General features: G+C 35.2%; 1 protein-coding gene and 4 long non-coding RNA genes across 5 annotated transcripts; 3 read left to right on the top strand and 2 right to left on the bottom strand.

The window, feature by feature from the left end:
* Positions 1 to 17,415: 17,415 nt before the first annotated feature.
* On the top strand, positions 17,416 to 40,031 carry LOC147481185 (uncharacterized). The gene is made up of 3 exons (XR_015204241.1): positions 17,416 to 17,903; positions 38,917 to 39,222; positions 39,852 to 40,031. It is a non-coding gene; the product is annotated as an uncharacterized LOC147481185 (long non-coding RNA).
* Positions 23,913 to 25,339, bottom strand: LOC147481189 (uncharacterized). Its single transcript, XR_015204243.1, has 3 exons — positions 25,241 to 25,339; positions 24,161 to 24,304; positions 23,913 to 23,961 (listed from the first exon to the last, which is right to left on the bottom strand). It is a non-coding gene; the product is annotated as an uncharacterized LOC147481189 (long non-coding RNA).
* LOC147481188 (uncharacterized) lies at positions 26,364 to 30,523 on the bottom strand. Its single transcript, XR_015204242.1, has 2 exons — positions 30,425 to 30,523; positions 26,364 to 29,416 (listed from the first exon to the last, which is right to left on the bottom strand). It is a non-coding gene; the product is annotated as an uncharacterized LOC147481188 (long non-coding RNA).
* On the top strand, positions 30,355 to 38,535 carry LOC147481186 (uncharacterized). The gene is made up of 2 exons (XR_015204244.1): positions 30,355 to 30,477; positions 38,271 to 38,535. It is a non-coding gene; the product is annotated as an uncharacterized LOC147481186 (long non-coding RNA).
* LOC147481187 (syntaxin-112-like) lies at positions 33,188 to 35,397 on the top strand. Its single transcript, XM_086576181.1, has 4 exons — positions 33,188 to 33,334; positions 33,775 to 34,001; positions 34,960 to 35,167; positions 35,203 to 35,397. Exons 1-4 carry the CDS (start codon positions 33,188 to 33,190, stop codon positions 35,395 to 35,397), a joined length of 777 nt encoding a protein of 258 aa, XP_086432307.1.
* Positions 40,032 to 72,089: the final 32,058 nt, after the last annotated feature.

The raw sequence follows: 72,089 nt of genomic DNA, 5'->3' as shown, positions 1-72,089 counted from the left end.
CTCGCTAACCCGAGGATTCCCAAGAGTCGTTTATTTTCTTTGGTTTAAAATGACTATGTCATTTTTTTCCCTAATGCATTGCATTTTTATTTTTTAGTGCTAAATTATTATATATCGGTTGATTTCTCATAATTTTGTATCTCCAGACGGTTTAAATGAGAAATTATTTATGTTATACGAATATAGTACTTTCAAAAATATGAGTTTGCTCCTTGATTCATTGGGCCTACTCTCACAAGCCCAACGGTCAGAACCCAACGGACTGATCCAAACGGTCACATGCCCAACGGTCAGAAACCAAGTTATAAATACAACTCTCCTTTCCTCTTTCACTCATTCCCTTCTCTCAATCTTAACAACTTCTTCTTCACAAATTTTCAATTTCTTGACAATAATGAATAAACTAGAGCGATGGGAAAAGGAGCAACGCGAATGGGCTATCACATTAATCGTGATAACAGTGTTTATCATTATTCTCTTGTCACTCATGCATAACTTGATCCAGAACATCTAGATCTATGTAACCCTCCCTTTTTCTGTTTTTCATTTTGTATATTAGTATGGTGTGTTAAATAATTCTCACACATTTGTACGGGTTACGTATTAAATGGAGAAGTTCCGTATTAATTAGTTGTGTATATTAGTTGTCTTTTCCTCTCTAATAAATATATATATATATATATATATATATATATATATATATATATATAACAAAAAAATAAAAAAAAAGTAAAAAAAGTAAAAAAAATATAATTAAAAAATATATATATAAATAAAAAATTAAAAAAAAATTAAAAAAATAATAATAAGGAAATAAATAAACAAACCATAACAAAGAAAGGCCATCCAGAACTCACCGAAATAATTAATGGATACACATAGTGTTCAGAGAAAATCGAGCATGCTACAAGGTACACATAACACTTGTCACACATGCAGCTCGATTATTCTATCCATATTCTATTACTGAGTTATGATCATCATTTCTGAAATTACGGGTAAGTCTAACTACCCTGTGAAACTTTCCTCCGTATTTTCTAAACATTAAACCATCTCATTAATTGTATTTGGATATCTGACATGACAAAGACTTACTGTGGATCCCCTATGATGCTGTTCATAATCACATGGGTCATTAAATACACTTGGACTCCAGATTGGTATAGCCTCATAGATTGCCTATAAATCTCTTCTTTTTAAGCCATTCTTATTCATACAATTTTCACTATCCTTCCTCAAAGAATGGCTCAACCAAGAAAAATAACGGCAGAAAAGACTACCTAAAAACTTTTAGAAGGCGGTTTTCTCCTTATTTTGACACTGAAATCATACGTCGAGGATGGACGCCTCTTCTATATCATTCAGCAGCTAGTTATTCCCGAGAATTGGTTTTGATGTTCTACCAATTTAGCGGTTATGAAGATGGAAAATTCTACTTCAATGCCTATGGACAACGATTGGAATTGAATAAGGAAATGATCTCCGACATACTTCAAATCCCAATAAAAACCCAGGAGTCCCTTGTTCAAGAGTCATCATTCGATTCCGCAAAAAAACTTTATCATGAGCTACCGATCTCATGGCGACGTCGAACATACACATCACATGGTTCTTCAACGCTTTTTTGAAACAGAATCAACGTGTTGTGCTCCACCGGTTGGGACATAATGTGGTAGGTACATCACACCAAACCCGAAGTCACAAAGCTTCAACTTCACCTACTTTGGATTTTGCAAACTCAAAGAGATGATTTTTGTCCGATCCAACACATCCGAACGTAATCACCAAGAAAACAAGAAGGTCGGCAGTTCTACCCACTTTGGTTACGCAGATTATGATCGTTGGGGTTATCCAATAATATCTCCGAGAGATACCCTTCAAAGAGCATATATAAAGGTACTTCAAACAAATTACTCCGTTGGTTTTGGACCCCCGATACTCGATATATGAGAGCGAGAACACCTCAAGCTCAAATTCGACAATTTATTTGATGAAAATGCCATGCTGAATATTATTAATCCCATGGAAGGCATTAAACTTCTTCATCGGGTTTGAGGGAACTACACGCCGTCGAATATCATCATCACAACTCTTCAGATTTCCAAGATCGTCCAAGCAACGCATGATGTTGAAACGGAAAGAGATCTTGGAAAATCATTCTCAATTCTTGCAAAATCATACTCTCCTAATGGAAAATCAAACTGTATTCTCTCCCAAGGGGACATTCAGGGATGCACTTTCGCAACAAATAGATGACCTAAAACAAATCTAGTGCAAAATATGCATCTCCTAGATCAATATCGAGAATCCATGATATTACTAAGTCAATAAGTATATAATCATATATGTTATTACGTTTTTCGTCGTACTATGTATTTTATCTTATCTTTTGTTTTATTTTGTATGAAATGCTTAGTAGGATTGTCATCATTTCACTGACTAATATAATTTTAACATGTGCTACAGAGGGTCTATTTTCTTACATACTCATTTTTCCATTCAGTTCCGATATCGTTACCCATTTCGTTACCCATTTCTTTACTTCATCCACCATGGCATCTTCATCATCCATGGTACCTCCCAAACTCATTCCTGAGCAATCCTTTCAATCTATGATGGATTCCAATGCCTATGGCCATCTCTTCCATGATTACATCACAAACATTGGGTGGTCTTCCCTAATTCTTCAACTTGACCAAACTTATTCTCCTAGTTTGGCTGCATACTTTTATGCTAATATGGATGACACACCAGCATTCAACCATGAGCATGGTTTCTACTTAGATGGATTCACAATCCGAGTTGGTGACACACCTCATATCTTTTCTGAACAACAACTTGCTCTAACTTTGGACCTTCCATATCACTTAACCTCCTTTGCATCTTGGCATTACATCTATCATAATTCTTACCGTTTTTTTTCGGCAAGCATTTCAAGGACTCTTATGGTGATGGTCTTGAGATCAAACGAGAAGGAGATGGCCATGTACCATGGCGCAACATCACCATTCCATTAGCAAGCATGACCATGAACATGGGGACTGCAATGTTATTTGTACTCCTGAACATTATGGGAGATTGGCATTTCTCTACTGCCAATGAGGGCTGCTTTTGCCATACCGATTCAAAGGCACTAGCTCGGGTCATGCTTTATTTAACATTTTAGGTTGTGTTGTCTCCAAACCAAACGAGCTCGCGACTTTTCGTGGATAAGTATATACTTTTACCACCACCGCTTGCGAATCATGAAGACACATTTCCCACGGTTGCGGCTACTTTTCATGATCAATCAAGGTGGATTCCATGTGCCCAGCAAACAGAATCATTCGCTCATTAAGGTTTCGTCAATGGAAGCGTCCCGCTCGATACCTGAGGCATGTTCGATGTTACCCAAAGGACGAAAAGATGAAGACCAATTTGAGGGAATCCGGAGACAAAGAATGGGCAGAAATTTGGCAGACTATTATCTATTGGCGTGATGCTAAGGAAATGCATTTCCTTAAAGAGGACGCTTTAACCTTCATCTCCCTTTGGATGGTAAACTTGAGTTTGCCATTGTACATATATCTAGCTAAACCTTTTGTTTGGTGTGCTATTGTTTTCATGTTTCAGATCTTTGTGGTTTATTATATCGGTGCTATGTTTAGTGTGCTATTGAACATTTTCTTGTTCTTTTCTGAATAATATATTATGATCTCCAACCTCTCTCGTTCCAAAGAATCTAGCCCTAATTTTGCTCACGGTTCTCGTGTACTTTCTCTCTTTAATTATTGATCCTTCGAGGACTAAGCATCATTCCGTTTGGGGGTGCTTTAAACCTATAGCAAAAATTAGGCATCTTGTAGCCTATATATAGTTTTTATTTCATATTAATAATTGTACTTAGTGACAAAGTCTTGTTTCCTTTTCAATGATGAAAATTGTCTAGAAATCTCACATTAGTATCCTAATTAGGATTTGTTTTAAGAAACTTTAGATAATAATGCGACGCAATAGTTTATACATCTTTTCATGAATATTCATGTATTGAGTATCATTGATTGTACATAGCATTAAGTTTCTGGAACCAACGGTTAGTTACTTAAACTATAAATCCTGTGAGAATCTAACCAAAAGCCTTGATATGAGTGATTTGTGTGTGATGACACAGAGGAGTAGTTTTTCCGATTAGAGGAAATTATGCATCTACTTACTTGATCACCACCAGAACCCTAGGCGAGAATTTAGGCCTTCTTTGGATCGACATAGCTAAAAATTCTTACATTACAAATATTACCGCTAGTCACTCTCCATCGAACCTTTCATCAAACCTTTCACTTTCACCACAAAAATTCCTTACCCATCTATTAAACCAAATAAAAGAACCTACCTAAGTGATGAGTATGAGAAATAGGATGAAATGTGGAAAGAATAAAGAGAAAGACTTGTCCCAAATATAAGTCAGTTACTTGCTTCAGAAAAGGAAAATAGAATCATGTTCTTAAGCCTTATAAAAAAAAAAAAAAAAAAAAAAAAATCCTTAGTATCCAGAGGCTTAAGAACAAGGTTGGAAAAACTCAGTTAGAAGAAGGAAAGGAAAAAAGGATTTCTCTAGTATAAATAGATGAAGACCCTATTCTCTCATACTCGTAAATTTTGATTATCAATTTCCATTTACTTGTACACTATCACCTAAGCCCCACAATACCTAATAAAGACCTCTAGCTCAATTAGGAGTAGGGTGGTGTGATAATAAGTAGTAGACGTGATTGATCGACATCGGCTCCTCTGACTGTCATTGAGATGTAAGGAAACGTGTGCCCACTGCACACTGGAGTTAACAAAACCTGAGTGGGAAAATTTTGAGTGAATATGTGTTTCAACACATACCCGTGAGAACCCATTTAGGTATGCTCTCCAAGGATCCGAAACAACCCCGCTAGTATATTTCAATGAAAAGTTCAATCGCATGAATAATCATATGTAGATGTTTTAATTATTGAATACATATTAACTTGAGTTTCAAAGAAATAAATCCTCGTTCCTGCTAAGGAGATGTATAGATATCCGAGATTAATTTAGGAGACAAGTTTACATCACCGAAGTCGTTGTAGTATAAATAAAGTTTGTGAGTATCTTTTTCGGAAAACTCTCACGAGGCTATAACTTCGTCCACTAGGTAATTCCTAGTGGTTTAAGGCCTTGTTGCATATGGTCAATGCAATCGCACTCTTGAAACGAGAATTAGTTTAGGACTACACATTTTTGGCCACTTATCTATTTTAGTGTCTCTTCTTTGCTTGAGGACAAGCAAAGTGCTTGTTTTGGGGGTAGTGTGATAAGCACCCAAAAGTGTATTATGAAATCCCATTGAGACATATAAATTTGGTTCATTATGTGTTTAATAATCATGAAATAAATATGTTTTCATACTTTTGCGGTATTTGCGATAAACATGGAAATATTGGTTAAACTGAAATAAAGCACGAGAACGCAGATATATGAATTCTCCCCAAATCCACGTAGAAGCATCAAACTTCCAAAGCTCCTACCTCTCGAACCAGGACTCGAATCGCGACAAGAGAGCTGCTTCGGACAATCGTTGATGAACTCTACGCGATAGGCGGAAGTTGTAAAACTGCCCAAAATACCGGATCGCCATTGGATCGCATGGGACCCACTATCTTGGGGGCCACAAGATTGGATGAGTCATCAATCATGGAGCATGTCAAGACAAAGATAACAAATTATTGGTGCAAAGTTGACACCTTGCATGTAATAAATTAGATTAGGTGTTAATAGTGAAAAAAGGCAAGGTGTCACTTTGTTTTAATGTGGTAGATAAAAATGAATCAATGTGGTTTGATAATTCACGTGGGAGGAAATGAGATTTCTCTCAAATGGAGAAGAAATTAGACAAATGTGGGGACACTCCAATTACTCCCTTGACTTATTTTCCTCACATGACATTATTTTAGTTCCTTAGTGAAAAGGAGAAGAAAGTTTTTATTTTTATTAAAAAAGCTTGTAATAGTTTTAATGGAGGAACACTTGTTCTTCTAAGAAATAATAGAAGTGAGTTTGGTTGTGGATTTTCTTCTTTCTCTTTCTCTTTTCTCTTTTATGTTTTCTTAGTTCATAAATCCTTGTCCCAAGGATCATGAGCTAACTTCCCTTTGGGGAGTTAGTCTAACTTCATGTGTGGTCAACCAATTGTTGGTTTGGTAGGTTTAGGAAGAACAACTAACTCTACATCCTACCCCAAAATGGTAGTTGGTGTAGAGTTTAGTTAGAAATCAAACAATGAGCTTAGAGATAAGTCATTGTTTGGTTTCACTTGCTAGCATGTATGAGCTCTTTTAGTGAGCCATGCATGCTAGGGATCAAATCTATTTTTCCGTTAGGGACTTGTCTATGAGTTTAGGAAGAATCAAAACCTATTTCAAATCAACACTAATGGTAGTTCACATGAGGAGGATTAACTCTCCAATTTCTCTTTCAAATTTCCATTTTAGGTATTAAGTGCATGTTTTCATTTTAATGTTTTTATTAATAGGAAGGAAAAAAATCTAGCATTAATAATTACTCCTTACTCTTTAGTTCCCTTATTGTAAATTCCAAATTGTAGTTGTTCTAAGCTTTAGTTTAGTTCGAATCTTTATTCCAACTCTACGAAACGAAGATCGTGAGTAAGGAACCTTGATTGCTTTTTCACCAATTTAGAGAGTTCAAAACTCTAAGTAGTGTTCTCCAAGCATATATCAGCTAGGTTTTTGGCTCCTTCCAAATTTAAGACTCTTTTAGCAGCCCCATTGGAATGATGTTTTTGTGGTTGGGGTGCTATATTTGCCTTTAGCAGCCCATATAGCCCCCCATTGGACTTGCTTAAGAGTTTTAAATTTTGAAGGAGCCAAAAACCCAGCCAAAGTTAAAACCTTCGCTAGCAGCTGCCATAATAAGTTCCAGGATACGGACGCCATAGTTTCTGTCGTCTGTTGGTTATTTATGTACGGACGGCAAATACTATACCGTCTGTCTCCCGTTTTAATTAAATGTCCCTGGCAGACCTGAGAAACCAAGAAATTTATTTTCCACTAAAATTTATGTACATATAACCATTAAGTTTTATCATTTTCTTGGTCACCATTAAGTTTCCTAGTTTCCTTGCTAATCACCATTAAATTTCCTCGTTTTCTTGGTAATCACCATTAAGTTTTATCATTTTCTTGCTAATCACCATTAAATTTCCTCGTTTTCTTGCTAATCATCATTACTCGTTTTCTTGCTAATCACCATTAAATTTCCTCATTTTCTTGCTAATCACAATTAAGTTTCATCGTTTGTACAACTTTTTTGCTTATATAAACCATCCTCAAGCTATATGAGATTAACTAAAAAAAACAATGTCTCCTCTCACATATTTCTTCCTTTCTTTAGTTGCTTTCACGGCTATCCCCGAATGGTCTCACTGGTCGGATTGCCCTACCAGTGAGTATTCAGACGAAGAAACAGACAAAGAAGGAGAAGAAGAAGACGAAGAAGAGAAGATGATGATGAATGGCTTCGAGACCCGTACTATTATGAAAAGGGTAATGATGAAGCAGATGAAGATGAAAATAATGATGAAGATGATGAGGCAGATGATGAGGATGAAGATTGATGCTCTGTTTTAATATTCTATTTTATTTTCCTAATGTTAATATTCTGTTTATCTTTAAAAAGTTTGAATAATAAAACAACTTCATCAAGTGAAGGATTGCCTAAATGTTCTTAATAATGTTCCTAATTATGTTCTCATTATATTCTTTTATTTTCCTAATGTTCCTAATTATTATGTTCGGATTGCCCTATTTAGTTTTTGTTTTTGGTTTTTGGGAGTGCTGGGAGAAGAAGAGTGAGGGATTGAGGAATTGAAGGAGTGAATTGAGAAGAGATTCGTACATTCAAGAAATGGGGCTCAGCCCCTTAGGTTGAATCCGGATTAGTGTAAACCCCTTCATATCGGCCCATACCACATAACCTCCTTATTTATCGGCTCATATCACAAAAACTCCCTGCTTTCCAATATCAGTGAAATTTCAATCTGATTTCTATTTCCTATTTTATTTTATTACCTTTTTTACCCTTCTTCCATATTCATCATAAGTTCTACCCAGAAGAACACTGATTCATCTGCTTGGACAACGATTTGACATCTTTTGTTTCTCAATTGAGAAAAACACCGATTCAATCTGCTTGACGAAAACACGATTCTCAATTGACGAAAGAAGGTTAGACGCTGAAAAGATTCACCTCTTTTCCATCTTCTTTGCGATGAATTTCTGAGTTAAATTGCTTGGATAACATGATTTGGCCATGAAAATTTAAAAGTTAAATTGCTGAACATACTGTTTCGGTGGTGATATTGACTATGTAAAAATGCATTTACATATGTTCATCAATTTGATTTTGTTGTTTTTTGCAAATGCAGACATGGATGGGACTGCTCTTTTTGCTATTATGTACGAGACGCAAATTATGAGTGTCCGTGTTGGGACTAACGGTATGATTTCTGATTTGAAGTGTATGATTTCTGAAAAGTGGCCAGACCTTACTCCATTGTCTATAGAACTGTCTTTTGTAAGGGATTCAAAGCGTATTGTGATAGATACTGACTCGGAGCTTCAATCCCTTGTTTACTTCAATTTGGTTAAAAGTCTTGATACATTTTTTATAACAACATCGTCAAGAGGATTTTTTGCTTTGTGTGACGCTGGTTCTAGTTCCAAAGTCTCTCTTCAGGCTTCTAGTTCTTTTACTTCTAGTTCTTCTATGTCTTCTGCTACATACGATGAAAAATATGTTAATGTCGCTTCTTTGCCTATTTTGGACCGGTGTGGGATGAAAATTTCTGGCGGTCTTTGCCAATTTTCGTGTTGAGCTTTTACGCCATTATCTTGTTAATAATTACAGAGTTCTTATTAAGAAGAATGATCCTTATAGAGTCACGGCTGAGTGTTATTTGAAGACTGAAACCGGATGTCTATGGAGAGTTCACGCATCCAAGAAGTATAAGATGCCGAAGTTCTTTGAAATAAAGACAATGGAAGCAAAGCACACATGTGGAGCTGGATTCACTGATGTTAACAATCCCCTAGTGAATAGTAAACTTGTAAAGAGTATTGTTTTAGATATGGTGAGAGACAAGCCTTTGATTAAGCCATGTGAAATCATTGACTATTTTCTAAGGGTATATGGTGTGAACTTGAATTATTACTTTGCGCATACCGGCATAGATCTTGCATTGAAGGAGATACATGGGGACTATGCTTTATCTTATCATCAGTTACATTGGTATGTTGGAAAGCTGAAAGAAACCAATCTAGGAAGTCATGTTGTTTTGGAAAAGGAATCAACAACAGGAAAGTTCAAGAGATTATTTGTTGCATTTAGTGCTTGTATTCACGGCTTTAACTTCGTAGATCCTATACTTTGTTTGGATGGAACTTTCGTGAAAACAAAATACAAGGGGGTGTGTCTTGTCAATCTTTGCCAAAAATGCAAATGGGGGTATGTCTTTTTGAGTTTGTGAATTTTTACATAGTAGTTCATAGTAGTTTGTAAAACTGAACAAGCATAAACTATAAAAATTTACGTTCACATCAGATGTTTAGCCTATGCATTTTAATATTTACATAATAATTTTGCATATGAAAATTTATTTTTATATATATGAGTTAAGTTTTCATAATTAGTATGGTATGCAAAACCAAATCAGTAATTGATGTTTATTTGTGTTCCAGGTATTTTTCCAGTAGCTATGGCGGTTGTACTTTCTGAAACTAATGATAATTGGGATTGGTTCTTGGAGCAACTTAGGTTGGTGGTCTCCAAAGATCATAGGCTAATTTTTATATTTGACAGAAACCATGGTCTACTCATGGGTGTCCCTCGCGTTTTTCTTGATTCTCATCATGGTTATTGTTTGTGGCACCTTAAAAATAATCTTAATTCAACTATGCCCAGCAACCATTGCTTCCGCTTGCATACCCTTGATCTTTTTTCAGACCTTGCCTATGCTGGGACACACCATGAGTTTGAGAAAGTGATGGCTGCTTTTCGAGATGTTTGCGGCAGTCAAGTGAAAACATTTTTGTCCACCATAGGTTATATGATTATTGGTGTAATGCTTATTTTCAAGGAAATAGATATGGCGATATGTGTTCCAATATTGCGGAAAGCTTCAACTCTTGGATCCTACTAGAACGACACTTGCCTATCACTGCAATGGTGGACAAGATCCGTGGAAAAATTATGAAAATGATGTCTGATCGGCGGGAGTTAGCTAGGAGCTGGACTACTATCTTATGTCCATCTATGGAAACTTTATTGGCTGAAAGGATTGAGGTGGGGAGAAGTTGGGTGGTTCTCAAGTCAAGGGAGGGTATTTTTGAGGTGCGTGCTACTCATACTCACTTGGTTGACTTGAATAGAAGTCACTGCTCTTGTAATTGGTGGAGAATCGAAGGATTCCCTTGCGCACACGCACTGCGCTCCATTTTGGCTGATGGATTGAATGTGTATACCTACTGTGATAAATTCTTCTATTCTCATACATTCCGTGATAGTTATTCAAGAGTTATAGTACCTGTGGAGAACAGTAAATTGCCTGCTAAAATACCAAGTGTGCCTGATTTACTACCTCCGGATCTGAAAAAGAAGATGGGGAGACCAGACAAGAAATGGAAACACAGCACGGGTGGTACAAGAGGTAGGAAGAAGAACAAGGGCCCTTGCTATGGCCATCGCAACCCAAGAGTGGGCTCCACTCCTACAACATGCTCTGTACCGGTTCAATGAATTTTTCATCTATTCTTTGATGTTGCTCGTATATGAAAAACAAGATGTCGATGAACTTGTTGGATTTTATAGTTTGATGTTGGATTTTATATGTTATGTTTTTTAGTTGGAGAATGAAAAGATAGTTTTACATAGTAACTTTTGGGGATGAAATTAACCTGACGACACTTAACAACTTTATGTAAATGTACTTTTACATAGTCATTATATATGTAAATATATATTTACATAATACATTTTGGGATTGAAAAGTTCCAGAGAGACCAAATACATGTAAATCTAGATTTACATAGTCATTATATATGTAAATCTATATTTACATAGACACTAAAGCTTTGCTTTGCAATTTAGTAGATGTTTGAGCTAGCTTTGCTATCCAATTTAGTAGATGTTTGAGATGAAATGGCGATCAGTTGGATTCATATATACTAAATCTGTCCACTCCAGGAGTTTAGTTTGTCGTCTTCCCAATTTGCACAACCTGTCACCTACAATCCAAAATCACCTAACCAAGAATTTATAGCAAGCATGGTTCCGAAACTTAATTTGTTTGTTGTTAATGCTTTGTGCGGTTTGCTAAATGCATAACCTACTTTCAGTTGCACATTAAAAAGATCAAGAAGCACATATTACATTTAAAAGAGCATAACGACCTAAAGAGTTGAAAAACATATTAAAAGCAATTGACAAGAAATATAAATGCATAAAGAACCACATTATATATAAACGCCTTGTCTGGGTTAGTTGCAGAATATGCGAAACAATACTAAACAACTCCAACACATTAACAAGAACATTACATCATAATCGAACACTCCCCGAAGTTAGAATGGTTCTAATGTTTTAACACAAATAAACACATCGTAATCAACTAGAAATACGGAAAATCAGTTCTTCATTTCTTGCATTCTTCTTTTTGGATCCCATTTTTCTTGTTGGCTTGATCACGATCTCATATGTCGTTAACCCTCAATTGTTTTTTGGCTTCTAGCGTTATATCTTGGATAGCTTTTCCACATATTATAGCCTTCACAAACAAAATGACGAAAGAAACCATAATTTGAACTGAAAATGCAAAAAAAGAAGTTTAAGATAATAGATAAGAGATTAAAAAGACATTTAAGTTTGGGAAGTTAAGTTCTTACGATTCTCCTTGTTGTGGGCATACTCCAACTGTGATATCTTTCATCAAATCCACATCCGACAACCTTAGCTCCCCGGCCTACATCTAATAGCTTCCACCACCCTCTCTTGCTGCATTAAATTGAACAAAAATTACCAAAACTATGTAAATATATATGCAAATCTATATTTACATAGTAACTCCACCTATGTAAACTTAAATTATCCATTGAACATTTGACGTAAAGCTAGACCAATATTTTCTCTCAAGCTTAGATTTTCTAAAATGAGTATCTACAAAAAGGTACGAAATATGCCGCACAAGTAAAGTGTCTTTTCCGACATTTTGTATTATTTCAATCTTATAGAAAAATTGACATTGTGATTTGTGAGGGTCGATTTCCCCTTGTCGTGTTAAATATGTAAACAACTCTGCTTCTTCCGTGCCCTCGGTGATTAGAGGCTCTTAAACTTGATCTTAATACTAGAAACTAGAAAGAGTCAACAACAACAACTTGCGGCATGCACCTAAGTCAAACATCATGCATGTATGCAGTGACTTTATATATGGAATGTACAGAGCACTCTGTCTGAAACAAACGAGACCAACACTATGTAAATATAGATTTACATAGTAACTTAAAATAAAATTTCACTTACCAACATTTCAGCATCTTCTAATGGAATGTATTTCTTCTTCTCGTAGTTCCTTGGCCTTAAAGAGTCATAGTGCATCCATTCCCAATTCAAAGTATCAACATGAAGCAAAGTCCAGTGATAACTATTTTTGAATTTTCTTAACTTGGGACTATTTATGATGAAAAATAGATGAGCGACCTTGTTGTCGAACTGTTTTAGGACATCTGTGACATAGACTTTCATGCCTTGTTTCTGGTTATCTCTTAAAGCCAACTACAACAAATAAGAACAACAACATCTTCATGCCTTGTATGCATATTCAGTTGAATTTACATATTCAACTTCAGTAATTAAATTACATGGAAGATGCTTACCCATGCAAATGATGAGAAATGGAGACACTTTGGTGGAGAAAATCTAATTAGCTTTTTCACTTCCTTAGAGAGTTGGAAGTGCACGTACCAATCAATGATCTACCATAAACAGTACGAAAAATTACTAAATTGCAAGTTTTTTCATTTCAAAAGATTTGAGTAATCAAAAGATTTACCTTGTCACTGATAAAAAAGTTCAACATCAGGTGGTTCACGTGTTCCCCCTGTATTTTCAAGTGCATTTGAATGTCCATCCACGCAATTGTACTGCAATATGCATACACGATCAAAACAATTTATGCAATTACATAGACGATAAGAAAAACTTACAAATATTTATGAAAAGTAAATTTTACTTCTGGTTTGCTTTTCTGAAAAAACTTTCCACCAACGGCAACTTCTTTTTATCAAGTAGACTCCACAGCTTAGTTGAATGTGGTTTTGACATAGGCTTTCCTACGCGCGGGGGTGGTGGAGTCTCGAAATCATCTGCATCAATCACTGGTTCATCATCCAATTCAGCAACTTTAGTATTCCTTTTTTGCTTCTTAAGATTTCCGAACTCATATATTGTTGATGTTTTCTTCATCCGCTCCCTTTCTTTCACTTTCTTAACCATCGAGTTAGGTTTTCCCTCACCTTTTTCCTCCCTCCTCATCTGACTTTGTCTCGCTGCTTTCCTCTTCTCCATCCAACTCGGATTCTTTCTTTTCAGCCAACTCAGCCAACTCTCCATATGTCTCTTTCTTAGACAACTCTTCCTTTTCACCAACTCTTTCTCGGACAACTCAGATTCTTCCTTTTCAGCCAACTCTCCACATGTCTCTTTCTCAGACAACTCTTCCTTTTCAGCCAACTCTTTCTCGGATAACTCGGACTCTCTTTTGCCCTCCTCTTTTTCGGATTCTTCCTTTTCATCCAAATCCACATCTCTGTTCTCTACCCCTTCAACCATATCTACATCTCTATGTTCGTGATTTTCAAACATATCTTCTAGACTCTCTTCACAAACTATTCTTGTCAGTCTACCAATTTCACCCCTTAAATCTTTACTAAGTTTCCTCAACTCTTCATTCTCCCTCTTCAACTCAGCATTTTCCCTCCTCAAGCTTTCAGCTTCACTTTGGTGGTGTTCAGGGTATAATGCCTCTTTCTCTTCCTCGGCCAGTTCTAATTTTACTTTGATGTTGCAATTAGGAACATTTTCTAGCTTGAAAGTTTTTGGTATGTACTTCATCCGCTAGTCGTTCCATCGACCACTTTGCAATCCGTGGGAAGCAAGTCTCGCGGACTGGCTCACAAAGTTTCACATGCTCACACAAAAAGTACTGCACATAACATGTGAATTTGTATTAGCAACATTTTCATATAATTCTTTTTCCAACATATGACATATGACATCTGCATTGGATATGTAAATTTCAATTTTCATATGTAAATTTCTATTTTCATATGTAAAATTGTAGTTTCATATATATAGTAATGTGGTCGGTCATCCCTAACTAACTCTCTAATTTGCCGACTAACATGAATTCTGGCAAAAATAATGTTATGCTAAAAGTAAAACTAGATCTCCACCAAAAACACTAATTGACTGATCAATGATAAGTTTATAATTGGCGTTGTACAAACTAGATTTTCAGGAATACAGACCCAGTTAGGTGACAAAATTTTTAGATTTCATCTACAAATTTGAATGACCAATCCAGAAAACATCCCTCTTAGTTTATATCAAAAATTACATAAACATGAAAACATGACTATGAAAACATCTTAGTTTAATTTCATCTAGATTTAGTTTATATCAAAGATTTGTCGTGTCAAAAAGATTGTCGACTAAGGAGCTTTTGCAAGCTAGATCCATTTCTCGCATTCGATGAAGGAGAGTTGAAGCATGTTCCTAAGACTGGAATACAAAGACCAATGCTCAATGATAATGCACTCAAAAGTCTGATTCATGCCATCATTGCAAGTTGATGTAACAGGGAGTACAGACATGAAAATTGCAGGAAAGATGAACCAAGAGGATGACACTATCTTTCTCAAAATACAAATTGCTGATAAAGATGGTATGCTACTCTCTAATTTCTTGTTCTTCATTTGTATTTGTAAGCACTTTTTCAATTGTTTGTGGAGAACATAGAAAATCGTAACAGGTTCCAAAGTCTATAAATATATATGTACGATATAGCTTCTAAGAGTGCACTGTGCTTACAGGCTCTGTCAGGAACATATATTTTCCATTTGACTATGAAAACATGACTATGCATATGTGAAAACAAAATTACATACGAAAACAGACATGTTATTATATTACCAACATATGACATATGACATCTGACACATGCATATGCAAATGCATATTCTCTTTTATCATGTGAGGTGACATATGCTATGAAAATATAACTACGCATATGTCAGAAAATAAACTAAACTTACCAAAAGCTGAATAATGCATCCTGAAATTTTGAACGGACTACTGCTATCCCACTTTTGAATTTTTTTCAATCAGTTCTGAGTGAACTGAGGCAGCCCATGACACACTCCATATAGCTTCCAAAGTCTCAACATGCTTTGGGAAGGACCAAGCTATTCCACTCGCACCACTACTTACAAATACTGTCATCACCAGAAAAATGACGAGTAGTCTCACCACATCTTCAATGTCCGTAGGGTCTGTTGAATCTATAATCTGGTTCAAGATTTCTTTTACAACCGTTGTTGTTATCTTGTTAACTCCAGAGAAACGTCTCAACAGGAATGGTGATCCAGAAATAGCTTCGTCTATTCTCGTTCCTGACTGGAAAACAACAACTTTCCCCATCACCGGAAGCCCAAAAGTTACAGCCACATTAGATGGACATAAAGACACAAACTTACTTCCTATCTTAAACTTTTGCCTCTCCTTGCACCAAGTCGCTAACAACTTTATAATGATGTGGCTTGGTTTCTCTAACATTCTACTATCGACCTTTCCATCGACAAAAACCATAAACAGATGACCAAAAGGAGTTTCTTTCATCTTGGTGATATGAATATCCCTAATTCTTCCCTTCAAATCTTGTACAAGCTTTAGCATTAGCAATCTTGAGAAGAACGAAATACCTTGTTAGAACCAGTAAATTTTACGTCCTGCTGCAATACAAATTTCGAATATGTAAATACAAATTTCGTATATGTAAATACAAATTCAAATATGTAAATACAAATTTCAAAAGATGACCAAATACAAATTTCAAATATGCAAATACAAATTCACTTGTGAAAATACGAATTCATACACACATATATATATATATATATATGAAAATGCATATTTATATCATAAATTAAGCATTTTCACCTTAGATTTTTACAAACAAAATTGAAAAAAAAAATGATTTTTACCTTCGATTTGGTCTTTTTTTTTTATTAGTAGTTGATTTCGATTTGGAAACTTTCGATTTTTTTGTTTTAGTGGGTGTTTCTCTCTTATTTTTTGGTTGTTTTTTCATTTTTGCAGGATAATTAGAGTTTACAGGAATAGAGAAAGCGCGAGAAGAAAGAGATAAGGTAAGTTTAAGATCTAGGGTTTTATGTGTGGGGGGTATTTTGGTCTATTTGGGTATTTTAAAAACATAGGGGGTTTTTATGGGTTAGTACGTAATGAGGGGGTTTTTATGCTGATCATGTATCAACCAGGGAGATTAAACCCCAAAATCGGTTCGTACATTATAGTGTATGGAGTGTCAGAGAGCGAGTTTATCTTTGCTGTTAATTTAACATCTGACCCCAAAATCTGTCTCTCCCAAAACTTAACAATTTCTTAAAAAAGTGTGATTGGAATGGTTTTTTTGTTTTGGGCTGCTAAATATGGTTGGGCCTGCTAAAAAGCATATGTGACACCTTTTAGCAGCTCTCCATGGCTCCATTGGACTTGCTCTTATATGAAAAATAGTTATTATGAAGAGAATCCATATCCTACCTATATTAATATCCGTTTCTCCCAAGATGTTCATAGTGAGCCACATCAGCAAAGTTTTTAAAATAGTCTCTATTTGAAAAATAATTACTTGCCTTCTTACCAAACTAACCCTGAATTTGGTCTGCTCTCTAATTTAATATAAATTAAAATTGTCCTTTCATGTGTTATGCTAAAACAAAAACAAAAACTACGATTATTTCATTATTTCAAATGTATGCATGGGATAAAAAAAAAACAAATTCTAAAAAAACAATGGATTAGTTAATTGATATGTATTAGTTATTGGATATGGATATGGATATGTATTAAATAGATATGGATATGGATTAGTTAATGGATCATGATATGTATTACATTGGATATGGATATTTAAACTTTCCGATTTAAAATATAGGCCTTCCGTTTAAGAATAATGTGGATTCGATTTACTTCTGTATTTTGTGGATTCCGAAATTTCAAAAAAAAAATCCGATTTTCCAAACGTTCCGAATTCGGATAAAAAAATTGGATCGGGATTTGGAATCCGAAAAAAACTGGAAAGCCCTTTATCCGATCCGATTATCCGAAGTCACCCTAATAAGCTATACGGTTTGTCTCCGTAGTGTGAAACCCAAATAAAAGGTGATTATGAGGAAGAAGGCTAAGAAAAGTTTGAAGAAAGAAAGAAAAGTTGGATGGGAGGACTTACCCGAAGACATCATGCTAATGATATTCAGTAAAGTGGAGCGCAAGTGTTTGTTTCAAACCACTTATTCTGTTTGTCGATCATGGCGATCAATGTCTAGTCTTAAGCTGTTTTGTAGACGGAAAGGTTGTCTCAGCTTAGCACGATTAAAAGATATAGGTAATGATGAAGGTTATCAGTTGATGAAATTGCTGAAGATGCTTATTGAAGGGTTGGATGACAAATTTGAACACATAACCCGTTTGGATTTCCCTGAACATCTCTATCTTTCAGACGATCATCTTTATTATGTTGCCCAAAGGTATCTTCGCTATCTCTACTCTTTTATTTCATTTTAAGAATACATATTTCTTTGCTTGTGTTAAATCTACAATTACACCAAAAAGGAACAATCTCAACACTCCACATCAGTAAAAACACACTTTATCTATTATAGCTGGGGGAACTTTGTGCAATTACATTTACATGGAAGTCATAAAAATTCCCAATACTTACTCTCAGTAAAACAATTTGCTAGATAGACTCAAACACAAGATCTATTATAACCAAAGCTTTCATACCAAATTAAACTTCCAACTACTTAATACATCAAGCTTCCAGAGGGTAGAAGTTTATGGATTTCAAAGCAAGGAGGCTATACTTGAACAAGCTGCTAAATGGTTTTCATGCAAGTTCATACTAAATCCGGATAGAAAGTCTCCAAGTATATTATAAGTTGGACATAAACTGATCAAAATTATTTTAATCCTCTTAATAAGGTTATCTATGATCAAAATTATATTACAAGTTGCACATAAACTGATAAATAGACATGACAATGTACTTTTACTGACCAAGTTAAAGTGCTAGGCAATTTGAGTCACCTTGGGGGACTAACGGGGAGATGAGGACACATGGAAAAATTAAAAGATTTGGCTAGAAACCTCCCATCCTTGCCTATTACCCAAAGGCAATCATTTCTATCGAGTCTCACTTAGCAACAACCGCCTCCACTTAGCAGAGGACGGACAAACCTACAATATCCTAACCAAAATTTTCATTTTTAACCACATGAATTTGCTAATAGGGCAACTTTTGAAAACTAATATGGCAGTCTTAAGAAGTCTTAGAAAAGTGGTCTCTCCTTCTACGCATTTATCCTCCCAAAATGACTCTAGTCCCCTCTCCTAGTCCATACCTGATCTCACTCTGAAACCCTGCTTGGAGACCCATAAGGTCCCAAACTTAGACCACTGTAGCAGCCTAGGTTGGTCTCGCAGAATCCAGATTTGACCACTTTTCTAGTTGCTTCCACAACATATCAAGCTCCTCCCTAAATCCCTTGAGCCACCCCATTAAGGCCAAGTTAAACTCTTGGATCTTCTGTAACCCAACCTCAGTCCCCCATTTCTCTTAGATAAACATACAATTGTCCTGTTAATTAAATGGTACCTAATGGTTCTGCTTGGTTCATCCCACAAAAGATTGCTAATGATCCTTTCAACCCTTTTGACCACTCTTTTATGCATATGGAAAAGAGACAAAACACACTGGAAAGCTAGATAAAGGACTCTTATTAAAAATCACTTTCGCCCTCTTGAAAGGTAACGACCTTGTCACCCTTCCAACTTCCAATGACAGGTCCTCACATAGCAGACCTATAAGGTGCACCAAGTGGAAACCCCAAATAACCCGAGGGTTAGGATCTGGCACTACACCCAATTGCTCCGGTCATCTTGTTAATATTGCTTGTGTCAACGACCTCATGTGCTTTTAACATTGGATGAAGGTGGTTGTAGAGGTTTAATTTTTCAACCGCCAACCGGTTGTAGAGGAGCTGGCGTTCATGATAATCTACCACTCACATATAACTGATGTGGACTTGACAGTTGTCACACCACTCAAACCCATTTTTGGTAGGAGCAAAATGAAATGACTCCCTATAAGCACTGATGTTTTTTACTTTGGCTCCACAAAGTGCGACACAAACCTCTGTGTACTCGACAAAAATGTCTTCAACATCTTTGATATGTAGAATTTAGTACTTAGGGCACCAACAGACCAGGTTTACTGAAGAATGTAATTTGAGTTCATTGATAAAAAAGAGAAAGAGAAAGAGCTGATGCAATGACTAGAACTGGAAGTGGCTGAAGACGGAGTTTTGTGGTGGTAGCTCTTCCGATGGTGTTGAGGTGAGTTTGACGGAGCGTGGAGGCAAAGGGGTGTTTCAGTGTTCCACTTCTCTAAAGGGAGCAAGATGGCTTGGCAGTTTCCTCTGTTAATGCTCTCTGGAATCACCAAACAAAGGAACTCCAGTTTCTTTTTGGGATGGTCACATATAAAAATGATTGGGTCAGTGTGTACTAACAGAAGGGGTGACTTCATAAACTTGTTGATGATTCCCAGAGTCAGGCAAGGTAGACTTAAAACCTTATGCTTTCCTGCCGGGGTAGATAGAGAGGGTTGGGCTGAAGTGGGAGCGACATTAACAAAGTTGTTGGAACCCACCAACCCGCACCAAAACACCAGACCACATATTGAAGGAAGGGTTTCAAACCCTCTTTTAGTCCAAACACAGAATGATCAAGCTGCAATGGAGGTTACTAGCGGCGCAAAGCAAACCTGGGAAACTGTACGACCTACCATAAGGATAAGATCTAACCAAATGGTGTTGAATGCCTCTTGGTGGTCCTCTACTGTGCTGTGTAAATCGTCAAGAGGCGTCCCTGACTGGAGATGGGTAGAACAGAATCTTATGGATGTGTGCAAACTGGCAAATTTTAAAACTGCGGAAGGGGGGAAGCAAACACTGAACAGGGAGCGGAGAGATTAGCTAAGATGCCACCACTGGAGTTCTAGGGTGGTGAAATTCAGTTTAGTAGATGGAACCTTGAGGTGGGATCAATCCCCAATGCTGTCTTGCTAGCAAAGGAGGCGAACATTAAATTCTTTGGAGTTCCCCTACACTTGAGAAATTGTGGAATAGCTGAATTATTGGCCAAGGAGTGCGGTCAGATGGTGAAAATAGACGAAGAATCTCTCAACTGGTGTAGCTCTTGTATAAGGGTGAAAGTTCAAGTGAAGGAATTTGGTAGTGACCCTCGCATTCTTAACGTGGAGGAGAGGGGGTACGTGTTTCCTATTTGGGTGGTGATTGAGCTCGATGGCAGTGAAGAAAGGCCATTTCCCAATGGGGAAGAAGAACTGTACGGAGAGGATGACCAGAATAGGATCGATGAGATGGCAGTTTCCAGGATTGAGGGCAGACAGGTGGACCAAAGAATACCTCTGTAGTCCCGATCGGGTCCAAGCCACCATGCGGTCTCACCTGCATGTTCTAGCAATCACGTGGATTCACCAGGCTCACAAGAGAGACGAGGGGGAATTTCCTTGAGTTCAAATTTTGAATTTGTTTGTGATGGGAATGTTATTCCCACACCATATAACGCAGATGGGACGCGTGACCATAGCTTCTAACAGATGTCGCTCATATGGTAGATGGATTGAGAGAAGTTTTAGAAAGTGGGAGTACTAGTTCGATTTTTGTGTTGGACATAGCACAAACTATCAATGATGGGCCAGAGGGATCAGGTACGAATGCGGTTGTGAGTGGCCAGGCCAATGGGGCTCGAAGAAGGGAGCATAATCCACCCAGCAGAGTAGTCAATAGATACGCTGAGTGGGAACCGTTTTCTTGGTCCAATGGGTTTTTGAGGTGGAAAGGTCATTGCAGGCCCAGCAAGAACAGAAAGAAGTCCAAGAAAGGGGTCAAAGGCCAAGTAGAGAGGTGTCGGACCCATGCCGACCAGTGGTGTTCGAAAATCAGATTTCTCAGCAACAGTTTAGCGAATTTTCTTTTGCTCCCCCACCAGCACACGAGGGAGTCACCACCTATACAGTCTCATCCTTCCACTCCAATGCTCGAAGTAGGAGAAACGTCCCAGCCGGTGCTTCGTCCATTTTCGGATCTAAGGAGAGAACAAGAAGATCAAAATCAGGTTGATGGGGTCAACACTTCACAGACTCGCTCAATGGATGTCGGAGTTTTGGCGGGAAGATTATATAATTGCAAGAATTTGGAAGATATCAATGACTGGATAAAGGTTATGGTTGTCCCTATAGCTAGAAATTTGGGTATTTCTTCTCGAACAGGAAGAATGGGGTTGGAAAAACTTTTCGGTGAGTTAGCGAAGGAAAATTTTATGGAACCGAACCAGTTGAGTGTGGAACCAAGTGTACGCAATGGGACGTTGATCATGTTGATTAAACTGATTTCTTGGAATGTAAGGGGTCTTGGTAATGATGAAACTTGTAATAATGTGCGGAGGGTTATGAACGAAAATAAACCTCAGAGCTCTCCTTGTCTGAGAAACAAAGTTGGGAATGGATTCAAATATAGTGCTCGGGGATCTGTGGAGACATCCGTGGAAGTATATTCACGTACCTGCTATTGGTTTATCAGGGGGTATTGTTATTGCTTGGGACTCAGATGTAATGGAAGTGTTGTAGTTCTCTACATGTGGATGAACTGCACGGGGCATATTCTCTTTATGTGGAATGTACTATGAAGTTGACTGGTTTTTCTTGGCTTTTGACAAGTGTGTACGGTCCTAATGACAACACTAACAGGTATCATTTCATGGAAGAACTCAAAGATGTAAGGGCATGGTCTCAATTGCCGTGGTGTTTGGGTGGGGACTTTAACCTTGTCCGTTTTAGTCATGAAAGGGTTGGAGGATGTAGAATCACAAGGCCTATGCAATTGTTCAATGATTTTGTTACAAGGAACTGCTTAATTGATTTTCCTTTGAATGGTGCACTTTACACATGGTCTGATAGAAGAGGTCTTAGTCGCATTGATCGTTTTCTTGCATCCATTGAATGAAATAATCAGTTTTCGAATGCAAAGGAGTTTGCACAACCCAAGTTTATTTCAAATCATAGGGTGATAGTTCTGGACAACTCTCACTCACAAAGAGGCCCTATTCCCTTCAAATTTGAGCTCATGTGGTTTGAAGACCCTACGTTGATTACTCTCATGGAGGAGTGGTCACTACACCAAAAGAGGCATTTACCAACAGTTATAACTGTTACTTATATTTTTACTAACGCTTATATTCGTTAGCTCTGGGGTGTTACAGTCACTTAAGCAAAAATTACTAACGGATATATCCGTTACTAAAATTAATTTTACTAACGAATATATCCGTTACTATAAATATTTGTAACAGATAAATGTCAATCAAATTGGTCGTTTATAATGGATATAAATGTGAGTAAAGTTTGGCGGGTTGTAGTCACTAACGGATGCATTTGTTACATTTCTAATAATTAGCGGGAAAAATGATTTGGTATGTCACGGATATATCCGTTACTAAATTGTAAACCTGGAAAAAAAAAATAATTTCTGGGATCAAATTGTTTCCACCCTGCACTTATAGTTCTAGCCCCGATCTGATTATTCCATCTTACATAATATATCACACTCCACAACAACAAAAAAGAATAACAAGAAAAACCAACCAATTAAACTTTATAGAAACAAATCCACCAATCCAAATCCCAATTTACATAGAAACAAAGCCTCCAATCCACCCAAATCCCAATTTACATAAACATAAAAACTAAAGCTAAAGAAGTTTTCCTACTTCCTTCCTTGATTCATTTCAACGACATATATAAACAAACATAAACGAGCAAAGTCACGTTTCATAATCTAGCCTTTCAACATTCCTCCATATTATCTTCAAGTAAAGAGAATGATTTGTTTAAGTAGGAAATGAAGCGAGAGCACATTTAAAAGGCTCCACAGTTGCAGCAAAACAACAACCTGCACAAAGGATAACTTTTGGCCTCAAAAAGCATTTAAGAGAGAAATCGAAAAAATGGCAACAAGCAACAACCTCTCAATAGGCAATACAATTTGGGTAAACGCCAAAGCAAAAAACTGTTTTAAGACCACTTACCTACCCTTGAGCAATCATTCTTGTAATAGTAAGAAAACTTCTGCATCATATCTAAAGCCTCGGCATATTGTCACCATTATACTCCAACTTAACCCATGAGTACTTGCATTGTAGTTTCTGAAAAAGAACCCAACACAAAACCAACCCCTAACAATCACAACACAACCAAAATACTAGTCCGTACAATATAATAGGCATATAGGTTCTAGTTGTATAGTTTCAATACATAATGGTATTCTTGCTAATCTCAAACATGTAGAAGGAGCTAGGTGAATAAATAGCAACAAAAGGAGGGATTAGTAATAAGATGACAGAGAGAGAATATAACAAATACCTTCCCTACTACGATTGCATGCTCTCTAGACGACATCACAAACATCACTTCACAGGAGGTAAAGGATTGCAACCCACACTCTGCATAGACCGGTCCAACAAAATCTTTAAATCCAGTAAAACTTCGGCCCTATCGGGTTTTTATGCTTGTAGTTCAAGGTGTATTTTGTGTGTGCCCATTCAAAAGAAACTCAGGTACAAATAAATACAGACCAATTTTTTAAGCCACTTTTAGCGGACATATCTATATCGAAGGTAAATGTGAAAGTCTGTGAAATACCTTGCTATATTAACCACATTCAAGAGAGGAAAGGAAGGATTATTTGACGGTGCAAATGTCAGTATGTCTGAACTAGAACTGGGTGAGAGCAACGGTTCAAGCCAATGGCGTCCTCATATCCTTGCAACATCAAGCGGAAGCCACCTAAGTACACAAATTTCATTAGTTATCGAGGAAAAGAAAAAGGGGATAGCCGTTATGAAAACGGCATACCTAAGCTCTTGGATGCATTTGCTAGTCACTTCGGTGAATATAAAAGAAATGACAGAGTTAACTAAATGTGAAGATGGTCCAAAGAAGCAAGAACAAGATACTATGTACAAGAAGTTGCATGCAACAGTATACAATATCTGCATAAGCTAAGAAAATATATTAAACAAACCCCCCCCAAGAGCAAGTTCAGTAGGGTATCGATTTCTAACTAACCCAAGAACTACACATTTGTCTTTTGCAAACCAAAACATATTTAAGGCTATCTGACCACTTAATTAAGAAACCTAAATACCCTTGAGTAATCATTCTGTAAGTGTAAGGAAATTTCTGTGTCATATCTAAAGCCTTGGCATATTGTCCCTATTGTACTCCAACCCATGAGTACTATCATTATATTAGCACCAAAGATTAATTCAATATTAAAATATCCAATTCAGCTCCAACAAGAGAATCCTTTTTCTACAACAAACTACCCACTTCCATTCAGGAACCCCATATTTAATATAACTAAGCTTGCAAATGATAAGATATTAAGTAGAGAACTTCCAAATACCTCTATCAAGTTTTAACTTCCAAAGAAGAAGGCATGTACAACCAATATAACTTGAGTGAAAATAAACAACCAACCTCACACTAGAATTCACGAGATCTCTAATTTCTAATTCGACTTACTAAGTAATTTACTTTGAAGGTGCATTAATACACTACGAGGGAAATCCACACTAGCTCCTTTGTGACTCACCACTTACTAAGAAACGAAACACTAAGATGCAAAAGAAAGATGGGCGCATTTAAATGCATAAGAAATACACATACACAAGGTTGACTCTACAATGACATTAAGCTATATGGAAACATATATGTTACCTTAATAGAATATGTGAGATATGAAACCTCCATTACTATGAGAAAGATGGCGAAATTATGTCTTGTGACCAATCTTGTCCATTTTCTTCGACCAAACTCTAGAGCAAAACGAAACATTCATGGAGTAAGGATTTCAAACACTAACAACTCCACACAATAACATGCAAATAAATCGAATCGAAAGCCAAGAATTAGTACATGCCTAAACTCAACACTAAGGCTCAACAAAGTGGAGGATAGTCGGTTAGTCACCCTTGAAGTCTAAAATTTACGCAAAACTAACACTGGACTCAAAAAGGGAAAGGGAAATAATTTAAGTCCGTGATTGTATCTTTACCATGGAGACGCGTCGGGGAATTCGAAAAAACATCGGTAATTTAATTAGTGTCTATATGGCAAGAAGTGATCCAATCTGGGAAGAAAAGAAAATGAAGCCATATATGATGGAGGTATATAGAGTAGGGCACCTTTGTTAGAGGCATAGAATAACAACAAAAGAGGGTTCTATTCACGGGAAGATAAAGACATCTTTCAATAAAAAAAAAGATAAAAATAGAACAAAATAACGGGACAAACTGTCATTCTAATAATTTTTTGAGGTTATTCATATTCCCAAATTCTATATATGTATGTCCGAAACTATGCTCAAACCAAGCCTCCGCATCATAAAATTTTACTCTTAATGCAATTTTAAAAAGGAATTGCCGATTAAAACATACTTTGAATACAATAATATACACCAATATATAGATCGCAAAAATTATCAACTCAGATATTACTCTTTGAAACAAGTGTTACTCTGCCTATGATCCGGTTGAGTTATCACCAATGTCACATCTAATCCCCATTTTTGCTACTAATCCAGGGCAATGAAGGACCATAACTTGCATCGAGGATTTCACAAAACCGATTTTCTTCTGAACCTTTGTTTTATGACACCTCACAAAAACCTTATTTGAGAGTTCCCAAATCTCTTGGGAAACTTTTGAGATGCAACTACCAAGTTAAAATTAGAAGAAATTGGATCATGAAGTTTCAAGACTATCAAGTGTACCATGTCAATATAGACATTATCTACTATGTCCTAACACCACCTAGTAACCTCCTTCAAACTTGGAGTCACTATATCAGCCATTGAGAGATGGCGAGAAGCTCCTCCTTGCAATACTGTGTCTACAATGTTAGATGTGGAGCCCTGCACAACCCGAAAATGCACAAAAATGCCACTCATGTAGTTAATTTCTTGAAACAACACCTCTAGTTGTATTAAATGGATGGGTAAAGCAGTGGATTAGCTCTTTGCAGTCATGTTGACCCATTGGAAAGTAGAAAATAAAGCCACTTAATTGTTTAATAAGGGGTATATTCATTAGGATATTCATGGTGCCTTAGAGTCTTAGGTGCATATATAACATATAAACTATCCAACATGGGGAAGACCAAACCAACACATGTTCAATTTATAGCCACAAAAGTATAAAATAAAATCAACCATCAAATGTTTATTAAGGGCGTATTCCTTGAGACTCTCATAACCTCGTAACATATAAACAGATTATCTTTGTCATGATTATAATGTTCTAATAATTCTCTTCACTGTTTTTATCTTTGTCATGATTATAATGTTCTAATAATTCTCTTCACTGTTTTTCCCTAACCGGAATATCACAAAAAAACCTCATTCATTTTGTTAAGGAAACAAAGTCATTAAAGTCTAATATACACATGATACATCAAAACAGCACAAAGAAGCTCTAACCCTAGCTGTTAAACCAATAAAGATTTAACTTTTTACGTCAAAGTTAGACTTAGCTGCAACAGGGAAACTATTGCAAAACCAGTAGACAAACACCCTTCAATAAGTAAACACTACAAATATGAGATAAAGGAAAAAGGAAAGGAATTTATAATTGAAAACACATGATAGTTTACTAAAAGTCTTCTCTCAATAATTTAAAAATCACTTGGAGAAAAATCACTCTTTAAAAAACCTTGGAACAAAAAATAAGAAATTAAACCACCGTATTACCAAATTTGAAGAACACGGATAGAAAAGAGAACGAGAGGGAGCTTACCTAATCTAACCAACGCAATTGGGAATAGCCTTTAAGAATGCTTCTCCATGCCTAACAAGATCGCCAACCTCCTCACTGAAATAGTTGCTCGATCGAGATCCAGATTCTAATTACAGCGAAATCCGAGATCGACGGATTTCCATTTCGGTCAATTGAGAGAGAGAGTTTACCGGGGAGCGATGAAATTCATTGTTCTAACTGTTAGCTAGGGTTTACAATGAGAGAGAGAATCAAAAGGGGGAGATGGGTGCCTACCCAAAAATTGCCCGCTTCTTTCTTTTCTTTCCTTTTCGCTATTTCTTTAATTGGTTTATTACTTTACTCACGGATACAAACGTTATACAATACCGCACTAACCGTGACCAAGTTAATCAAAATTATTAAAATTATTATTTGCGATATTTTCTAACGATTGTTTTATTTACTAACGGATATTTCCGTGATAAAGCTAGTAACATATATAACCGTTACTGATGTAAAATTAGCACTGTTAGAAAATGGTAGTTTTGGTGTAGTGTACTCAAGGAAACTTGAAACTAAACCTTGCAACCAAATTAAGTAATGGTAGCAATACCTTGCTAAGAATGGTAGCAATATCATAAAGCTGACTACTCACTTAAAGTTATCTTCCCATTATATTTGTAATCTCACCATACAAGATACATGCCCACCTTTAAACAACATGCTACATCTAAACTCTACTACAAAACCATGTTGTTAAGCACAAAAATTTCAAGAAAATGGTTAGAATGCTAAGAATTACACGCTAGTCCAACTAAAGGTGACAAAACATCGATGTAAAAAAAAAAAAAAAAAAAAAAAAAAAAAAAAAGATCCCTAATGGTTCTATCATGGACTTTACATTAGGTAAAGCTCACATTCTAATATCTATAAATTATGAAATACAGACACAATTGGTTATTAATATAGACAAACGAAAAAATGAAGGGAAGAAATTTACCTTAACAGAACATAAGATATAAATCTCTATGATTTGACAAAGATGGGCAGAAACTATTTTCTTGTCACTACTTTCTCAAATTTCTTCAAAACCTATCCAAAAGAGAGAACATTCAAACACGGTCAATGTAAAAATGCAACTAAGTCGAAACAAAATGGAACACATGAAACCAAAAACTAACAATATATAATAAGGCCAACGAGAAGTGTGGTAAGATCTGCTGGTAAAAGGAAAAGAGCAATATGTATTAGATATAAGTACTAAAAGCCTTTTATATAAAAGGACTAAACGTATCCAATTGCCCCTTCCCTATAATTTATCCTTAATTAATGAAAGGGGAACCAAGTGTCATATCAGTGACATCTGAAATTGGTAAAAGATGCTAACAAGACCTATTCTTGTGTCCAACTCTAACAACCAGTTGTTTAGATTCATCCAAAAGCTCACAAACATATAAGATAGTTGCTTTAGAAAATATTATTCATTATTTATTTAAGTTTACTCCACGGTGCCCTTCCCTATAATTTATCCTTAATTAATGAAAGAGGAACCAAGTGTCATATCAGTGACATCTGAAATTAGTAAAATATACTAACAATACCTATTCTTGTGTCCAAATCTAACAACCAGTTGTTGCCCCTATGTTTAGATTCATCCAGAAGCTCACAAACATATAAGATAGTTGCTTTAGAAAATATTATTCATTATTTATTTAAGTTTACTCCATGGTGAACTTAAATATAGCAAGCACGACACAAATGAAGGAATAAACAACATATATCCACAATGATAAACCTAAATATAACAGTAATAACTTAAGTCAAAACTAAGTTGCAAGAGAGGTAAACTTCGACTTAGGTCATTTCACTTGTTAAGGTTAGCCTTTTCAAATATATAAGTGAAGGAGAATGCTCAGTGACTAAGATTAAAGATCTCCACTTACTGTATATAAGATTTATCCATAGGTATCCCATCCCCTGGTAACATAAGTTTCCGAAGAAGTAAGAACTTTTCTTAATTTGCCAACCATATAAAAAAAAGGGCAACAACCCTAACAAATCCATATAGAAATAGACACACACCTGGCAACCGAGAACCCCAAAAAACTTGGATAGTCTTCTCATGATATTTTTACAATACCTGCAGGATCACAATGATTCTCTCACAATTGGTTCATAAATTGTGTATTTGAACAAAGACAACAATATATAAGAAACTGTAAAATGACTACAAACAATTAAATATACTTCTCCTTCAATCAGAAATCGGAAGACACCTTAACTAGCTAACTGAATTTTAATCTACCAATATAAATGTCCCCATCAGGCCATCACAACTAATTGGGTTTCCAATAAAACTACAAGAAAAACAAAATGAAGGAAAACTAGAATTGATACACAGGCACACAACGGTTTACTGACAATAGAAGCAACTCTTTAAATGCACTCTTAACCTCCACAATTTAACAAGTCGACAACGATTATCCCTAGAAGAATCAAATAAATAGTCCTCATTTATACTACAACCTCAATCAGTAAAACATGAAGAAACATTCTTTTAGAACACAATAACAACTCCTGTTGTAAACAACTCACTATTTCCTCCATTCATCTAAGGCACAAGGAAATTAAGGAGGGAAAAAAGTAGATGATAAATCTACAATGGGTGAAATTAAATTATCAATACAAAGCTATAACCAAAGTAATCTTGGTTAATCGAATGGCAACTCTGAGAGAAATAGCTAAAAGCGAAGCAACCCAAGTCAGTATCTCAGTTATCCCATGTACCCTTTCTTTAAATGGGTGACTACAAGAACCCATAATTAAAATCAGTATAAGTTCCCATGGAAAACACGGAGTAAGAACATACCTAGAAAGACAACTTTAGCCAATCGAGAAAGCAAAGCAAGGGCAGGAATTTTCCATCAACCATTATCTTTTAAATCACTAAATTCCAAGCATAAAATGCATATAGTTCCTTAAACCCGGAGTAAACAAACAGTACAAGCAAACATAAATTTTTCAAACACGATATCCTTTATTTACAATTTTGAATAGCTATAACCATAATGGACAAAGATACAAAAGGATGAAAGATACAAACAGAGACAGCTAGGTACTGAACGGTTAAACGACATGAACATTGTACCTTTGGAGGTTGCATCTCAAGGGATAAAGCACCACCACAATATTGCAGTACAGGTGAGTTACTAGAATTAATTCGCTCACTTTGCTTTGCGACTCTATGATCCATCCACACAATGATATTTCTCCGTGCATCACCACTCCAAGAAACTGTAACAGGAGAGCCATCAGCATCCACAGCGATTGCAACCAAACGAAGTTGAACAATTTGAAGTGAAAAGAAACCGTAGATATTACTTAAAAATAAATTTGTATTGAGTTGAGTTGAGAGAGAGAGAGAGAGAGAAAAGGAGCGAGAACGGTCGGGTTTACGGGTTTGTCTCCATCTTTTGAGTTCTCCCGAACCCTAACAGGCGTGAGAAGGAGAAAGAGAGCTACTGAACTTTTTTTTCTGGGGTCGATCGAATCGAAAAGTTTGAAACACGATATTCCATTATCTTTTATATTTCGATATTTCATTGTTAGTGTTAGTTACGGAAGTAATTGTCACTTAAGGCCCTAAACAATTGTTAGCAAATAATTTAAGTTTTTTGTCCGATATTTAGTAACAAATATAGTAATAGGTTACAGATACAACCGTTAGTAAGCTTGTAACAGAAATATCCGTTACTGTTGTAAAATTCTGGATGTTACAAAATGCCTGTTATGGTGTAGTGGGTGGCTGTCCTTTTCTTTTGAAGGCTCTCCAAGTTTTGTTTGGTGGTGCAAGATTAAAGAATTAAAGAACAAGTTGAAGGTGTGGAACAGGGATTGCTTTGGGAGAGTGGATCAACTTATAAAAAACAAATTGAAGGAAATAGATGAGCTGGATCATAAAGAGGAAGTATCATCTTTGTCATCAGATGATGAGGTTCATAGAGCGAACCTTAGATGTGAACTACAAGTATTGATGAGAAAGGAAGAGATTTCTTGGCGGCAAAAATCTCGAACGAAGTACTTTAAAGAGGGGGAAAATAACACAAGTTTCTTCCATAAAACCGCCAATGCAAGAAACAAGATCAACAAAGATCAATAGCTTAATGATCGACGGTGGCGAGGTCGGCGACAAAGATTGTATTAGAGAGCACGTGAGTCGAATACTATGTAGCTCTCTACCGAAGACCCATTAGTGAGACCCGACTTAGATGCATTGGAGTTTAATGTGTTATCGAGGAACAAACAAGGGGGGTTGGAAGCATAAATCATTGAAGAAGAAGTGTTGGAGTTATCTCGAACTAGGGGTGATAAAGCACACGGGCCCGATGGTTATGGTTTTCGGATGTGTGTTTTCAAGAAGTCTTGACATTTTCTCGAAAAGACTATCATGGCGGTGATTAAAGAATTTCGTGGATCATGCAACTTTGGATAGAAGAAATAACACAACTTTTATCACACTAATACCTAAGAAGGTGGGCACCCTTTCACTCCTGATTTCGGACCGATAAGCTTGGTGGGAGGTATCTATAAGGTAATTTCAAAGGTGCTTGCAACCGGTGCCGTGTGTTATCTTGACATCTATTATTTCAATGCAACAAATCACTTTCATAGGTGGTAGACAAATCTTGGATGGGCCACTGATTGCAAATGAATGCATTGACACTAGGCTGAAGAACAAAGAGAATGGCATCCTATGTAAGGTTGATATTTTGAAAGCCTACGATCATGTAAACTGGTCTTTTCTGGATTACTTAAAAAGATGGGGTTCGGCAAGAGATACCGGAATTGGATTCGTAGGTGCATTACTTCAACTTCTTTCTCTGCTCTAGTGGATGGCGCACCAACCGGATTTTTCAAAAATCAAAGGGGTTTGTGTAAGGTGACCCAATCTCGCCATTCTTGTTCAATATAGTAATAGAAGCTCTCACCAAGATGGTTACGAAAGCAATGGTTTTGGGCTACATAAAAGGGTTCAAACCAGCAGTTAATGGTCCAGAGATAGCAGTGCTTCAGTTTGCCGATGATACTTTGTTCTTGATTGAAGCTTGATTCGCTAGCTGCTTGTAGTCAAAGCTCTTCTTCTCATTTTTGAAGCAGTTTCTGGGCTGAAAACCAACATGTCAAAGACTTCGATATTCGAAGTGGGTAAGGTGGATAACATGAATTCGTTGGCACAAGTAATGGGCTGCTCTATTGGGATTTTACCCTGTCGATATTTGGGGCTACCACTAGGGGCTAATTACAAGAATAGGAGGGTGTAGGAACCAGTTATTGAGAATGTACAAAGACGTCTAGGAGGATGGCGTAGTAGAATGCTATCTAAAGGTGTAAGGCTGATCCTAACTAGTACTCAATTCCAAAAAGCGTGGCTGAAGTGATTGAGCGACGGATTTGGGATTTCATATAGGGCTCTATAGAAAATCACAGGAAATACCATCTTGTCCAATGGAAAAAGGTTTGTGCATCGAAGGAGGAAGGTGGTCTGGGGATCCGAAGTTTGGTAACAATGAATTAAGCTCTTAAAGGTCGTTGGTTATGGAGGTACTTAACAGAAGAGGGTTCCCTGTGGCGTGAAGTGATTATCGCGAAGTATGGATATGCTCAACATTGCTAGTGGCCTAATAGTGTAAACCAACCCTATGGATGTAGCCTGTGGAGAGGTATCTTTAGTGTCTTACCCACTTTCAAAAAAGGAATTCAGTTCAAAGTGGGTAGTGGTAACAAATGTCTCTTTTGGTTGAATAATTGGGTCGGTGATAAGTCCTTGGCTGAACTTTTTCCTCATATTTACCAAACATCTAATAACAAAAGGAGCTTGATCCATGAGCATGCACAATTTGTAAACACTGAAATGGCGTGGAACTTGTTTCTAAGGAACGGTAGCAACGATTGGGAGGTGCAGCAATATGCCGACTTGGCCATGCTTTTGGAAACGGTGGTGATAACTGACCAGGAAGATAGGTGTTTGTGGCGCTCAACGAAGGATGCTATCTTATTGGTAAGCACTTTCTATCTATGTATATATATAAAAGCTCGCGCACATTCTCTCTCCTCACCATATCGCTCTATTTTGCACCATGAACAATATGATTGGCTCATAAAAAATTGGATGGAATAATAATTAGTGACACCTCCTCAGATTTGTTTAAATCTCCCTAATCTATTCTTAATTTTTTATTGACTCCTCAAAGTAAAAAAAAAAAAAAAAACAAAAATAACAATTAAATAAACCTTATACATATTCTACCGAAAACCTATTACCGTACTCAACCTCTATGGTTTTTTTTCTTTCTATCCAGTTTAAAAGAAAACCTCAAATCTAAAATTTTATTTTTTGATTTCCCCCCAATCTAATTCAGTCTAAAGAATATGTAGTTTTTTTGTTTTTTTTTTTAGCATTCTATTCTATTGCAGCAACTAGTCTTGCGCTTTTGGTAGAACCTTACTCAATTCTTTGAAGAAGTCAGTGCTGTAAATACTGAGATGGAAGTGATTTCCACTCTACTTCTTGATCTTCAAGAATTAAACGAAGAGACGAAATCGACACACAGTGCCAAAGTCCTTCGAGGGTTAAAAGATCGAATGGATTCTAATATGGTTACTGTCCTTCGCAAGGGGAAGATCATTAAAGTAAGATTGGAATCTCTTGACCAGTCTAATGTAGTGTTGACCATGTCTTCTTCATGAGCTCTAATAACTCATCAATCTCATCAAGAACTAAAGTCTCATCTTTATGGGCGAAGACTGAGCATAGGAGAGACATACTGAGTTGATATTGAGGGAAAACCATCTACCCAATGACAGACGTCCCAAGTAGTTCCATTAGCGTTCTCCATGATAAAGATATGACGCAATTGCATAAAGTTCACATAGTTTCAGAGTTCTTTCCGGTATCAATGGACTTCATCTCACTTCCATAGTTAGCATATTCTACCTTTCGTTCATCTTTCATGTATCAACTGCCTCCTTTTCAAAAATTGTTGGGTTGACTTGAGGTCTCCATCCAAAGTGAGTCGGAAATGGTTCATTAAAAACTTTGAAGTATTGTTCTTTGAACCGCTATCGCCACAGAGATTTTACCGTGGCCAAAGTAACTCAATAGAAGGGTGAAGTTTTTTGCAAGTTTTTGCATTAGATAAATGAGGAAAGGGTTCAATGTATTCTAGGTTCAACTAGAGGAAGAAATAAATTAGCTGGCATTTTGGCCACTTTTGTGCGACTTCTTCTATTTTACTGAGCTTAATGATAGATGCGCTTATGGAGTTAAAAAAATCTCGCGTTCTCTTTCTCGCACTCTGTTTATTATTAAATGTGTGTTTTGCAGTCCCTAAACTGTTTTGTTAGAGTATATAAAGCATAAATCAGGGGGCAGTTCATTGTCAGAGAATGTTGCACTCATAAGATTTTGATAATATTCAACGCCAACATCCTAATCAAATTAATTAGACTTATTCCGAAGGTTTCAAATGGTGAATGAGCTCAAGTGGGCCGAGAGGATTATGGTCTCTGCTTTCCTTCCCATTTGTTGGATGTAAGACAGGAATATATAGGGGATTACTTGAGTAACAAATTCCAAACCAAGGCATAAACATTTTACAATGAAGAAACAAATTATTACTATAGTGAAGGTAGTCATGTTGATAGGACATGGATGTCGGCCACAAATGGTCTAAGAATTAAACTAAGAGACATGATGAATGATTTTCAGGCATTGAGAAACCGGATTGTTACAAAACATAAAGGTCTGAAGAGGAGGTATTATAATGCTACCGGTAAAGTAGCAACTGATGAAGAGATTGATAAGTTGGTATCTGTGAATGGACAAGTTAAGGTGTTTGGCCGGGTCATACTGCATTGGATTTAGAGAATTTGGAGAGGCAGGAAGCAATTAAGGAGATTCAAAGGAGTTTAACCGAAGTTACACAAGTTTTCCTTGATATGGCAAAGTCTTTGGTTGATGCACAAGGTGAACAAATGGATGACATTGAACTTAATGTAGCCAATGCTAGAGTGTACATCGCTGGTGGTACTAATAGGCTTATTTCTACGCTAATGCTATGAAGAAGAAAGGAGGGTATTTGGTGTAATTGGATTTGGGCTGTTGTGGCTATCCCGCTTTTGATATGCATTATTAAGATCAAGCTACTTGACCGACCGAGGAACCATTAACTCTGATCTATGTTAATTGGCGAGTGGCGTTTCGTTGATGGAGGCTTTAGTTTGCAGTCATTTGCTTTAGGCGAGATGGATGGGGGGCATAGCTTTATTGTTTTTATGTTTATGGACTTAGGTACAGTTCTAACAGAACCAGTTAACTGTTTCAATACTTAGAGATAGCCAAAATAGGCCTTCTTTTGATTTAATATGATTTATTGGGGTACAATACGAGTAGAATTTCCACAATTTTTGTTGATTTAAATATTTTGGGTTTCTGTTGTACTAAACTTTGCAGGGTTTAGTTATTATCTCTATGATATCTTTTCAATTCCCTGAATATTTCTCTGAAAAAAGTTTACGTAATCCAGGAATCTGTAGCGTAACAAAAATTAGGATATGGGCTGTGACTAATTTGGATTTATACCTATTGATCATGTGAAATGGGTTTATAGTTTTCATGTGAAATGGGTTTGACAATTTTGTAAATTCGAGATTGAATACTTTACAGTCATGATGATTGTTGAATAGGCACGTCTTAATCTGTTAGATGACACGTACAATGTGTTCAAATGATATTAGTAGTACCAACTATTTGGCTACTGCCTAAAGTTCGAGTATTTTGAGCTAAAAAACATTGTAGTTTTATAGCATTAATTATTTATATTTGGGTGTTTCATTGCATTATGAGTGGGTTTACACACACCAAGTATAGTAGCACTTATACAAGTATGTATTGGTAAGTATACATTATGCATTTTCACCCTTCAGCAACTAGCTCATGTTCAACATTATAGGTGCATCAGAATGCATTGGTAACTTTATTATAGTCATGGTAACTATAATAATGACCGATAAAATATTCCAAAATACCATTGACCAAACAAATCTCCAATTCCATTCCATCTTGCTCTAATGCCTCTGTAAAGTTTCTACATAATTATAGTACAAGTATGGGGAAACCTTCCCATAGGAATAATTGATTCGAATATTGAGCAATTGGACTTAATGTTTTGAGTTTCACAATTAGTAATGGGAAAAGGGATTCATGCTCCACTCTTCTTAATTTTTATGGTTCTCTGACTTTCTCAAGCTCTGCTTTACTCACTGTGGGCGAAAAGGTCTGCAGAACCTCGCCGGTTCATCTCTGCATCTATGGAAATTCAATTTAATAAAAAGTATGGCTCTCTATCTTCTTCTTAATAGCATCAGTCTGCATTAACTATTAATAATAAGTTCTTTATTCTGCATTAACTATTAATAATAAGTTCTTTATCTGTTCTAATTTAAATACTTTATTTTTTTTAATTATTATTTATCTTTTTTATTCTTTGTTTTCTCAGACTTTTCAGTGTTTTGATTCACTTTTATTCATTGTAGTAGCCAATTTAATTGCAATTAATATTTTTATGTATAAAGCCTCCTCCAAAAAGAGCACTTTTCCTCTTTAAGTCTAATAACAAGAAAGCTTTTGGAAACCCTATCGAAAGGAGGGGATCAATGCAATAATGAGTGCATATAATGCTTTTGTTTAGATTCCAACTGGAGGTGAAAAACCACTTACTACCAGGTAACACCAATGGTTTAGAACATATTTATAGAACTTTTACTCCGTAATATGGTTTGTCAGGGGTCAATGCAACAATGCAATATGGTATAATGTGCACATGTACTATTCTTTGTAATTATCCCATCAAGTGGGTGGTTGATTTCTCTAATTAGTGGTGTTGTTTCTGAAGGAGCTTTAGGTTCCTTTAATAACAATCGACTCTTTCTAAACTCTTATCCGATTCCTAGGATAAATAATTGCTATATACCTAAGTTACATTGACACAAATACGTGTCCAGATTCGACATGGATTTGAAGTGTCCGACACGGCAAAAATATAAAAAACCGAGGTATATTACATACAAAATGTGTAATGCGTGTGTTATGACATGGATTATTTGTGAAATATGGCGTATCCATGTAACATAGCTATATACATACCAGATATTCGCAAATATCATTGAAATAAACTAATTAAGTTATGCAGGACCTGACGTAGTTAAGGAACACATTTGGGGGTTAAACTAAACTCTTAATTGAAGCTTACTGATAAGCTAGATATGGTTTACTGACATTAACATGTTTTTTTATCAAAATGCTTATAGGATGTCACGTGGTACATCAGGTTTTGTGGAGAATTAACACATACATACATAGTAAAAGCTATCTTATATAGATGTTTCACTATAGCTAGCATCTTAGTTAAATGGCCATCCAAATATTGTTTGGTATATAGATGTTTCACTATAGCTAGCATCTTAGTTAAATGGCCATCAAAACATTGTTTGGTATATAGATGTTTCACTATATATAGCTAGCATCTCAATTAAATGGCCATCCAAACATTGTTTGGGTGAGGTACATAAAAATGGTTTTAGTATTCTTTCCTTATCTTTTTCTTTTTGGTTTAGGCCATATTCCGTATATTTACTTTTGACGGACTTCAAATATAAGTAATGAGAAGAGTTTCTGAATTCTTTGGGAAAATGGATCTTTGAACAATCTTGATTTAATAAAGTATAATACTATTCGTATCTAATGCCATTATGTTCTTTAAATTTTTTATATGAAGTAACTAATCGTGTTTTAATATCACTTGCATCATCACTGTTAACCCTCTTCTCAATGTCTTCATGGCTTGCCATGTCCGTTCTGGACCTATTGTGAATCAAATCATACCATTCACCGATTAAATTCTTTAGGTGATGCTGGAAGATTCAATTCATTTCAGGGGGAAACAATGAGAAGTGTGGAGCAAGGTTGCACATTGATTTTGAGAGCAATGAATTCAACAACCACAGCTGAAGAATGATATATAGGGTGGCCTTTAGATATTTCTTTTTATATTATATTGGCATTTAGTATGTTTGTTTTTTTTTATGAACTACAGTAATTACTATCACAATGCAGCTTATTGCACAAAACTACATACACCTTTCAGTTGAAGCATTGTAGTGCAACGTTCAACAAATGTTATTTTCGTTATGGCTTCATTCTTATGGATCTATAACTTTCCAACAGCTTATTTTTATACCAAAAATTTGGTTATCTACAAAGTTTAAACATAAAAGAAGAGTTGGTCTTTATATATACTTGAGGCCTTTTAGGCTTTCGGGAGAGGAATTTTTTTTAAGTAGGATATAGAAAATGTGAATTTCTTTAAATATTAATTTGCATGTCCATAGGTCAATGAGATTGGAGAACTATATGTCTTTGATACCAATTAAAGTTATTATGTATATAGCTTTTTCATATTTCTTTTTATGATTCCATGTGTATTCATTTTTGTAGATCTACTAATCGGAGGAAGTAAATTTTCCCTTTGTAGTTAATTGCTTATGTTTTAAGTAATCTGATATTAACTTTTCAATCTACAGTTGAACTTGAGATTTTTCGCTAAAGGACACTTTGTGCACAGTCAACATGTCAATAAATCACGAGGGAAATGTATTTTTTACCTACATAGGAGGAGGGTCAAAGAGATCAATATTGTACTAGGAACTCAAAGCAGTAGAGATGGGACTCGATATCTATGTGCAACCAAGCATCAATAAAGTCTTTGTCTGTTCAAACTCTCTTAGGAAAATTTAAATTCAATCTTAAAAGTTCAAGAGGTGAATATTTATTCATGGTTTGATTTTTTTGGCAAGCAACGCAACTAAATCTCAGCTATTCTTCATCGGGTATTCATGTTTTTCATGTCTCCTATAATGTTTGCCTTTCTTTTCCTTCTTTTTCATGATGGTTTTTTCTCCATGATTCTCAATCCATTACTTATAATGTTTTATATAAAAAATCAATGTTTATTGCTGTTTGTATGTGTAAAATGCATTCCTCGGCTTCTTTATATGTCATATATATATGTGTATATATTTATATATATATATATATATATATATATATATATATATATATATATATATATATATATATATATATATTTCAAATTACTACATTGTTACTGGCTTACTACAATATGTTACTTGAAATTTAATATATATGTAAATGGTTGGGCTGTCTTAGTCTTAGCGGAATGAGTGTATATGAATGTGCACATCAATCTTGATTCATGTAAAGGGTGGTAATAGATAAAGACCAATATATGGACGATGTTATATAACATGTCTATTCTTATATAGAACTTGATTTCTTAATGATAGTATATAGAGATCATCTACTCATCTTATAGATAGATATTTACATAAAAAGTCAAACTTAGAGTGTTGTTTTACTATTAAATTTTCACATTCATAACTTGATCGCTCCAGCTTTTGTATTTTGACACGTGTGACTTGGTGTTATGAATTTGTAGGTTTCATTGTATTGTTGTGGAGATGAAAAAATATTGCAAACTTTCATTTCTATTTGAAAGTGCAGTTCGTGGTTATGGTGGAGACAAACACTAAGGGGGCGTTTGGCAAAAAAGCTATAAAACTATAAAGGAGAAAACCATTACAATTGGAAACTCTATTTATGCGATAGAGAAGATCGGGGATTGATGAGTTGACGCCCGATTTGCTTTTGGTCATTGGATAGGCCTAAGATAGGGGGAACCAAAGTCTATCTAGAAAACAAGAGTTTTGAGTTTCTAAAACTTTACCCAACCTAATTTAAAGGGCAAATTCAACCTCATACTCTTCCATTCTCTTCGTTATTGGCCTGAAGTTTAAGCTTTTTTTTTCTGGCTTTGTGGCTTTCTATCCAAATGCCCCCTAAACACAACAATAAACTTGAGTGCATCATATCAAACATGGTGAGGGCATGTGAGACACAAATCATCGTGTTTTAATATTTTCTCAAGTTTGTTTGAAATCAACATGTGTTTGAGAACTAATGTAAATAATACCATTGTCGACGCACTTAAGTTGCAAAATCTTCAAGCAATCTTACTATCAGTTTGATTTTTTCCAACATGATATTTCTTCTTACATTTTTCTTTCACACATTCATTTCATTCTTTATTATGTTTATTTTAATTGTGAATATATATTGCAGTTTGATTATAAAAGGGATAAAAGAAATGCTAGCAAGTTTCATTGTATATAAGCGTGTGCATCAATGGCAACCAAATAGTTTGAAAGGAATATTGATACTACGCCACTTGAGAAGCATAGATTGATCATTGGAGTTGTTGTTAAGAAAGAGTGGTCGGGCATGATGTTCAAGGAAATTTAAAAAAATGAAGACTAAGCAATCTTAATCCCTGCTTGAATGGTTTGAAAGGAAGTGTTGGTCGATGAATCCTCTCTCTTTGAGTGAGAAAATCTCTTCGTTTTGATCAAAACTTGAATCATTAAAATATTTTGGAGTTAAAATTTTTGATACATAATAATTCAAAAAAATAAATTATAAAATATTTTAAAAAAAAATTATATGGATTGTTTCTTTTTATTCATCTCATTGACCATCGAACTCAAAATCTAATATGCTACTTTAGTATATAGATAGTAGATCACCTCCCTATATATTAAAGCAGTTGAGGTGGACAATTTCTTTCCTATGTGGCAATTTCCCAATACTTGGTTTTGTCACGTGGATCACTTAAATTTCAATTTGAGTGCAAGTGCAATTTTGAGACTGGAAGGCTATTGGTTGTTTCCTATTAAAAGTACAACTCTCTCATCTATTTCACTTCTTCTAAAACTTCTATAATCTCTACGTGCTAGTAATATAGTAGAATCAATTAGTAATATTTTTGTTTGTTGTATAGTAAAACGAACTCGAATATATTGAAGCACCACCAAGAAAGAGTTCGTATATGGAATTAGAGAAGAAGACTCCAATGGAAAAGTCTTGGACAGTGATTGCAAAAGAGGTTAGATCACCTGTTTATTCTATTTTCAATTTATAGGACAAAATTTAAGGTGTGTGATTTTGTTGTGGGGTTCCACATTGTTAAACAGGGTGTTTAGAGTGCTTCGAGATAGAAAGACTCTTCTCTACTATTAACCAGTACCACTATGATAAATGAAACAAAGGGAACTGTCATCACGCCTGACACATAAAGTACGTCATTTTGAACGACAAAAGTGGAGAAGATGAAATATATCTAATCAAATATTTGCCTAAGGGATTAAGAAGGGACATCAACGATATCTATGCTTGGATTTAATCAAGAAGGTGACACGAATTACTATGCTTTGATGTACTCAGTGTTTTCATTATAGAATTGTAGAGTATTGGTTTACTTCATAGTTATATGTAGGTTGAATCATTAATTATTTGTAATTTTAACTAATGTAATCATTATGATTATGTGTATTTTTCATCAACCCATGACCTTAAACTCTATCACGTGGGACACAACTAGCTAACAAGTTTTTTTTTTTTTTTTTTTTTAGTCTAGCTAGCAAGCTTATAATTATGGTAGTCATGATCTTTTGATGTCTAAAACAAGTAGTGTTTTATCACGTGTATGTCATTGAACCTTAAGGCATTGTGTTAACATCATGCTTAATTTGAATTGAATGATATGTTTTTTTCAGGAATTTCATAACTCTATTTATTGGGATTGAATTGGAATTGGATGAAAGAGAACCCCCCAAAAAAAACTTCATATGTACCTTTGTTTTGAAATGTGAGTGAGAGGTCTTTGGATAAGATGCTAACTTCTTTGGTGTGTATCATCAGTTAGTGCTCAAGGATCCAGTAGAACTATTTGGAATCTAGAACGGATGAGAATATGTCTTAGCAAGGAGTATAAGTTCAGACTTTTAGAGAGTTATCCAGGTTATAAAGAAGAAAGAACAACGCCCATGGAGTTGCTACAATCTAACATGGTACCACAACATATAAAACACAGTGGATTTATAGTTGCATTGGCTTTAGAGGTTGTAGCTAAAAGGAGAGTCGAATCTCCACCTACCTATTGAATCTCTACTCCCTAGAGCTTTCGATAGAGAAACGATACAATAATTCTAAGACATGCACAAAAATTTGAATCATTACAATATTCTATAGTTAAAACTTTTTGGTACATAATAATTCAAAAATTAAAATTTATAGTGTAATATTCCATGACTGCATAATATTAAAATTTGTAGTCTATTTATGTTGGGTCACTTCCTCTAATAGCCAATTACTCACAATGTGACTGAGTTCCTCTCCCCCTCCTAAATTAAAGAAGCACTATAATAATTAGAGAATAGAGAGTACCTGAAAAAGCTAACTGAGAAGACTTGGAGGAGTGTCTAAAGAGAACAAAATGGGAAAAAAATAGAAGTTACCTTTAAAAGCGACTAACTTCACTTCTTGCTTAAGTAAACTGAAATAGATACTCAAGATAAGTTAAAAATATGAATAATTGGCTACACCTGTAGAAATTAGAGAAATAAGTGGTGAAGTAGACTAATAAAGACATTATGTGTTAAATGGTGGAAAAGTAGACTTTGGACCTCAAGAATCCCAAACGGACCAGGCCTACCTAAACCCTAATAAACCTTATTTCTGGACAGTTGTTGGGGACCTTTTATTGCGCTAAAACGTGGGGGCACTTGGAGGTTGCCTAGATAGCCTGCCCTAGAGTTGCCCTGTCGAAACCGTAAAACGGTTTAGCTTTTAGTCCTAATTATAATAGCAAATTTTGTTGGTCTACAATTGTTTGTTTATTAAAATTGATGTTTGACTGAGTTGACTTAGCGTTGATTGCGAGTTGACCGTTTTCTAATTAACATCCATTTTTTTAGGACCAAACGAAAATATTGTGATTAACAGTAGGACTAAATATTAAAAACTGCAAGGATAAAATCAACACTTTTAAAATAAAATTATTTTTAAAAGCTATTGAATTTACTTCTTCGCTAAAGTCAACTGAAGATAGATGCTCAAAAGATAGGTTAACCCATTTGCTATCTTAAAAAAATCAGAGCGAGAATACACGTGTGGAAATTAGAGATGCAAGTGGTTAAAGTGACAAAGACGTGTTAGGTATACTAATGGGCTAAGAATTAAAAAACAAAAAATTAAAAGACACCACAAATTTTGGACTAATTAATTGCTTTAATTTCTTTATCGGGTTTTCTTTCCATATCTTTGTTTAATCGATTTTGATGCATAAGATCTACTAGCTACAAGTAAGATTTCAACAAAATTTTGTTTTGTGCTTAACTTTATTTGACGATATGAGTATTTTGAGGTTAAATACTAAAAAATAAGTATTCTAAGGTTGCTTCATTTTTGTAGGTTTTTAGAATAAAGGAAAAACAAACTTAGATTGAACCCTTAGATTAAAATCAATTGTGGCTTCTCATATATGAAAATCTTATTTTAATATGTCATTTACAAGTATAAGTGGATGCAAAAAAATATAATTAATTGTTTTCTTTAGTGGGTCTAAATGTTGCAGTAATTGGGGTTAGAAGCAACAAATGTTATAAGGAAATGCCAATGGAGCTCCTTCATGCCAGTTTTCTCCACACTGATGACCAACAACGCAAGTTTTTACCTTTTAATGGATTTTTCTTTCTTTATGTTTGTAGCTTTGTTTAATATCCATAGCAAATTATTGGCATTGAGAACTTTGATCAATTAACTTACTGTATAAGTTTCAATATAATTTGGAAGTTAGAATTTTTATACATAATAATCAAATGAAAAAAAAATTATATAAAAATGGTCCCCATTCGTTGAACGGGTCCAAAAATCTAGTGGTACACTAACTGCTGAAGGTAGAGACCAAGAATACCAACCCCCCTCTTTTCCCACTAAGTTGGTGTGGCGGGTTCCCATATCTTTGAAGGCGAAAATTTTCTTTTGGGAGGCCGTTTTGAGTTGCATTCTCACTGCTAATATACTTAGACATAGGGGAACTATGGTGTCTCCAATATGTACAATGTGTGACACTTTTGATGAGGATATTGGTCATCTTTTCCTACACTGCTCTTTTGCTTTAGTGGTGTGGGCAAAGTTGACACAACCAAGGGCAATAGCTTTTCCACTTCTTGCTCAAGTTGAGTCGTTATAAGATTTTCTATCACTATGGCCTAGGAAAAGATACGGATGCTTTGGGGACAAGATATGTCGTATTTTACCGTATGCTACTATTTGGGTGTTGTGGAAAACAAGGAACAATCATATATTCAGGGGTAAAGTGTTAGCAGTTCGGAGTACTGTGCTAGAGGTTGAAGGGCTACTGTGGCATTGGATGTCCACTAATATCAAAGAAAGAATTATAGATTCAAAGACCTTGTTTTAGACTAGTCACATGTCTTAATAGGAAAGTGATGCCGGGGTCTTTGGAGGGTAGTTAGTTTGTTCTGTTTTATTTTTTGTAAACAACTGAGGTCCTCCTTCACTGTTTTACGTTTTTGTTTTCTTTTGTATCTTTTGTACTATGCACAACCCTCTTAATAAAGATCACTTGTCAAAAAAAAAAAAAAAAAAAAAAAATGCATGGTTTGTATTTAGTTATACTTTGGTTCATGGACCAGGCCCTTGGAACAACACATTAGTGGAGTCTTTGTGAGTTTATCAGTGGGTAGCATACATAGTGGCACTGTGCTCTAATTTTGGTTTCTGTTTATTCATTGTTTTGACTCAATTGCTTTATGTATATTACAGGTTACCAAAGCTCCAGTGTCTCCATCTACCTTGCACCAACGATCTGATCACAACGGAAGGATTTTCAAGGGCAATCCAGTGTTGGAGGGAGATGAGACAATTGTCTATATGTCCTAGGAATTTCATCCAAACTATTCGAGAGATTGCTATAAGCAAGAATCTGGAATTTCTGCGGATACACTCAACGGAGATGACATTGGATGCGAAAAAGAGTAAGGCTTTTGTACTAGATGAGGAAACCTCATTAGAAATAATCAATAATCTCCCCAAATTAAAGATTTTATACCTCAGTGGTTGTGTTGTCTACAAGTCTGGTTTAGAAAATATCATGCAGAAATGCACGTGTCTTGAGTCAATGGCCGTTGTGGATTGTGAACATGCTATGAGTCTTAAATATCCGTCAGGTGAAAAGGCTTGGTACTGCCTAAGAAAGCATACTACAAACAACGACGTTATTGAATGGTCCACAACTCTTTCTTACCAGCTTGATGGTAAGTACCTGATGTCATCCATCCTCTACCACTTGTGGTGATGCGGAGGCAGATACATACACTGGAGCGGTTAGATTTAAATTACCGTTCTGTACCATGAACTTTCACCTTTTTATCACTTTAGGCCATGAACTGTTTTTTTCAAATGATTTAAGCCATGAACTTTATTAAAAGTTTCACTTTGGACCAAAGGTATAGTTCGGTTAAAGGATATGCCTATGCGTACAAATGGATGCCTGTGTACTAACAGAAGTTGATGTGGTGCCTATCCGATTAGCCACATAGGCACATTGTGTAACAGAATGGTAACAGTGGCTTTCAATAAAGTTCGTGGCCTAAATCATTCAAAAAAAAATTCATTGCCTAAAGATAAAAAGGTGAAAGTTCATGGGTACAGAACGGCAATTTTTTTGGAGGGGTTAATTAGATAGCAAGTGCAATACCAGCATATGCAGGCAACAAGCATTCAACATGGTCAATTGCAGGTTGCTTGTTATTCTATCGAAGGGAGAATATCTGTTTAACATGTATTATACCTGGCTCTTTTATTTATTTTTCTTTTTGACATTTATATTATTTGAAACAATTTTGATAAATTTAAAATAACTAAACAAGTAATCATCTATACATTTTTGAATGACATTATTAAATATGGCTTTTATTTCGCAATGCGTGATATTAATTTATGGCCAATTCCTTACTGTATGTTCTCAGCTATTATCACTAGCGAGTCAGTTTGAGCGCTGTTTATCAACAAATCCGCCCTTTTCTTATATATAATTCATACTGCCATTTTTTCTTTTACAATACTTATGTGTATAAGAAAACACTGGTGGTCAATGCATGTATGAGAAATTGAGAACTGCTTATGGTGTTTGAGCGCACTGATTTCTCTTCCTTCCTGCCCACTCCTGATGAGGAGATTCCATTTATTGAGATTTTTGGATGACATCGAGGATACCCAGGACTGCGTAGGTGAGTGCTGCATCTGAATCAGTTGGCTCCTCCTCATGCTGTTCCATCCCAACTTTAGTGGAATGTGCTTGGACGTCCTGGTTGTTAAGACTTTTGTGTTAGCTTGGTGCTTTTAGTATACCTTTCTAGGAGTTTACTTTTCTACTTATCAGTTTAAGTTATAGTTTGTTTTAATATGATGGATGTAGTTTGGATTTATCCATATCTTACTTAGTTTGCTTCTTTTTTTTTATGTAACATTTTATCTAAGATATGGATTTATCTGAAACTCTGGATCTGTGTTTCTGTTCTTGTTGATTGTGTTGATTGGTGATTGGAGGCATTCATTAGGGATTTATCTGAAACTCTGGATATGTGTTTCTGTTCATGTTGATTGTGTTGATTGGTGATTGGAGGCATTCATTAGGGACCATGTCATCTTGTTCTATATTGATTTTGCACAGCAGTAACACGACATGGTGGTAATTTAAAAAATCTTTAATAATAAAATTTATTATTATTTTATTTTATTTTTATCAGCAAGCAGGGTTCTGGGACTCTTTCCCTATAGAATCCTCATACTCAATCTTTTTCACATCCGCAAATGAACTGGATAGGTTATAGGTATTACTTCAATAATCTACTATCACCTCTATATTAAAACAGAGTGCATCAGGACTCTGTCTTTTTTAGGTGGCATTCTACCAAAATAGAGATCACGCACGTGGATATAGTTCTCCCACGTTGATCCAAGTTTCATAACCCAAAAAGAAAAAAGAACTACGTACCAAAAATTCACCAAAAACAAAAGCCCACGACCCCCTCGCTTGAAAAACCCACAATTCATCTTCTCTTCATCACTTTCTTTGGATCAAAAGGATTTTGTCGTACTATCTGATCGAAAAGAAGAGATTTCGACTTAAAAGTTAGATTTGTTTTATTAACTTTAGGCTGCTAATTTTCTTCTTGCATTGTATTAATTATTGAGATTAAGGTTTTTTTTTTGTGAAAAATCTAATCTATTGATACAGGACTCCCATCGCTCACCAGCATCTAAGTATGTTTATTTACTCAGTTGATCATGATACTACCCGAGTTTTGTTTATTGCCCCCCCTTTTCCTATGCATTCTTCCATGCTCATTTGCGTGCACTTTGTGTTCTTTACTTCTTTGTGTTGAACGACAGACACTTAAATAATTGGATTTCATGTATTCCTTTTCCTTTCCAAGGGAATTGAACAATACATTATTAATGTGCTGCAAGATTGCTAAGGTAAATTTTAATCTTGCACTATTAGATTCTTACAGTGATACTTGATGAGCACCATTCAAATTTATACAAATCTTTTTCTACGCAAATTTCTTAAGTTCAGGAAATAGCAAATTTTTTTTTTTGTTTTTCTTCCATAAAAACTGAAATTTGACATCTGTCTCAAATTCACTTTTACAATTTTGACCTCTTTTATTAGTCCCAAATCCCAACTAAAGAAGCCAACTACCAACAAAAAAAAACTTAACTACCAAAGAGTAGTGAGTTAATCAAAATAACTAAAATTCATCCGAAATCTACAAAATTTCAATTAAAAATAAGATGAATTTCTGGAGAGACCAAAACAATGTGGAAAACATCAGCTTCAAAAACGGAAAAAATATATGTTGATTACAACTAATTTCAATACAGCTTTAACAATTTAAAATGCATCTCTGATAATTTTGAATAGCATGTTTAAGCTTTGTTTGATGTAATTCAAATTGTGAAATTGTGAAAGGACAAATGGTTTTTTTTATAAGACAATTGTATTATTTGATTGCAGTACATCTTGGAGCAATACACACGCACCCTTGCCTGATGAGTAGCCTCGATTGACACACACACCTACAGCCTGCGCACATTAGATTTTCGTATTATTTATTTGTGAAAAAAATTGGCAGTTACAAATGAAAAGGTAAAAAGGAGAAATAAGAAGTTTTAAAAATAGTTAATACACCCAAAAAATAACGTGTTGCTAAAATTGGAGTAGAATCAAAAAATAATATTGGTCTTTCTCTAGACAAAAAACACACTAAAGAAAGTGTCTATAGCCCAATTTCTAGATATTTATACTGACCATACAAATTTTGATAGTATAACTATATACTTATGTGTAGTTTCACTTATTTTGATCCAACTGAAGGCATAAAAGGTGCGGTGCTAATTTAGGAGTGATGCAATTATTAGTCCTTAGATGTATCTATATCTAATATCACCTCTCTATATATTAAAGCAGAGTACACCTTATGTGGATAGTCTCTATCCTAGGTGGCACTCTCTGAAGAGAGAGTGAAGCCACGTGGATGATGGTTCTTTCATGGAAAAAAAAACAACTCAATTAGGTTCATGTCTTCAGTTTCCTAATTCAACTCAAACACTTAATAAGTCTCAAAAAAAAAACAAAAAAAAAAAAAAAAAAAACTCAATTACGTTCCTGCCTTAAGTTTCCTAATTCAACTCAAACACTTAATAAATCACCAAAAAAAAACTCATACACTTAAATAGCACTAGCAAATCAGCCCGCCGTTGGCTGGGCTTGCTACCCATTTCTTGTTAAATTAGTAATTGGTGGTAATAAATAGTACACCATCATTAACGATAAGTGCACCTAGTCTTCTTCATTACTAGTACATAGTATTGCTTCTTGGACATGGTATATTGATATTGCTTCATTGCTTGCCTTCAAATTCTTTAGAGTTGTCATGACCAGTACATCCTTGGTCGGGTCAATTTTTCTTTCGGTTGTTAAAAAAAACCCATGAGCTCATGTTGGCTCATGGGGAAATAATCCTGTTGTTATGCCTTATGGTAGGCACCATGCATGTAGTGTGCCTGCTAAAAATTCAATAGCACTAAATGCTACATAACATAACATTGTAAATTGGAAGCAATTGCTACAAGGGGAAAAAAAAATGAAAGTATAAATTAAAATTAGTCTTTAAGGGATTTTTTTAGGACTTATTATAGAGCCAACGGAATTTTAGGTGAAGCAATATCCAATCAAAATATGCTGCTCCCATAACATTACAAAGTTTTGATAAATTTTAACATTTGTTTATAACTTTGGTGTGTAATTTATACTATGACATATCAATATTTAACTCCTTAACACTTAACCTTTCAACATTCAAGATATAAGATAGGCACACCTGAGTAATCAATACACTTTTCATGGACGTCTACTTGACTTTATCATCTCAACATTTAACTCCTTAAAGCCAACACTTAGCCTTTCAACATTCAAGATAAGCACAGCTGAGCGATCAATACACTTTTCATGGACTTCTACTTGACTTTATCATCTTCAAACCAATGAACCTCAACTTTGTGAATAAAAAGCTCGGTTCAAAAAGAATGTATTAATGCTTCTCAGCTTAGTGAACTTGACGTGTAATTGTGGTTAAATGTAGATGTAGTTTTGGATTGGAATCTGCAAAAAAATCCATACTATATTATGGTTCAAATCAGTGAGAGATAATCTAAGGAAAATCTAATAAGAAAATCCACTTCAGATGCTTATGAAGGAAGATGAAACCCCATCCAAATTAGTTGTAAAACCCCCTAAAGACCATCTCATATGAGACTAATTCAGAAAGTACTAAATATAGTAATCAACTATAAAGAATAATGGTCAGGCCTGTTAATTTAAGACATGTTAATTTGACTTGTGATATTTAATTTGGTTCTCAAAAGCTCCAAAGAAAACAATATATTTCATTGTATGATAACAATATTAAAAGAAGGAACATGCACCATGTAATAACCGATCATCCCATAAGGTGAGATCTATACTCCTGAAATTTAAATACGACTATTGAATGTCTTAAACAATGAAAATGATTTTTTTATCATATCAAAGAGCATATTTATCCACAAAAGATAAAGGAACACACGTACCAAGTATTAATTGGATATATTTCATAGAACAAAGATCCTAATAAATGCAAAAAGGAAAAGAACATACTGAGAGGAATATAAGTTCTGTACTTCAGTGTATTCTGAAAGAACATACTGAGACTTGCATCACCATTGTCAGTATCTATTTTGAACTTATGCTTGTTCTTTTCCCCAGTGCATTGCCATAATGCCATATATGGACCATTGCAAATCTTATCTGCCGGGATTAGATGCTGTGTAATCTGTTTTCAGGTGTATGAATCACAAAACCTTCACTATACTCTAATTGTAGTGGCCTTTTTGGTCTTGCCCTACATTAATAAAATTTACTTATCCAAAAAAAAAAAAAAATCGCAAAATCCCACCCCACAGAAATATGGAGGAAATAATTGCAGAGCTTATACCTCTCGTTCTTTCTAGACCCACTCATTTTACAAAGTTTAGCAGGGCTTCTATGCTAGAGGTTCCCCGACCATTTTTAATTTTACCTAGCCACTGCTTTAATGATACTTGCAAGTTTGATCAGGGTAACAGTGATAAGAGGCAGAGTCCCTCATCCCTCGTCCCTGTGATTGTGCAATTTACATTTAACTATAGGCGAGGGATAACTCGAAAACGATTTAGCCTTCCATCATCATGACTCTCACACAACCATCTCCTCCAATCTCTCCGTGGCTCATCCACCACCTCCACTACGTTCTTCTGTAAGGCGGGACCAGGAGCAGAAAGAGAATTTGTACAATGCTGCCTCCAAACTTGCTCTGTGTTAGAAACCCAAGCTACAAAAATGACCTCAACAACGTACAACCTAGGCTATCCTCATCAACACTTATTGCCACGTTGGGCAAGTGGACCATGCCCTCGAAGTGTTCTAACATACCCTAAAAATTGACTGCGCTAAACTTATGTCTCCACTCTTTGAATACAAATCAATCAAAGGGTTACATACTATTGGATCAGTTTCAAAACCATAATGCATAATCTTAGCGTGAATTTGATCAACATAGTGGAAACTCAAATTCTCACACCACTACATGCCCTAAGAACAGTAGCAAAAGTAGCATTGTTAAGACTTGAGACATATACCACATTCTGCTAAAACCCTCGAAAATAAACACAACCCCCGACGATACAATTTCTTTGCTAGAAACACATAAAAGGATAAAATAAGCAAACCAACCTTAACTTGCTTCAAGTACTCCTTGTGGTGGCCAAATATCGTACATACCGATATTCTCCATTATTTCATTAATTTCTAATACAATATCGGCATGAGGGCCGATATATTCATGATAAATTTTAGGTACAAATGAAAGAGACAAGGAGGGACACATGTCAAAAAACTATTGGATGGACATATGTGGAGCAAGTATAAAAGGAGTGAAGACAAAAGAGAGAGGGACCAGATTCATTTCTCCCACTTTATTTTTTCTATTTCTCACATGTAAACAGAGAGAAAAGAGTGAATAGTGTAAACACCATTAATGAATAAGAAAGAGCTTTGTTAATTTTATCTTTCTCTTCTTGAATCTTACACTCCTCTTGCTTCCTCATTTCCTTGACTCTCACCTCCTAGACGATTTAAACAAAATTAAATAGATCAAGACAGTAATATAGAGGATAACCTTTTCGTTTTACATTTTTTTTTTTTTTTTTGGGGACGGGTTGAAACATCACCTGAAGCTGATGGACCCTCTGTGGCAAACTACAAACTTCATTAGACCGCTCTTTTCTAAGCATTCACAAGCTCTTTTTCATGTTTCAACAAATCGAGATACCTATAAACGGAATCAATGTAGTGAGAATTAACTGTAGAAAGTGTATAGAAGGTTCTTCAAAAGTAGTTTATAGCCACAAGGCAAATCAGGCGCATGTGCTACATCTAAGTACATTGATAAATAATCTACAGTGTTCCCCTTTGGATAAATCAACACTCACCCATCAAAAACACAAAATTGTCAGAGACTAAAAAGAGATGATTATATCAAATAGCTCTAGTAACCTCCATAGTTAACTTTCTTGAAAGCTCTTCAGCAACATGTAATGAATCAGAACCCTCACGGACTTTTCTTTGGTAGTCAATGACCAGCTGTGAGAACTCTACATTCCTAGCAAGAACGCCATTTGTTTCATCCCTCTGCAATAGTATGAGACAAACAAACTAATGCCGATCAATATTCCCAGCTCCGCGCTTTCCAAAACACAGATGCTTTGGCTTGAGATTACGAATGACCCTATCCCTGCTATGGAGAGTTCCAAAAAGAATCAAGACATTTTTTTTCCCTGATTTGGAGATTTGAGAGAGTTTGGGTGTTTGACGACAACTTGGGTTTCTTTTTTGGGTTGTTAATTACTTCCTTACCCCCAGCATACAATTCAAATGAGGCGTATTTTTTGTTTTTTTTTCTCACCACATTTGAAAAGACTTAATAGATTTATATAAATTACAAAATAGACTAATTTTAGGGGTATTTTTCGTAAGAAGAAAAATAAATATTCTGAAAATATGGGTTTTTTTAAAATTATTGACGTGGCTCCCTGTGAGCATCTTGGAAGAATGGATATTAATGCAGGTAGGATGTACTTAATGAGAGAGATCATAATTAGATTTTCTTCCCAACTCATTGTTGGGTTCAGTAGCCAGCCAGCCACGGTAGTTCTCTAGAATCCACTATTTATGGATGATGATATGAACTGCCTAAACAAGAATTCTTGAACGGCGAATAGCCGAAGCATATTAATCACTACATCAAAAAAATTCCATTAATAAAACACGTAAATCTATTGGAAAATAAAAAATAAGCATGTTCGATGAAATGGTAGTCATTATCTGCTCCGCTATTATAAAGACAACTACCAATATTAGCGTGACTGGACAAGCTATACACTAATACACACGGTACATGGTATCAAAGAAGTTACCGAAAAAAATATGATGCATGTTTGATCAAATTAAGGAATTTTTTTACCACCGTGTTGTGCTCTTTGTCATCTACAAAGTGAAGTTGCGACAGATGAACTTAGGAGAAAAACTCGATGATAATCGAACTTTAGCAAGTTATAACATCAAAGGGGGGTCAGTAATTTACGGTGGTCTTTCGTACGCTTGGGGGATACGTTAGCAAGTTATAACATTGAAGGGGGGATACTTTGTCTTGATCAAGCGAAGCTCAAAGATGATATGAATTTGAACTAACTTGCTCTGTGCAACAAATTAAGGTTTGCTAGAACTTTTTAATATGATCAACATATAGGAAATTATTAATGAAGTTCACAGGCCAGAAATTCCAAACAGTTTGAGAACTTTGACAATATATATAGTTAGAATTGCTTGAGGTATTTTGAGGAGTAGATTAAAATCTCTATAGTTTGATTTCCTTAGGTATATGTTTTTTAAGCATTTATTGTCTCTTCTTTGCATGACTCCCAAGTATATAAAGTGATGCAAGAAAGAACAATAATTCTCATATACATACACTTTGATTCTTAGTTTAATGCATCTACTTTTCTCTTTGTATAGATAATAAATCATTGTTATGTCAAGTGAATTGTTGTGATTAACACATACTTTATTAAAGTTTATTTTGGGGTTTGATTTTGCACTTATGTTTTGCTTGGCTGCTGTCTGATGGAGATGACTAAATCTCATGGGAAGTATACAATGCTTTCCAGGAAATATAGGACCGGCCTGATCGATTAAGGGAACTTCTATGGGCACCTGCAACTGATCTATGAGCACTGCAACTTCTTTGTAGAAGTATAAAATCGCTAGAAACCAATCACACTACTATTGTTACACGTTGTTGAATCAATTGAAACTCAACATGAATGTACCAGGGAATTATGAATGGTAGGGTTTTCGGTGTGTGATGCTTAGTTGTTATTTTCAGGTCCTCATAGGGTTGGGCAAGAAGAAAATGCTAGTGGCACTCTCAGAGTTAGTATGCAGGAGTACTTTGTAAGTTGGAAACTTATGCTGGTTTTATTACCATGACATCAACTCTGTTATCTATTAAATAAATTATACTCCAATGGGAGGTTTCCCCCCACTATGGAGTGGTGGTCAAAGCTAATTACCTTATGATAAAGGGTTGTTGTGTGGGACGGAAGAAGCATGTCGTTACTCTGAGACAGTCACTATTGAAGCAAACCTCAAGACTGGCCTTGGAGGAAATGAAGCTCAAACTCATAGACATGCACTTACTCAATGGGAGGTTATACCCAACTATGGAGTGGTCAAAGCTAATTACCTTATCATAAAGGGTTGTTGTGTGTGACCGAATAAGCATGTTGTTACTCTGAGACAATCACTGTTGAAGTAGACATCAAGACTGGCCTTGGAGGAAATCAAGCTCAAACTCATAGACACACACTTACTAAAGTTTGGCCATGGTAGAAGTCCAAATTCTATGGCCAAATCAAGGCTTAGAAATTGCAAATCAAATGTTAACTGCCGTTCCGTTTAGTTCTAGCAACTATTGTGTTTAGTTTGTTTTCTGTTCTATACTTGGGCTTTGATCTTCAGTGACCTTATTTAGTTTTGGGCTTTGATCACAATGTGACTTATGAGTAGTTGTATCCATAATACATACTATTGAAAAGTTACATGCTCTAACTCTAATTTCTAGAGGACTGAAATTGAGAGATATCTAAACAATTGGACTTCTTTGAATTCCTTTAAAGTCCCTTCATAATACCTAAGAAATGGAATTGAATATTGGTTTTGGTACATAGCCATTTATATACTGGAAAATGTAAGTCATCAAAGTTTTTATGAGGATGAATGGATGTGAGAAAACATTCTTCTTAAACTTTTAGTTTGCAAAATAATGTAGAGCTACCTTAATTATCACTCCATTGTGCGTATATCTATTGTGTTTGATAACAGGAATAAGTCAATGACATACATAGGCAACAATAGATCTGAAACAAAACAATAGATGAAGAGGCAATCAATTTATGAATGGTAATTTGATGTTGTTAGCCGGCCTGTTATCATGGTGTTTCACGGCTGTCCTCTGTCAAAAACCAGATAAAGGTTTCCTTATTAGTGGTGGAAAGTTAGTATTAGATAATCACGAGCCTGACTCTTGAAGGAATAAATGTTATATCATTATCATGATTCTATTTTCAATTTAGTTCTTAATGGCACATGTTGAATGGGTTGTGCATCCTACTGAACTTCTTGCACTGGTAGAAACAGAGAAACTCCCATCAAGTAAAACACTGTAAGAGCCCCGGCCATATGGCCGGGTCGAAAACCTTGTATATACTAAAGTAGAGACCTCTAAAAAAGATTTTTCTCTCTCCTAGGTGGCACTCTAATATAAGAGATAACCCTTTCTAATAACCTACAATGCCATGTGGAATCTTTTGTTAGAGAGTTTGAGTGTATTTTCACTTTCTTTATATTTTACCAAATAAAAAAATTTGATAAAAAATAGGTGAAAATAGGTGATTTGTGGAAGTTAGTTTCCTATTACGAATCAAACATTTTTAGTGTCTATTATAAAGCATCGTCTTATTTGGAAGTTGGCTGCTAGATCTAAAGATTTGCTAAAATTTGATGAAATCAGGTCGTCCCTTTTTACTTTTGCCAAGTACTTAATAGAAAAGAGTACTTAACAACTCATTTTACTATTTGTATGCTTCTTCAAATCTTCAATATGATTTTCCTAATTACAATTTTTCAAATCTGCCGCTAAACTTACAATTTTCCTTTATTAGTAAAAAAAGTTAGAAAAAGAGAGAAGAAAATAAACAAAGAGTCCATCATTCCGGCCAGTGTTTCACTCTACTGTGTTTATGAATTTTATGTTTTTTAATTTGATTGCAAAACCTCATCAATAATATTCAAACTTCTTTGACGAAATTGATAGTCTTTGGTAGATTGCTAACTCAACATGTTGAAAGAAACACATGTAAGCTCTTTGACATCCATGAACTTAAGGAGTCGGAGCATGTACCACTCAAGAGCATTTCCCTTTGTAGCGGCAATTTTATTTCCGTTAAATACTGTTGAAAGAGTTGCTGAACAAACAAACAATTCTAGAAAGTATTCTATCTATGTTTTGTACAAATAATTTTTTATTTGTCTATTTCCTTATTTCTATTGCCATATATTTGTCACTTTTTAGTATATATTTTTGTTTAAATATAAAGGGGAGCTAGAAGAAGAGAAACAAAGAGTCCCTCATTCCGGGCAATGTTTCACTTATGTTCTTTGATTGCAAAACCTCATCAATAATATTCAGACTTCTTTAACAAAATTGATCGTCTTTGGTGGATTGCTAACTCAACATGTTGAAAGAAACACATCTATGGACTTAAGGAGTCGGAGCATTATCACTCAAGATCGTTTCCCTTTGTGGTGGCAAAAATTTTATTTTCGTTTAATACCGTTATGGGAGTTAATGAACAAACAAACAATCAATCTTAGAAAGTGTTCTATCTATGTCATGTACAAATAATATTTTATTTGTCTATTTCCCTACTTTATTAATGCATATTGATAAGACATGAATGCTCAATCAATGATGATGCGCAACCAGACACCTCACACTTTTGTAGTGAATGCTCTATTCTTCACCATATTTTATTCAAGTCATATTCAATTGCTTTAATTAAATTAGTATAAATTAAATTTATATATTTAGTTTTATAGTATAAATTCACATCCATAAATATTGCTCTCACTATTGTTTCCTTGTGTTTGATTAGTTGAATTCGTTTAAGTCTAAAGAGTTAAAAGTGGAACGATTCCGTACTCTATATATATATTGCATTAATATATATGTGAGAGTAGAAAATAAATAATTGATAACATAAGAATAAGTTAGAGAAACCTTCTAGTTGTGTTTTTACGGTTTATCAAATGGCGCCGCTGCCATCTTAAACTTTTTCAATACAAGAATGCAATTGCTTGAATCTGAGGGGCAATCCCCCATTCTCTACCCACCCACCCTTTTAATTTGTTATTCTTATTTCTCAATTTTTCATTACTGTTTAAATTTGATATTTACTGTTTTAAACTAAGAGCTACCGCCTCCCTTTTTGCCTTTCACACAGGCCCGCGTGCCCCCGAGACTCAAAGAATCACAAGTGAAGAATACTGCGGTAAAGGTATTTTCAAATTTCCAAAAAATCTAAATATTTTCAAGAATAATATTTAAGTTATTGATGTACTGTAATTGTTTCAGATTTTTCCTAGTTGTTTTACCTAGTGAACTAATACCATCTTTACAGTGCTGTATTTCAGCTTTCACACCATAAGTTTCTGGAAAAACAGACGAGTAGGGTTACTTAAGCAGTTCCAAAACATTTAAGATTTTTACAGAAGTATCTATCATAATTCAGGAGTTTGCAGTAAAAATTTGAAGAGGTTTTGATTTGTTTTGACCACCTAACTAGTGGATTGTTTTCAGTGTGTTTCTGCATTTTACAACACTTAATTTCTGGAACAACAACCTATAAGAAGAGTTTCTAGAATTATAATTGCTTTAAACATTTTATAGGAACACACATTTTCTGTCAGGAGTCTCCAGTAAAATTTTGGCAATTTTTGGCTTTGTTTTGATTAGTTAACCATTCGGTTGTTTGCATTTGTCCGAAAACTGTTTCACAAACTTTGTAGGGCAGTAGAAGGACTTTCATAACTCCGATTGTTCTAAAATTTTACAAACTACTTATTGGACGTCTTAACAAACTACTAAAAAAAATTCAAATTTTTTGGAGAGCCCACGTGCCCTGACCTTTTGTAACCTAAGTTTGCGTTTTTCTTCAGTTTTCTTTTACAGCACGCACACACCCTAGTTACCTTATATTTGAGCATGCCCGCACCCTCTGAAGTAAGCCCGATTTATAGGTTAGTTACAGGTCATATTTTAGTTCGAAATATTTGTTGGTTCGGTGTTCCACGCTTCTGCAGGACACTGAGATTCATATTGAAGACGTTATTCATAAGTGTAGCAAGGAGGCATTCAGGTTCTCCTTCTTTCACTCCTCGTTTCTTCTGTCAAAGGATTCTATTTTTAGTAATAATCAGGCTAATTTTTGCATCCTCATTAGGAATTGCCTATTAGACTTAAAACTTACATGATATTAAGATCTGGTACATATAAACCTGCCATATTAGTTTCTCGTAGACGCAGAAATAATCGCCTATCTAGAAATTTATAGTTAGTATTTTTGTATATTAACTAACATAGAATATATCTTTAAAACCAATATGGCTTATCAATATGTAGACCAACAATCATGTGGTTATTATGCAAACCCTTCACCATGTTCATGTTGTGGTAGTCCTTACCATTGGGCTTCTCATTGCCCATCATATCAAGAGTTTAAGCCTAATATAGGAAGCAGTTATAATTATGAGCCTCAATTTTCAAATTTCCATAGTAAAGCATATAATCAAGAGTTTTCTAGTTATCCAAACTATTCATGGAGTTCCACCAATAACAATCAACCAGCCATTCAGCCTCAACCTAACCCAACACAGTACGAGATCAACCAGATTCACTCAAACGCCATATACCAAGAGCGCATCATAATACTTCAGAACCTAGAATGGACAAGATTGATGCTAACCTCACCTACGCTAGACCCTTCCACCATGCCAGAAATCACCCACCCATATCGTTCGCCACCCTTTCCAGACCAAATTTCCCAACAAATGATTGACTCAGAACAAACATTTAGGGAACAAATAGCCAACAATGAAAAAACGTTTAGAGAACAAAATGCTAAAACCCAAACTATGCTTCAGGATCTAGCCCAAATGATTTCTGTGATCCCCTCACCTAACATAGAACTTTCAATCTTGCCAGAGATCGACAGACAAGTAGAACAACCTATTCCCATAACTAAACCATTCGACCTAGTTAAGACCTACCCTGAATTTTATGAAACATTACCTTCCCATGACCCTCCCATTAACTATTATATTAACTCCACACACTACCTGGATGAGGAAATTTTTGAAGACGACTCTGTAGGACTTGTTTCGGATGACCATGATGTCATTGAGAAAACTTATATTGTTTAGAGGACGAGAGTGAGGAAATAGAAATCAACAATTATAATCTAAGGCATGAAAGATGTAATGTGCAGGAATTAAAGAAGTAACTTCTTTATCGCAATGTGAATCTCAATTTAGTTTGCAGTTGAGGAAATAATAATGGAAGAAATAGATTAATTTCTTAAAGATAAAGCCACGAACCACAACTTTATGGATTCAGCTAAGCTAGATGAAGAATTCTATGATTTCTTAAGAGCGTGTGAGGATCCACCAATTGATGAACCACCAACCGACAACCATCCACCTGAGTTACCACCTCCTAAAATCTAACCATCTACCACAACTAAGCCATCCATTTACCCACCATTTCAGAAGAACCACGAATTTACACTTGAGCTAATTGCCTCAGAGACCCTCTATAATTTTTTCAACCCTCATGGTGAAGAGTTTTTCCTAGCACACAATCCCATGAGTACACCATTCATGTAGTTGAGAGCCAAGCTTTGACCGAGTGTAGTGAGAAACCTAGTTTGTCTTATTTTTCCTCATCTGAGCTTCATGAAAGACATCAGGATCCATACTTCATTCTTTTCTCACCTAAAGTATCATTAATTCATTTTTTGGGTCATTCTAACTCTTTAAAACAGTTACAACATGATGGTTTGCATATGTTATTTGATGGGTTGCATAAGTTTTCATCCATTCTTATACATGATTGCTTCCAATTATACAACTTCATTCTGTTTGGGGGTGCATTTAGTATCATGCTTTTATGGCTAGACCCCCAACTCTTTCGACTATTAGTTTATAGTTGACCACGCATCATCCATTTTGTGCCACCCCAGTTTCTTGCTTGTTTGGGGGTGTGAACAGTCTAGGGGAATCTGACTTAAAATGACCCCCTCCCCCCCAGGGGAATATTACTTTAAAATACCCATATAATTTTTTGTAAAATACCACATTAATGGAGTATAGGCCACAAAAATTTTCAAACTTAAAAAGAGTTTTCAAATTTTTTTTGGAGGTGGCGTATTTTGGTATTTCTTTTAAAATCTTTTTGCCACCCTTTGCCTGTCATGTTTACACTAGTAAAGCTCATGTTAGTTAGTACGTAACAGTTTAATTGTGTTTCATGTTATCATATCTTCTTTATAATATTTATGTTATACGTACTGCCAATTTTTGCCACGTTTCTATGGTAAATTCTTTCCTTATCTCTTTACACTTTTAGGACAAAGCGTTCGATTGTTTTGGGGTGGGATAGAAACATTTGCAAAAATTAGGCACTTTTAGGATGTGAATTACACACTTTTCTTTATAAAATGTTAAAAATCATAAAAATTAGTTAGTTACATAATTTAATTGTGCTATTGAATTATTTCATGAACCCCTTCTCCCAAATTATTTGAGGGGGTGGTATATTTAATTTTAGCACATTGTACGTTAACGTATTAAAATTTTATGTATAAATATCAAAATATATAATCCATAGGCCTTGTTGATTTTATTGGGATTCATAATATAATTAGGTACCTTAATTTCGTGAAATTTACTATTTCACAGAATTTCGGAAGCTAATCCGATATGAGCCACGATATGTGCATGCTTGATTTGTGAACGTATGATATTATTTTATTTCTGTTAGAGTCCGCTTATGTCCCAAGCGCTATTTATTATTTCATGTTATCCCCATAACTGGAGGAACTCATATAGGAGTTGCGTATGTTTTTATTTCTTTATATTAGTATAGATTAACCTTCTTTTTTAGGTGCTCCCATTTACAAGCACGTTTCTATGGTACTCTCTATCCTTTATTTTCATTCCATATTTTGGGGACAAAACATGATTCTATTTGGGGGTGGTATAGAAACACGTTGTAAATGTTTAAGCACATATTAGGTTGTATATTACGTATTATTTGTCTTATAAAAATTAGAAAAAAAAAATCAAAAATATAGTATATGTTATGCACTTTGAGATAATGGTATTGTTCCATTCTCCATGATGATATTAGTCTAGAAATCTCACGTAGTACTTGAATTAGGATTTAATTTATGAAACTTAGATTCATATATAGGTACTAATCGTTGCATCTCTTCATGAATATCTTGTATGAGCATCTATGATTGTACTAGGCAATATTTTTCTGAGACTTAGGTTAGAGTACTTAATACATATCCTGTGAGCATCTAGCCAAAAAACCTATATGAATTAATATATGAGTGATGACACAAGGGAGAAGTCAATTCTGAGTAGAGAATTCACACATCCACTTGCTTGATTACCATACCATATCTTAAGCAAAAATTTAGGCTCTCTTTGTATCGATATAGCTAGAAATTCATACCTATATGAAATTTATTATCCGCTAGTCGCCCCACTAAGCCTTTCATTAGCCTTTTCACAAACTACAAATCCTTTACCCAATAAAACAAAATAAAAAATAAAATCAACCTACCTATCTGGATAAGTATGAAAAATAAGATGAGTGAAGAAAATAGAAGAGAAAAACCTGTGTAAACAAAAATTAATTAGTTGCTTCGAAAGAAAAAGAAATAGAAAAGGAAAATAAAAAAAAGCTTCCAAAAGGAAAGAAAAATAAAAGTTAGAACTCCAAAAATATAATCAAAAGGAGTCAAAAGCCAAAACAAAAGGGCTAAGGATGGAAACAAAGTGTAGAAGCAAAATAAGAACAAGGTTTTCTCTAGTTACATAATATGAAGACCCTATTTTCTCAGATTTGTCTTTTTGAATATCCATTTTCTTCCTTCTTTGACCAACACCTACGCCCCATATCACATAATAAAGACCTCTAGCTCAATTAGGAATAGGTTGTTGTGATAGTAAGTGGTAGATGTGTTTGATCGACCTCGGCTTCCTTAGATTGTCATTGAGATTATAAGAAAACGTGTGCCCACTGCACGCTGGAGTTAGCAAACTTGAGTGGAAAAATCAGATTGTTATGTGTTTTGACACATTCCTTGTGAGAACCTACTTAGGCACGCTACCCAAAAGTTTCAGAAAAAGACTTGCCATTGCATTTCATAGCATAGTTCATTGTATAGTTGTTTATCTTAAGATGATTTGATTATTATGCATGTATTAATTTAGGAGTTAGATTGATGATTTTGGTTAAATGCTAGTTAGATGTATAGATATCTGAGATAAATTAGGGGAAACTTACTTTTATTTCTTAGTCGTTGTAGTATAAATGAAGTTTGTGAGTACCTTCTCTAGAAAACTCTTATGAGACTATAACTCATCCACTAGTGAATTCTTAGTGGTTTAAGGAATTATTGCATATGGTCAATGCAGGCGCACTCAGTGAAACAAGAGTGGTTAGGAATATATTTTTGGCCACTTATTTTAATTTCACATATTTGCTTGAGGACAAGAAAAATGTTGTTTGGGAGTGGTTTGATAAGAGCCCAAAACTGTAGTTTTAACCCCTTAATAGTATTATATTTAGGCCAATTATATTTATAATAAATAAGAGTTAATAATGTTTACGTGTTTTTGTGTATTTCAGGTCTTAAAATCAATTATGTAAATAAATACGTCACTTTTGCAAGAGAAAGGAGTCAAATTGCTTTCTAGAGAAATGAGATGATTAAAGCCCAAGTTTTAAAGAGAAAAAGCCTTTTTAAAGCCTAGTCAAAGCTGAAAAGTCAAAGTTAACGCGAGTAGAAAAAGAGCAGAAAAGTCAACAGAACTTCCGCAAGTCGTATCTTTTTACTCATACCTCAGAATTAGGCCTATTATATGTCAAAACAACCGGCTCAGAAAGAGCTTTTAATGAATTAAGACTTGACCCAATCAGAGCAGTATAAGTAGATGAAAATGGTGTTATAATAAATTCCCGCAGAGAAACCCTTTTTGGACTTAAGTAATTAGGTTTTGGGCTTGATTTAGTGGCCAAAACACAGTTCCAAAGCCCATGCACGAAATTGTAAATCTAACCCTCTCCTATATAAAGAGGGTTAAGGTTAAACAAAACTTGGCTACTCCCCTATTTAGTTTAGTTGTAAATTAGGGTTCTCTCTTAAACAAAACTCTGGCTACTCCCTCTTTAGTTTAGTTGTAAATCTCTCTCTCTCTCTCTCTCTTAGTTAGTTAGAATAATTTAGCTCTCTCTCTCTCTTCTCTTTATTTAGTTTAGTACTAGATTTGGACCCGAGCATACGCCCGGGATCTTTTAGGTACTTTGCTTATTAAAATTGCAATATCCGAACATTGTTTATGTACTAAAACACTTTCTATTAAATAAAGTACAACTCTTTGAAAAAAAAAGTTTTCTCTTATAGTTAGACTCCAAAACCATGTTTCCTTCTCATGTGCCACGTGGGCAGCGCAAAGCAGATTGAATTTTCTTCTATTAGAAAGCCACGCATTTATGTATTTATTAAGATCAAGTGTGTTCTATACTTCAATGCGTACTCTAGCAATCTAGCACGTGTCCCCTTCCGATGCACTTTTGAAGTCAAGGTGTCATTTAAGCTAGCACTTTCACATGATGGAATTCTTGGTGAATGATCATTAATTCAATCAAATAGCACCAACTTGATTATAGTTCATGTCTTGACGTAGAGACACCAACACTACTCACTTGGATAAATCAATTTTTGTGTGGTTTGATGGAGAATATGTAAGTTATATGACTCTTTCACGTAATGCTCCTAAGAGTATAAGTTTTTCTTGCACAATGTTTAGAGCACTTGTTTGGGTGTTCCAGTATATCGCTTTGATAATGTCACGCCTTCACAAACCTATTATGAGAACTTCACACAGGAATGTCGTGACTTCTCGTATATTATTGTTGTCTTTTAATATTTTCAAGACCCTGTTCATTCAATTTTTGTGTATCATAAGTTGTTAACATAGTTGCTTTTCTCTAATTTTTTAAGAAAATTTTCTACTTATGTGTCTCCAGTAGTTGCATATTATTGAAACCACGAACAATCAAGAAGCAACATTTATCCGTTAGTTTATTCATGAGTGCGAACCATATATTACAAAGGCCGATTTGAAGAACTAAAAGGATATATGCTCTAAAGCAATTTCAAGGAGTCCATGGCGAATCAGTTGAGTGTGCCTCTGGTGATCATGGCCTCATATGCTAACCTCTAGCTATTCATTCTTTCCCATCACAACTGTTCCATTGATTATGGAGTCGTTTTTTCCAACCTTAGAAATTATGTGCTCTAAATGGAAAATAGAATCACGCTACTGATATAACATTTATTCCTTCAAGAGTCGCTCTCTTGATTATTGAATACTAAGTTTCCACCAACAATAAGAATGTTAATTATCTGATTTCGGCAAAGCACAGCCATGAAACATGAAGATAACAACATCACCATTCACCAATTCATTGCCTCTTCATCTATTGTTTGCTTCAGATCTAAATTACCTTTCATCACTGTGTTGCCTATGTTCAGTACCATGTCATTGTCTACGTTTATTCTCGTTATCAAACACAATAGTTAGTATATATACGCACAATGCAATGATAAGGTAGTTCTCTACATTATATATACGCCCAAACTAAAAGTTCAAGAATTTTTTTATTACATCCTTTAATATGTCCTCCATCATAAAAACCGTGATTATAAGATCTTAATTTCCTATTTTTTAGGAAATAATTGCAATAATCTTTCCTATTTTTAGGAAATAATAGCTATATATTCCAAATTGAAAGAGGTTTCCTTATGAATTTGTGGGGTAATTATAAGATCTTTCCTATTTAAAGATAATTGCTATTAATTTAAAGATAATCAATGTTTGCAATTGATGGACTCTCATAGTCTTATTAGAGCTTGCCAATCAAGTAGATATTCGTGTCACCACAACTCCATTAAAAGATGCCACATATGAGAGAGAAAATCCTTCCTTGGAGGTACAAAAGGTCTTAACTACACATTTGGTAGCAAAATTCCGAACACCCACACATGAACACGTCAACTACATCACAAATAATATATGGAGGCACAAATTGTAGCAAGCAATATAATTCGAAGCATTAAATCTATTTCCTTTTAACTCTACCTTAATATTCAACTTGATTGTGTACTCTATCATCTATCATCCTATCACATATTCCCATGCGTCCCATTCCCAATCCCCTCTAAAGTTCAGGTGTCGTTCAAGCAAAAGCCCCATTTTCACTTAAGGTTTTGGTCCAGCACTTCACCTGATAGAACTCTTGTTGCATTTTCATTAAATCAATCAAATCAAACCAACTTGATTATAGCTCATGTCTTGTTGCTGAGAAACCATTACTAATTAATCACTTGGATAAATCAATTTTTGTGGGGTTTCATGGAGATCGAAGATGTAAGTTATACGGCTCTTTTGAGTATAAACTACTAACCTGGCCAATGACCCACTACTAAATTTACTAACATCACTTGAAAATCTACTAACATCACTTTGTGTAAGCTCATAGCATAACAAAATTTTTTTTTTCATCTTTTATATAGAATTATATTGTTGGTAAATGAAAAAACATTTGCCCCATCAGAACGATCTCTTTGTCTAGAGCACTTTTGGTGATATACCCTCAAGTATCACTTTGATAATGTGATTGATTCATGCAATATTAGACTAGGTAGAATAATAACATGTTAAACGAAAATTAGTTAATGGATATGATTCTATGTAGAGATGGAACCTGGATAGAGAACATAGTGTTTAGACAATCGAAGATACACCAAATCGATAACCTCCCCGTCCCAATACCTAAATACCATACATACGCCTCTAGGATACATCAATATATAGCAACAAACTTCTCATTGTTTCCCTTTTGATACACTTTTTTCGCTCCACGTACTCTGAATCATCTATTTTTTTGTTGGGTTTGAATCCCTATCACTTCAATTCAACAAATTGGTCTACGCGATCTAAACAAAAATCCTCAAATGACCTCTCATCATGAACAATTGTTCGTTAATCACTTTCCCCGCCATGCTTTCGGCGACACGCACCAACCCGCGGGCCACTACTCCCTTAAATCCACTCCAGATCAATTTTTCTCCAAAATTATAATAATCATTTTGTAGTTGATCTTCTATCAATACAGAATAGTGAATTACTATAATTGAAGATTTTCGGGAGAGCTAAAACATGAGTCAAAGCTAGCTCAAAGCACCCTGTGCCTTTAAAGTTATAGAGCTTATATGAAAAACATATAACGACAAAAGCCATTTGAATGAGCATCTGTAAGAAAATCCAAAAGACTATATTTTCTAACTCTAAACTATCTAGTTTCTACTATCTATAGGTGGGCAAAGATGATAAATTCATATTTTCTTCACACCATAGCAGTAGATATGTATTGAGGTAGTGCCTTAGTATGCCCTGAAATAAAATTATCAAAACAACATTCTATAGAAAATCATTAATTTGTCCAAAATAACATTTTATTGTCAGTAATGCTATATCGACCCACTTATTTGACCTACTATTTGGACCTACTGATGTGTCAAAAGTTCTAATCATTGATTTACATAGAGATGCGTGTCCATGTGTATTGCAATGCAAACCAACATTATCTAAATATATATTAAGTCGCAATAGTAGGTCTAAAAAGTAGATCCGTGTAGCACTACTCTTTTATTGTATGCCCTGGAACTCAATATATTTTATTTGTATGCCCTGGAACTCAATAACATGTTTACTTGATTATTTGGGCAGTCTCATAGATACCGAGCATATAGAGGTATCATAATAGAAGAAACTATTTCTAATAGAGTCGTAATTGTAATAGGAAACTACTTAACTCGCACTTACTCACACTCCCACTCAAATAGTAGGAAGAGATTTAATTAGACTCAAAAGCTTTAATTACACGTGGCATAATGGATTCAAAAACTTTAATATTATAGATACACCTAGGAGAGAGAAAAGTATATCTTTCATATTAGAGTGTCACCTAAGAGAGAAAAATGCTCTCTAAGAGGTCTCTACTTTAGTATATAGATAGTAGATAGTATAAGTAATTAGGGTTTATAATTATAGCCTCCATAAAACCTCCATTAAAATACATTTAAGCTATTATTATTATTCAATTCAATTGCTTCTCTTTTTATTATGTCTTCTTCTCATTCTTTTATTCATAATAGTCCCATAAATCAAAGCTAAACCTCCATTAGAGAGGATTTCTGAAGCTTTGATGAGAACTTGATTTGTTAGTATAGAATTGTTGGTTAAAACTTCAAGTTTAGGTTTTTCTTGACTTAGAGATAAGAAGAGTTTAATCTAAACTAGAGAATAGTGAGTTTGCAATGAGAATGGGAACAAGATTTCTCTCATACTAATTAATTTATGACTAGAGATAGTATAAAGTGATTAGGGATCATAAAAAGCCTAACCTTTATGTTTGAACTTTGTGTGAAAACGTAGGGATTAAGGTTTGTAACAACTATATGTTAGCATATTAGGAATTCATTAAAGTGGATTTCAATATCTCTCTATTCTTCTCCATATTTTATTCAAGTCATATTCAATTGTTTTAATTAAATTAGTATAAGTTAAATTTATATATTTAGTTTCGTAGTATAAATTTACATCCATAAATATTGTTCTCACCATTGTTTTCTTGTGTTTGATTAGTTGAATTCGTTTAAGTCTAGAGAGTTAAGAGTGGAACGATTCCGTACTCTATATATTGCATGAATATATATGTAAGAGTAGGAAATAAATAATTGATAACGTAAGAATAAGTTAGAGAAATCGTCTAGTTGTGTTTTTTCGGTTTATCACATGGAAAACAAGTCAATATGAGTGTTGAGGAAGTTCTACATTTAAAGCCAAAGAATCATGGAGAAAAACCTTTTTCAAGCCCAGTCAAAGCTGGGAAGTCAAAGTCAATCCGGGTAGAAAAAAATAGAAAAGTCAACAGAACTTCAATAGGTCGTATCTTTGAACTCGGGACTTGGAATTGAGTATACTTTATGTCAAAATGACTGGCTCTCGGAACCAGCTTTCCAATGGACTCGCCTTTCCCCAATCAAAGATGTAAAAGTGGATTAAAAAGGTATGGAAGTAATTTCCAGCAGTTGTGGCCTCTTTAGACTTAACCTAATGGGCTTTTGGCTCACATTAGAGGCCCAAAGTCCCCCTTTTTGACCCATGCTCGAAAATGTAACCCTAACCTTCTCCTATATAAATAAGGTTAAGGCTAAACACTTCAATCCTCTTCTTTTCTCTCAACCCCTTAGTTTATCATTAGTTTTAGTTTAGTTTAGGGTTAGAATAATTTTAGTTTGTAGCCACCATTAATTCCCATCAATAAATCTTTAGTATTAATTTCAATTATTGTCTTTTACATTATACCTTATATTAATTGTTTAGTTAGTATGATTCCGATGACATAAGGCTAAACCTCCATTAGAGGAGGTTTATGAAGCCACGTGAGGATGAGTAACCATTAGTATATTATTGTTTTGCATAAAAGAACTTCAAGTTCTTTGTTGTGAGTGTCTAGAGATATAGCTCATAATAGAGAACTAGAGTTTAGAGCCACTATCAAAGAGATTTGTAATGGAGCTAAACTCTCGACTTGATCTGGGATTAAAACAAACGATTCGATACTAACTAATAGTCAATTGAATCGCGTGGCAGATTAAACCCCTTCTAATATCTTCTCTCATCTTATAAAATACTATTTTTCACCCTTAAATCTACTATTTTTACTATTACTAGTAAAACATTTATCTAATCTAGACTTGCACTCAAGTAACGTACAACTAGAGTGGTACGAACACGACTACTCCTCATTATTTCTATGATATTGAGAATATTATATTTATTGTTTTTCCATCTTATATCTACTATTCACGCATCTCATAAATACTATTCATCACATATATTCAAATTTATTCTTATCACTCACCAAGGGCTCTTACAACCTGGTGAGGTCGAACTAGTATGAAGGCAAACGACCCCATGGCACCGTTTCACAAGAAGTGTGAGCGACCCGGCCGTGCCGTTTGAACTTGATGCTCCTGGAATCGAGTTTCGAATGGTGTGCTCACATCGTGGGGTAAGAAGCTTGAACGATCCAGCCGCGTCGTTTCTCGAAGTTCATTCTCTTGGAATTGAGTCTCCACGGTCTGCACAGACCATTTAGACCAATATCAACCTTACCTCACCATGTCGTTCGGGACTTGATATTTCGACATTGGCATGTCATTTGGAACCGAAATTTCAGATTACTATAAAACCAAAAGTTAGGTTTTGAGTAAGAGAAGTCTTTGAGAGAAACCAATTTTGAGAGCAACCAAAATTGAGAGAAAATCCTTGCAAAGAGATAAAGCTTGTAAGGAGAGAGATTAGTGAAGAGAGATCGATCTAGTAAGTTTGGAGAGACTTGAAAGGAGTGATTTTAATCTTCCTTCCCATACTTATAAAAGGATTTGCTCTTGTAGAAGTAAGCATCATTAACCGAATCACATTACATCTTGTGTCTCATTGTGGTAAATTACTTTATATTATTATTGCTTATTTGCGATAGTTAATTCCATAGCTTAGATTGTGGTTTTTGGTTGTAGTGAAAATTTAGATTTTTATATTGGATTAGTAGATTGTCCAAGTGCAAGCTATCTTAGTGGAGATCGATTGGTATCGTTTTCCCCAACTCCCTGAGCTAGCTAGCTTTGACTCATGTTTTAACTCTCTTCAATGAAGAAATGCCCAAGATCGGATAATATGAATATGTGATACCCAACATGATGCATGAACAATGATTTATGTTTTGCTAGGGCCATACCTTTTGCAGGCCTGATTAACTTCGCTATGGCCATGGTCTACAAGGACAACAAGGGTTGCCAAAGAGTGAGTAAATGGAATAACTCATAAATTCATTGGAAGACATGCATTTTTAAGTAGAAGTTGTGGTAGAATACCAAAGGTATTCATTTTCATCAAATTTAATTTTGTGGGAGCTTACAAGGTAGGACTTTCAAGCTATATCATGTAAGGGTTTTTTTTTTTTTTTTTTTTTTTTTTTTTTTTTGAAGTGGAAATTTTATTAATAATGATAACGAGTTTTACAAATAATTAGGACAAGCGTGCAACAAGTCAGGCCGTAAGTCCTTTCAATGGCAAATCATATCCTCCTAAAAACAAACTCGTTAGAACCAACTGTCATTACGTTGCAGTCCATAACTTTCTACAATCTCTTAAGGAGCTCAACAGACTGTTGTGCCAAGAAACCAAAAGTGTCAAAACTAAAAGGAATGAAACAATGTTGGTTAGCTCTACAAGCCTCCTCGTGTTTCTCAATTTTTCCTGCCACTACTCTATTAGCTGATTCTCCTACCTCAAAGATTTCATTCACAAGCCCTACCAATGGAGAGGCTCCAGTTATATCAACACACGCATGCCTCCCCTCAGACCAACTGTAGATCAATACATCCACAGGCCGAAGTGTCGATCTCCCCTCATTCGGATCAGTGAGAAAATTCACAGGAGCCTCCTTCTTTACTTGTACCCCAGCCCTCCAAAATGCATCACATAAAATATCTCTGACCTGATCATTGATAGGGTTATATATTAAAAGCATTACTTTTGTATTAACTCTAATTCTTCATTTTTTGAATAAGAATCATATGGGCAAATGTTATGCATATTAGTTATATGCATGTGTCTAATACTTTATGTTGTAGATGATATGGTGTGAACACACAGAAGATCATATCATCAGTAAGTATAAGTAATCGTTCACAATCTAGATGGATTTGGACAAACCATTAGTACGGTTGTAGTATAATCTGGTATTAGTCTATCTTGACTATAGGATTACACTAATACACTTTGTGTGTATCGAACAGGACCAAGTGAGGTTGTTTCTCTTTATACTGACTATGTAAGAGAACAAACACCTTTGTTATTATGGATGTTTGTCCTCCTAATCTGGATATAATAATGGGCACTTACGTGCATTATACATTACTTTAAATCATCAATGAGTGAGATTCATTTGTGAATCAACAAACTCGATAGATTGGGTAATGACATTGTATGTAAGGTGTGTTGTTGATTATAGAAGGAATCCGTGTCCCGCAAGAAGTCGGGTTGATGATGTCCCCTTGAGGAGCTCAAAAAGATTGTCATGTATACCCTGCAGGTGGATTTATTTCGACATGACAATGAGGTTGAGTGGTACTACTCAAGGACATAAGAAGTTTATTAATGTAGTTGTCAGTAACTTGACTTAATCAACGGACATTTGATATCTTAAACACGGGGAAATCAACGAGCATATAATATGGAGCCCATAAACGCTGACACTTAATTTGGGATTAGGGCGGTAGTGCAACAATGGCCTTTAGTGGAATAAACTATTTGTTGACGGACTTGGGCTGTGTGTTCTGGGTGAACATGGAAGCCCAAGCCCGTCAGGAGGCCCAACCCTAATTTCTCCTCATGGTCCCTGTTGTAGCCTATAAATAGAATACTCTCTCTCTGGCCAAAATTCACTATTTCATTGTTCTGAAAAAGAGGCAAGAAAAGTAGATCTGAATTCATTTCCGATCTTGAGAGAAAGAAGGGGGTTGGTAGATCGTTATCCACACAACGTCCAATCTATTCTAAAGG

This window comes from Coptis chinensis, chromosome 8 (genome assembly GCF_015680905.1).
Source record: "Coptis chinensis isolate HL-2020 chromosome 8, ASM1568090v1, whole genome shotgun sequence".
Classification (NCBI taxonomy): domain Eukaryota; kingdom Viridiplantae; phylum Streptophyta; class Magnoliopsida; order Ranunculales; family Ranunculaceae; genus Coptis; species Coptis chinensis.
Note: the sequence above shows the minus strand (reverse complement) of the source record. Positions and strands in the feature narration are given on the sequence as shown.

Excerpts from the sequence above, each read along its gene's own strand:
- LOC147481187 (XM_086576181.1), top strand. The coding sequence starts at position 33,188 with ATGGCGTGGAACTTGTTTCTAAGGAACGGTAGCAACGATTGGGAGGTG. Across the intron at positions 33,335-33,774 it reads CGAAGGATGCTATCTTATTG|AACCTTACTCAATTCTTTGA; the intron begins GTAAGCACTTTC and ends CGCTTTTGGTAG. Across the intron at positions 35,168-35,202 it reads CTGTGAATGGACAAGTTAAG|AATTTGGAGAGGCAGGAAGC; the intron begins GTGTTTGGCCGG and ends TTGGATTTAGAG.